The 53,518-nt window shown below is 37.1% G+C and overlaps 1 protein-coding gene across 1 annotated transcript; it reads right to left on the reverse strand.

Moving 5' to 3' along the window:
- Positions 1-2,739: 2,739 nt before the first annotated feature.
- Positions 2,740-38,457, reverse strand: LOC143433809 (uncharacterized; the record flags this gene model as incomplete). Its single annotated transcript, XM_076706489.1, is given in 13 exon segments — positions 2,740-2,809; positions 23,744-23,896; positions 24,897-25,336; positions 25,700-25,880; positions 26,469-26,559; positions 29,658-29,731; positions 31,295-31,425; positions 32,460-32,609; positions 33,615-33,714; positions 35,095-35,184; positions 37,138-37,223; positions 37,593-37,765; positions 38,429-38,457. Coding segments are annotated over 13 exon segments (1,768 nt in total), but the record flags the coding sequence as incomplete, so codon positions are not given.
- Positions 38,458-53,518: the final 15,061 nt, after the last annotated feature.

Raw genomic sequence — 53,518 nt, forward strand, 5'->3', positions numbered from 1 at the left:
CTATCTATCTATTGTCTAGCTGTCCTGTTTCTATATTCTTTCTATGTATACATTATCTATCCTCTTTCTATCCTGTATCTCTATACTATTGATATAGCACATATCCTCTAGCTACACTGAATCCCTATAATCTAAGTATCATCTATCCTCTGGCTGTACTTTGTTTGGCTTCTAGCCATACATCTTATATCTATTCTCCAGGTATCTTGTATCTCTATAAGATCCATGGAACATATATCTACTAGCTACCCTGTATCTATGTTTATCTATTTAATATCTATCTATCTCTCACCGCTCTATCTCTCATATATCTAGCTGTCTATCTATCTATCTATCTATCTATCTATCTATCTATCTATCTATCTGCAATCCAATAGTCTCCTGTATATGACTTCCATCTATCGTCAATCCTCTAGCTATCCTGTGCCTTTTTTCCATCTATGGCTCATTTATTTTCTAGCTATCCTGTGTCTGTGTTCTATTTATCATCTATCCTCTAGCTGTCCTGTGTCTGTTTACACTCCATGTATCATTTATCCTCTGGATACCTTTTATTATCTTTCATTTATCCTTATGTCTAGTTCCACTGTGTCTCTCTTTCATATAATTATCCTCTTACTTTTACCTATCCTTTGTCTATCTGCTATTTATCTAACATGTATCCTCTAGAAGCTAGAGTGTAGCTATTTTGTCTGTCTTCTATCTATCTATCATCTATCTTCTAGTTATCCTATGTCTATCTTCTCTCTGTCTATTCTCTATCTTTAACCTGTGTCTGTGTCCCATCTCTATTTTGCCTACGGTGTCTCTATCTCCATCTATTTAGCATCTATCCTCTAGATCTTCTACATACATCGTCCTTTCTCTCTCTTCTACCCTTTACCAATTCTGTGTCTATCATCAAAACTCTTTTCCTTCATCCCATATCTCTCCTCTATAATATATTAGCTAATGTTCATTTTTCCTCTTCTCTGATAGCTCTAATTCTTCAATTTATTATCTGTTATCTAATCCTTCATATTCTGTAATCTATAATTTATCAAATTGTTTATAACCTATCATCTTTTTAAATCAATGACCTATAACTTATCACTTATTATTCACCATATTTTATGTAGTTGTTGTACTGTATGACCCTCATGAAAAAACTGGTCAGTATTTAAAAATACAGCCAGTCTGGGTTTTTTGTCAATTGTGGATAACAGAGATTGTGAACTGTGGTACAAATAGTATTCTTCAAGAAAAGGAAAGCTATTTCATAAAAAACAAGTTAGACAATTAAGCTTGAATACCTCAGGCATTTAACTACACAGCTTTATATTAACTATTAACTGATACAACTGAAATATGAAATTATCACATTCACAGTTTACTGTTGGTGAGTTTACCATCCCTATTTCAATGATTGGGACAAGATTAAACAAGAAATAACTAAGGATTTTGCCCTTACAACAGAGCTCCAACATAGTCAACCTTACCTCTCCACTCACTTGAAGGCAAGTAGTCTTATGTTTACTGTATCCTGGCAACTATAGAACATACACTGCTTATGAGATTGGTTGAGAATATAAGACTCACTGACTATGATTGGTCCTAGAAGGCAAGGCTGTGATTGGTCAGAACACAAATTTAAATGGTTGTAGTGGCTGTTCAGAGCCAGGCTATGATTGGTCTAAAATACAAAGTTAAATTGGCTGTGATTGGTCTAAAATACCAAGTTAAATTGACTATGATTGGTCTTAAGAGTCAACATTGTGATTTGTCTAAATATAATCCTTAGAGAATGTGATTAGTGGTTAGTGGCAAGGCTGTGATTGGCCTAAAATATAAGCCTCAATGACTGTGACTGGTTCTAAAAGGTACAGCAGTTGGGCTCAAGGTGTCTGTAAGAAGACATTCACCAGTTGCTGCCTTTTGTTTCCTGGTTTGTATTACCAGTCCCAATAAAAGATTTCTCTTAAGAATGCTTATAAATATATCTATATCTGTATATATTATTACTTCTATTTTATGTAAATGTTTGGCCCAAATATGTGTGTGTGTGTGTGTGTGTGTGTGTGTGTGTGTGTGTGTGTGTGTATACCATGTGTATGTATGAAACCTACAGAGGTCAGAAATATATTTTGGATCTCCTGCAATTTGAATTACAAATAGTTGTATGCCATTAAATAGGTTCTGGGAACCAAACCTAGGTCATATACTGAAGCAACAAGTGTTCCTAACAAGAGATCCATTTCTCCATCCCCCTCAAGGGAAATTTTCTTGCCTTCTATTTATAATCTAAGCTATGATGGTAACTCAGGAATAAATCATCACAGGAAGGAGAGAAGCAGAAGAGGCAGCAAAGCAGCAATGGTAGCTTAGTTGTCAGCAGACTGAACTATGAAAGCAGCAATGTAGCTGTCTACACAGCTACAGAAACAATAGCTGAACAGTTTAAGAATGCCTATGGGAGAAAGAAGGGCAGAAGAGCAACAACAGAAGCAGGAATAGACCTGAGGAGGAAGAAGTGTTCCCAGTTGCCAGCTAAGAGCTCTAATGCTAGTTTGTGTTCATAGCTAAGAAATACCCTACCTCCTATGTATGTACAAGACCTAGAAAACTGGCTGCTTCCAATGGCTGAAATATTTCAATTTCTTAGTCTTAGAGCTGCAAGTCTAAGCATAGAGGAAGACTGAAGATGCTCTGCTTTCTAGGCTCACACAATAACTGTAACACATTTGGGGCTAATACCAATACCAGAGGCCTGCTCAAAAACTGCAATACTAGAGGGTTTCACATCTTGCCCCTCAGATTTTCGGGGACCACTCTGCCAAATATTGGAACACATACTGTCAAAAACTTGGGGGCCAAAATTGTTAGAGCCTGCACTGCCCCAAGCTTTGGGGGCTAAATCGTCTGGGGTCATACTGCTGCTCCAGTCTGCAGGTCAGGGTTCATCAAGAGAGAGAGTGAGGGTGGACACTAAGAATGGAGACCAGATAGAGTATGATTCAGTCCCATTTATTCTCAAGTCTCTCTATTTCTCTCTTTCAAAGTCTCTTGTTTTTGTCTAAGTCCCAAATCTCGAGTTCCTAGTCCCTAGTGCCTCCAAGTTCCAAGTTTCCAGTCCCCTCTTCTGTCTGCCTCTCACCTTTTATAAGTCTCACTTGTTAAGTCATACCTTTATGTCACACACACCCAAGGGAAAATCCTGGGTATATAAAACAAGATGTTATCAGAGTGTGCTCAGCTGTTGTAGGCTGTTGAAAACAAGTCTCTTGTCAGGGTATATGGCTCAAGATGGCTGCAAGGATGATAGCTGCCTTCTGTTAGCTCCCCACATCAGAACCCAAATGAACCATATCACTAGCTCAATATTTTATGTTTAATTCAGGAAATTTTTGCCATTCAACTAGCTGTGGAATATAAAGAGCCCCAAATCCCTACAATAATATAAAATAAGAGTATAAAAAAGAATGTGTCTTTACTTACTAGGTATCAAGGCTTGTTATAAAGCTCCAGTACTCAGGCTGTTGGACAACAATAAAGACATGTAAAATATGATGGAACAGAAGTGAAAATACTGTAACAGAACTATATACAAAATAAATCTTTTTTTTATAATAAGAAGGGTTATAATTCTCAGGCTCATGCTATTAAAAGAAAGGCTGAGATTATACTTACTATTTTTCTATATCTTAGGGTAAACAGGTTCCTATAAAAATAATTTACTGTGAAATCACAGTACTGTAACACATTTCTTTCCAAATAGTAGACAATAATCTGTAGTCTCAAATTTATCACTGAAGATATATGCAAGTGTCAAAACTGTCAACAGTGCAAATCATTCTTCTCTTTAAGAATGGGCTGGTTTTGTTCACATTTACGTTATATATCTGTTTATTTGTTTGTTAGCAATGCTGGGAATTAAACCTAGGGCCTTGTATATGCCTGGCAAAATTTTCTCCAAAGTTTCATATTCAACCCTTTGTTCTTAGTGACTTTTAAGTGTGTTTTTTAAAAAAGAAAACTTATATAGGTGCTGATCAGATGGCTCTGTTGGTAAACTGTTTGCAATGCATGAGCCTGAGGACCTAAGTTCAGATCCACAAAACCCACATGAAAAATCCAGTTATGAAGATCTGCAGATTTAATCCTCACACTGTACTAGGGTCTTAGTAGATATCTGAATAGTATTGGTCAACCTAGGCAATTAGTGAGCTCTAATTTCAGTGATAGGTTCTGTTTCAAAAAACTGAGGTGGAGAGCGAATGATGACTAATAATCTTTGGACCCAATTCATTTGTGTACACATGTGCACACATGAAAAAATGCACACACAGATACATATGTACCAAAAGAAGTAAAAACATAAATTGTATACATCCATATTTGCATATAAAATAGTTTTACTTATTAAACCGTATGTAACTAGAATTAATTCATTACTGACTTTCTGCAGTAGAGAATCACTTGTATGTTTTCCATTATGCCAATGGTGAGTGTTTGCAATAAATTTCAAAGTCAAAAGAAGCATCAAAATTAATCTGTTGCAAACTTCAAGTTTGCCTCTCTACCCTGACTCCATGATAATATCAAACTTCTCTAAAACAAGTAATCTGCTGATCACATCTGAGCTCCTACCACTACCATTCCTGACACATATATGGCAGGGACCATCCCTGGAGTATGTCTAAGGCATAGAAATTTTGTAAACACCTGCTGAAACAAATTTTCCAGTATTACATCATGCCAAAAGTGTGCTCCTGAATTAGATTCAAAGTAAGTACATCTTGGGAATAATCAGTGGTCCCACTTATTTTGAGATGAGGCAGATCATATTGAGTCTTCTACTTTCTCTGGACTAAAGCTCAATGCAAACTAGGTCTCACTCTAGGTAGCTGCAAGTGGGAGAAAATATGTGAGTAGACACAGAACACATGACTGTGTCCACTGCACTCGAATCTATGCAAGTAGGAAAGCATTTCGCTATAAAGGGCATAAATTCAACAGAAATTACATGGCTGATGGCTCATGATCTCTAAATTCTATGTAAATTCAATTCTATCCTTAAACTCTTCTCCCTTGGTTTGTTCTAAAGATTTATGAAATTGAGTTTTCTGTGGGAAACATCTACCCTTGTGGCTATCCTTAGTTAACAACATCTCAGGACTAGGAGTCCAAAAGCTCCCTTTGTTCTCTCTCCCAGATTACATTTATTTCGGGGAGAAGCACAACATTTGTAACACTCTGGTATATTCTGGAGTGCAATGGGTGAAATTCAGACACTCACATGTGCTGGGCAAGTGCTCTACCACTGAGCTTCACCCTAGAACATTTTCTGTGTTTTTAATCAACACAGAGGCTACTGATTATGTTTGTCAAGAATCTGTTATTAGCCTGGGTTTGGAATCATTTGTACTTGGCTTGACTTTTAAGCTCTTCCTCTCTATGGTTGGGTGATCTTTGCTGAATTTCTTCTTCTTAATGAGTCTTAAGTCTCTACTTAATCTTTAATATACATAAAGCATCTAGAGTTGCAGCAGCTTTTCAGGGGGTATAACTTGGAGAGTGTCAGTAACACTCTAAAATCACAAAGATATGGCAAGAAGAAACACTTATCTCTGAATAGAAAGTGACAGTAAAGTCATGGCTATGCAGAAAGGTTTTGTAAGAAGAATGAATGAGCCAGTAGTCTATAGCCAGTAGGCTATAGATGAAGGCAAGTTGGATAATTTATATTATCAATTGGTGATGCCTCATGTCTGGCTACAGAGTTTCATTATCAAAATGAGTTCTGTGTCCTCATAATGAGCAACATATGACCCTCTAGGGGTAGTGACCTGCACCCATGATACTCCCTTCCCTTCCAAACCAAAGAGCAGTAGGAGAAGCAGAAAGGAGAAGTTGAGAAGACAAACATTTTCCTGGATTTTTGCTGGCACCAAGTTGGATACAGATCCACAAAGGATATTGGCCAGAAAACATTAACTGAAGTATTCACCCATGATATGCTACACAAGGAACCTATAGTAAAGCTGAAGGAGGACACACTGAGAAAATTGTTCAGCTGCCAAGGGAGACATAAAAGTTAAGAACAGAGGTATTAAAAGACAATACAACAATCAGATTATCTGGGCAAAACTGAGAGAACAAAGATGAAAATGACATAAAGTTTCTTGGTAGTGCCAATGAGAGAGAGAGGGAGAGAGAGAGAGAGAGAGAGAGAGAGAGAGAGAGAGAGAGAGAGAGAGAGAGAGAGAGAGAGATTTAAGGGTTTTTGGAAAGCCAGTTTTGATGGATGGAGTTTTGCTGGAGCAAAGACATGCCAGAATGTTTCCTTAATGTGGACACAGGAAAAAGTCTAAGGCAGACTTGTGAAGGAACATTTTTGTGAAGCAGACACAGGAGAAAGGATATTCTGCTAAAGCAAGCATATGAAAGGATTTTTTGCTAAGGACACACACAGGTGTTGATCCATCTTACATTGCATAGCTTACATTGCATTTGTCAGGACTCCATAGAGAGAAATGCACCAATAAAATTCTGGTGGTGTGCTCAAGTTTCTTGCCACTTCTGCAGACTTGAGCTGATTGGCAGAGTGAAGTCAGCTGAGACAAACACATGTGCTGAGGCAACACACTTGCTGAGGCAAGGTCCATGAAGGACATGTGATGTTTGGAGGGTATGAATAGGACTGTACAGACAGTGATGGAGGCTTAGCTTGGCTTGCTTATAAAGCTAGCTGTGCAATGCCTGTGGTCTCGAGTCTTCCATGAACTTAGCTTGTGACCCCTGAGAGAAGCAAAGCAATGAACTGGCTTTCCTCTTGGTCCTTCCTGCTGACTCAGGTCAAGGCTGAGACCAGGATGTTTCTGCTAGGTAGTAGCACAGCTGCTGATTTGTGTTGGCTATCCTGACTCTAAGGAATTGAATTTCTGGTATATCCATGAAGTGTTTGTGAGTGGATTGATCTGCCAATGGCTGCTAACCTGTAAACTGAACTTCTGATATCCAGACAACACAGACGTGATTTGCTCCAAAGAACCTTTCTAAACAGGTCCAGTTCTCCCTTATCCTTTCTTTCCAAGTACCTCAGGTGGGTGGTGGGCTACAAAGGTGGTTAATCTTTTAAGAACCATCACTAAAATGGGTTTTGAAAAATTAAAGTTTCTGAGAGAGAGATAGAGAGAGAGAGAGCGAGAATGACATACCAGTTTACATAGAGAGAGAGAGAGAGAAAGAGAAACAGAGAAAAAGAGAGACAGAGATTACCCTCTTTACTTCCTGAATTGGAAGACAATAGTTAATAATCAGTGCTCTCTGACCCAGGGAGAGCTGTTGTTGCTCTAGGATAGCCTGAATCCCAAGTAGATGTTGTTATTCCTCCAGATGAACTCTATGGGTTCCAGGAGAACTCTATGGACTCAAGAGGCAATAATGGCCAGAAAGTTTCTAAAATGTTTACAATGAATTAGAAAGAAAAGTAGAAAGAATCTGGAGAAAAGCAGAATACGGAGGTGGATACATCTTTGAATATTACTCTACTTCCAGTAGTTTTTTAAACCTCTACATACTTACAATATTATTGCAGAAGATAATCACCATACAAAATTACAAAATTTTCTGTGCATTCTCAATGATCAATTCTTTAGACTGAAAGAAACATACACATATTTTTATAAAGCTCTGCTTAAGTAAATAAAAATAGTCTATCAAATCTCAGTATGATTCCAGATATTTTTTTTTACATTTGTAGAGAAAATTCAGGATATCATTTCATATACTTCAATGAAGTCATCTACTGTGATTCATATAAGACTTATTGAAAAGCATTTAATCAGTGAGAAAGACTAAGATATTTACAGTTCTCTAGTAGACCAAAATGATGTTAAACTCTATCAAACCAACTCTGGAAACTTCCAGTTTATTTCCAATCAAATTTTCTTCAAATATTAGAGCTCATAACTGCATTCACTTATCTTGAGGTACAGTAACTCAGCAATAATAAAGGCACCTGCCACCAATCCTATTGATATAATACCTTCCTCTTTTCACACATAGAGGAATGAAATCCAGATATTTCAGCTCATTTCCTAAAATCAGATTTAGTGTGGCAAGTGGTGCCACCTGTGCCTAACTCACTGTCATAGCTTTTCACTTTCTAGTGTAGTCCAGCTCATAGGATGCTATCAAATGCAGCTGGAACCTGTCACACACTGTCTCCCACCCACATTCCTTACATCACTTCAAATTCCATCTGTAACCTTTGTAGTTCATTGGGAATAAGCAGAAAACCCCATGTTTCTTCTGTTTCTGGTTCTCTTAGCTACCACCAAAACACTGTGATGCCCTGTAGCAATTACATTTATGTTCAAATACATTTCTACAACTGATCATGTTCTTGAAATCATCAAAAACCATAAATGTGCTGATAGCATGTCTGTAAACACAAAAACATCTTAAGTTGGAAAAATGAGGGGATGGCTTTCATCATGCAGAAAGCCTTGTCCCTTGACAGCAATAACAGAAATTCAGGGCTTAAATATCTGAGACTCCCTGGTCTACAGCAAAGAGTGACACTACCTTGAATTCCAAGATTCTAGACAATGTTGAAGCTAAAAAAAGTATGAAAGTACATTCCATCATGATATTGATTCTACTCTTGCCTTCCCATGTATCCCCACACTATTGGTTGGCTTCGAAGCATTTCCTACTCTTCACTCTAGCCGAGACATTTGTGGTCATTTTCTACTGTCATCATCAGAATAGGCCATTACATCTAAAGGCACAATGACCAGAATGATGTCCCTGAATGTCTCTTGTAGTTAAATATTTATGCAGAGAAAGTTCACTCTTGCCTTTTACTTCCCAATTCTACCCCATTTTAGGTGCTCATGTGTTCTGTACAAAAGGGGCAAACTGGGTTATATGTTCACTATTTCTTTCCAAGCTCAACTAATGAACACTTTTCCTCCTCTACCATATTGTTCTTCTCAGCTCCCATTCCTCAGTTAACCCTGATATGCCAATATTAAGTCTTTTCCAAAAGAAAGGAGTTTCAGAGCTTAACTAAGTCGGTAATGAGAAGCTAATTGAAGCACCTGAACAGTTATTAGGTGGGACATAGCTTGACATTCAAACCAAGAACTTATCATAATTCAAGCAAGTACTCTACCACCAAACTATGTACATAATGATATTTTTCTAGAATGCAATCCTATTGACTCTGCCAAAAACACTCAGAGTTTCTTACCTAGTACAAAGCTCATGCTGCTATTCATAAAATTGTTGCAAAAGAAGATGTTAAACCTTCACAGAGAAAAATGTTATCAAAGGAAAATTCTTTTGATAGGATATATCTCAACAGAATTTCTGGCTCAAACCCTCTAGAGTAAGTCAAAAACAAAAGCAGTGACAAATACCAAATACACATACATCTTTCTTGCCAGCATGTGCTTTCACTTGAGGAATTTATCTTACCCATTCTGGTGTGTACAAGATAGAATCTCAGAGTTGTTTTGATTTGCACTTCCCTGATGCCTAAAGATGTGAAATATTTCAGATTCTATTTTTTAACTGGGTTATTTGGCTTGTTGGTGGCTAATTTCTTGAGTTCTTAATAAATTTTGAATATTAAGCCTCTATCAGATGCAAAGTTGGTCAGGCTGACATTTTGTCCTATTGACAGTGTCCTTTGTCTTACAGAAGCTTTTCAGTTACATGAGGTCCCATTTAACATTTGTTGATCTCAGAGCCTGAGACACTGAAGATCTGATCAGGAAATTTTCAACTGTGCCAAGGAGCTCAAGGGTATTTCCTACGTTCTCTTCTATGAGATTTAGTGTATCTGGTGTTAGTTAAGGTCCTCCATGAACTTGGACTTGAGTTTTGTTTAGGGTGATAAATATAAATCTATTTTTATTCTACGCACCGAGTTTAACCAACACCAGTTGTTAAGGATGCTTTCTATTCTTTCATTGTATGGTTTTGGCTTGTCAAAATTCAAGTGTCCATTCGTGAGTGGGTTTATTTTTGGGTCTTCAATTCAATTCCATCAATCAACATGTCTGCTTATGCATCAATACTATGCATTTTTTATTACTGTTGTTCTGTAGTACAGCTTGAGTTCAGGGATGGTGATTCCCCCAGTTCTTTCTTGGTTCAGGATTGTTTTGGTTATCCTACGTTTATTATTTCTTCCATATGAGGTTGAGAATTGTTCTTTCAAGGTCTATAAAAATTGTTGGAATTTTATGGGGATTACGTTGAATCGGTAGATTTCTTTTGGTAAGATGGCCATTTTCACTATGTTAATTGTACCTATCCATGAGCAGGAAAGATCCTTCTGTCTTTTTATGTTTTCTTCAATTTATTTCTTCAGGGACTTGGAGTTCTGGTCATACAGGTCTTTTACTTGCTTGGTTAGAGTTTTACCAAGATATTTTATATTATTTGTGGCTATTCTGAAGGGTATTATTTCCCTGATTTCTTTCTTGGCCAGATTATCATTTATATAAAGTAAGGCTACTAATTTCATTGAACAAATTGTGTGTCTACCCACAGTGTTGGTGTTTGTCACCTGTAGTTCTCTGGTAGAATTTTGGGGGTCATTTGTGTATCCTATCATATCATTTGTGAACAGCAATTCTTTGACTTCTTATCCAAATTGTATCCTCTTGATCTCTTCTAGTTGTCTTATTGTTCTTTCTCGAATTCAAGATCTATATTGAATAGATTGGGAGAGAGTAGACAGCCTTGTCTTGTCCATGATTTTACTAGAATTGCTTTAAGTTTCTGTCCATTTAGATTGGCTTTGGCTATTGAGTTGCTGTGTATACTGCTTTGATTATACTCAGATGTGTGCCTTGTATCCCTAATCTTTCTAATACGTTTAACATGAATGGGTGTTGGATTTTGTCAAAGACTTTTTCAGCATCTAATGAGATAACTATGTGGATTTTTTTTTTTACAGTTTGTTAATATGGTGGCTTATATTGATGGCTTTCTATTTTGTTGAATCATCTCTGAATTGCTGGGATGAAGCCTACTTGATCATGATGGATGATGTTTTTGATGCATTCTAGGATTCAGTCTGTGAGTATTTTATTGAGTATTTTTGCACCAATGTTCATATGAGAAATTGGTCTGAAGATCTGTTTCTTTGTTGAGTCTTTGTGTGGTTTAAGTATCAGGGTGACTATGGCTTCATACAATGGGTTTGGCAGTGTTGCTTCTGTTTCTATTTTGTGGAATAGTTTGAGGAGTACTGGCAGTAGCTCTTCTTCGAAAGTCTGGTAGAATACTGCACTGAAATTTCTGGCTGTGGGCTTATTTTTTTGATTGGTAAATTTTTAATGACTCCATTTCTTTAAAGGCTATAGGACTGTATAAATAGTTGGCCTGATCTTGATTCAACTTTGGTCAGTGGGATCTGTCTAGAAAGTCATCCATTTTGGTAAGATTTTCCAATTTTTTTTGAGTACAGACTTTTGAAGTAGGACTGAATGAGTCTTTGAATTTCTTCATTGTCTGTTATGTCTGCCTTTTCATTTCCAATTTTGTTTATTTGGATACTGACTCTGTGTCTTTTTGTTTGTTTCACTAATTGTTTGTCTATGTTCTTGATTTTCCAGAGAACCAGCTCCTAGTTCTGTTGTAGTTTTGTTTGTACTGTTTTCTTTTTTTCTAACTGATTGATTTCAGCCCTGGTTTTAGTTATCTCCTGATCTCTGCTCCTTTTTGGTGTGCTTGCTTCTTTTTTCTAGAGCTTTCAGGTATACTTTTAAATTGCTAGTATGAGAACTTTGTAAATTCTTTATGGAAGCACTTAGTGCTATGAACTTTCCTCTCAGCACTGCTTTCATTGTGTCCCATATTTTGGGGGTATGTTGTGCTTCATTTTCATTGAATTCTTGAAAGTCCTTTTAATATTTTGCCCTGACTCAGAGACCATGGAATACAGAGTTCTTCAATTTCCATAAGTGTAAGCTTTCCACTGTTTCTGCTGTTGCTAATGTCCAGCTTTAATCCATGGATGTCTGATAAGATACAAGGCATTATTTCAATTCTCTTGTATCTGTTGGGGCTTGCTCTGTGTCTGTCCATATGATCAAGTTTGGAGAAGGTCCCGAGAAGAAGGTATATTCTTTTGTGTTTGGGTGAAATATTCTATAGATATCTGTTAGGTTCATTTCATTTATAATATCTGTTAGTTTCATTATTTGTTTAGTTTTTGTCTGGATGGGCTGTCAATTGGTGACAGTGGGGTATTTAAGTCTCCCACTATTAATGTGTGTGGTTTGATGTGCAACCTTAAGCTTTAGCAATGTTTCTTTTACAAGTGTTGGTTTCCCTATGTTTGGGACATAGATATTCAGAATTGAGACATCATCTTGTTAGACTTTTTTGCCTATGTTGTGTATGAAATATCCTTCCCTGTCTCTTTTGATTAATTTTTGTTGAAAGTCTATTTTATTAGATATTAGAATAATTATTCCAACTTGTGTTTGGGGTATGTTTGCTTGAGATCCTTTTTCCAGCCCTTTACTCTGATGTAATGTATATCTTTATTGCTAAGGTGTGTTTCTTGTACGCAGCAGAATGATGAATCCAGTTTTCACATATATATTATTATCCTGTATCTCTTCATTGGGCAAGTGAGTCTACAGATGTTGAAAGATATCAATGACTAGTGTTTATTTCCTGTTATTTTAATGTTGGGTGTGTTAGTGTGTGTGTGTGTGTGTGTGTGTGTGTGTGTGTGTGTATGTGTGTGTGTGTGTGTGTGTACTGTGTACTTCCCTTGGTTTTGTGGGTATGGAATTACTTATTTCTTGTGTTTTCTTGGATGTAGTTATCCTCCTTGGTTTAGAGGTTACCCTCTACTATTAACTGTTTGGATGGATTTGTCGACAAATATTGTTTGAATTTGGATTTGTCTTGAAATATCTTGTTTTCATCATATATTTTGACTGATTTTGGGGGTGGGGGGAATCTGTCTAGGGCCTTCTAGATTATACAGTCTCTGTTGAGAAGTGGAGTTTGTAATTCTGATAGATCTGCCTTTGTATGTTACCTGCCCCATTTTGTATATATATATACACACACACACCCTGGAAACATGTTTTGTAAGAGCTATTTAAGGATTTAAGAACAAATCCATATAGCCACCAAATTTTCTCATGTGATGTTGTTATTTTTCAAGAAGTACAATTATCAGCATTCCAAAATTTACCTGGTCCTTGGTTGAGTGGAGCTTACAGGTTAACTTAGAGTTTTACCCAATATGTCTGGTAAGAACTTAAATGAATCTTGAAATTCAAAGTATACCTTGAAAAGGAAACAAGATTGAAGGGATAATACCAACACTTAAACACCTGATGCCAAGAAAAACAGCAGCAAGTAAGTATAAATTGACAGAAACTAAATACAAAGCAAGAGGAATTTCTGGGAACATTCAGTGCATACATATATCATCGCTATACAAAAGAACAGTAACCAAATCAGTACATTTATGTTCTCCTTTCCAAAGCTAAATGAATACTAACTTAACTCAGTAATATCTAGTGTGCCTTATGACTAAGCTGACAGCCCTCAGCTCTCTGTCTTCCCAGAGGTACAAATTCTGTGTGTAAATATGGAAGACATTTATTGCCAGTCATGAGTACTAAAATCAAAGAACATCCTGTTACTTAAACAGTGTACTTAATTATTAGAATCTGAAGAGGAACTCATTAACCTGTTAACATCCTCCCCTTTAGTGACATTAGGGAAAGTCAAGTCAGAAGACACACACTCCACAAATGCATAGCAAGTAACAGGAACACTGTTCTGTTTCTTGTAATTAGCATGAGTCAATTTAATATTTATATTCTACTTAGGAAAAGCCATGCAGAAACTTTAAGTCCTTGATCACAGATAAAGGAAAACAACTGGAGGTTCAGGAATCCAGGCCAGCCTGTGCTGCAGAGAAAGAACACTGTCTTTGCAAATGAAATCCCAGTGAGGCCTGGAGAGGTAGCTTCGTGGCTAAGAGCTCTGATTGCTCTTGCACAAACCTCAGGCTCTTTCTCAGTACCTATGACATGTTGTGCAATCATTGGGAACCCCAGTTCCAGAGGATTCAACACCCTCTTCTCCATGGATACCAGATGCATATGTGATGCACATACATACATGCAGGCAGAACATGAATATATGTGAAATAAAAATAATCTGAAAGATTAAATAAGAATCTAAATCCTCACACTCTTTAATCTACTTTTTTCTGCCATATGAAGGTTACTAAATCTAAAGTACAGAGCTCAGCACAACACCGATTCTCACCTGTAAGAAGTCACATGGTGAGGATTGTTCCCTTCACAGTTATTCCTGTAGGATAGTAAAGCATATGGACCCACAAGTACCATTAATTCTTTTTGATATAATTAAGGTGGCTACCTACTAATGAAGGGATGGGTTGACTATATTGCAGCTAGAGGAATTTAGTCTATCACATTATTTTATCTTCTTAAAAAATAAATAATAAAATATCAATGGGGACTGGCAAGATAACTCAGTGAATAAAGATGTTCGTTTTTACTACTAAGCCTGAGGATCTGAGTTCCATCTATTAAACGTGTTTGGTGGAAGGAAAGAACTGACACCTGGAATTTTCCCTCAGACCTCTGTGAGTACGTGGGCAGGCAAGTGAGCACACATAGGCAGAAACACATAGGCAGGCAGACACACATGTATGGACACACACGCACAACCAAAAGAAGAAGAATAATACAACTTCTCCTAATTTAGTGATGAAAATTACTCCTGTGGTTCCTTCCTCAACTTGAACACAAAAAAGTTATGTTTTCTCAGCAATTAGAAATAGGAAGCTTCTCACTCGCCATTTTAAACTAAAAGGAAAAAATACAGCTATTTTACAGAGTTATTCACTATATTTTTTTCTATCCTATTATTTACTTTTGTTGAAATGTAAATTAAAAGAAAAAGTAATGGGGACAGATGAGCTGGCTTAGTATTTAAAGGTACTTCCGGTCCATCCTGATAATCTGAAACCAATGCCAAGAACCACAAAGTAGGAGGAGAAAAATCTCAAAAGCTATCTTCTAAACTTAATACATATGAATGGACTGCACATGTGTGCACAAATGGTCTCTCTCTCTTTCTCTCCCTCTCTCTCTATCTCACCACTTATAAAATGAATAAAAACATATAATAATACAGATTTCTTCTAATTAAATAATGAAAGATATTCCTATGAATCATAGTGTTGAATTAATTTTAGGGAAAAAAGCAGGCAGCATGACTTTCAAGGTCTCTGCCATTGGCAGTCTTCATAACCTGGTCATGCCTGATTTCAAAGGTATTTCATTCAACCTGAAAAAAATGTAAATATTTATTCAGGTCTTTCAATTTTGAAAAAAAATAAAAGGGCTCAATTTCTTGAAACCTTACTTTTAACCAAGTCTAAGTCCAGGACTTCTTGGTCTGCAAGCTGCAACTGTCCTCCACTATGAGCACTCCCTTTTTCATACCTGGAAGTCTACACAATCCAATGCTGTTTTGTTTCTTTAGTTAAATTACAAAGTCCTTGCACATGGCTTTATAGAACTACCAACTGCATCACTACGTATAAGCACAGTGTGAATTTACAGGGTAAGTTTAGGAACAGAAAATCAAGATAACAAATATGAAGCATCATTTGATTTCTCTAGCTACAAAAATAGTTTATACAAGTGATATGAAATGAAAGCTTTTGTTTCTTCAACACAGACTTGAAAGGTATTTGTGACAAGCCATTACTTTCAGCAAAAGTATCTCCAATCAGGTCCAGACCATGAGGTTCCTTTATACATTGATAAGAAATTCAAAACAGCATGTGCACCTCTCTGGGACCTATAGACAGGAGGATTGAGAGTGCAAGGGAATCCTCAATTATATAGGAAGTTCAAAGCCAACTGGGACAACATGAGACTCAGTCTTAAATCATAAATCAAAACAAAAAATACCTGAAATATGTTAATGTATGAAATGAACTTCTATCAAAAGTCTCCAAGTTTCACATATTGCTAGATAGTGATATGCATTTTGAAGAAATCTACTCCCTGTTGTCTGTTTTATTTAGTTTTGTTTTTGGTGAGTGGTATAGGAAACAAAATGCAGGGCTTTACCCATGCTCTACAAACACTTTTCCAACTAAACTACATACTCAGTCAGGTCTGTTTATGAGAGATAAACACATAGAGGGAATTAGTGCTATCTTAATTAACTTTCAAATTTTACACATCAACTGATGAATCTTGAAAGTATACACCTTTATATCTATATGCCTCTCATATAAATCTATCAAGTCTATAGTTGCCTCTATTGCTAACCCAGGAGTACAGACATAAGTAAAGATTCTAGATGCTGTGTGTGCCCTATATAGCTTGGTGAAAAAAATCTTAGAAAAAGGGTCTTACCTTATAAGACTAACAATGACCATCAGGTATAAAATGTCTCTCTCTCTCTCTCACTCTCTCTCTCTCTCTCTTCCTCTCCCTCTCTCTCTCTTTCCTTTTCCCTTCCCCTCTCTGTTTCCCTCTGTCTCCCTCCCCCTCCACTTTTCTTCTCCCCATCTCTCTTTCCCTCTCTCTCCCCCTCCCTCCCTCTCTACACCTCCCCTTTTCCCCTCCACTTCTTTCTCTTTCTCTCCCTCTCTCTCTGTTGTGATTGTGTGTGTGTGTGTGTGTGTGTGTGTGTGTGTGTGTGTGTGTACATATTCCCATGGTTAGAACCAACTCAAAACAGCTCTCTTTCTCAAGATTTTACTTAGCATGATTTGAAAGAGGTCATTTTTAGTATAATCACTAAAGATAATATGATTAAAAAATGGATCTGATTACTGAAAGTGTTGGGGTTCAAAAAACCAAGACAACCTGAATAGTCACAAGAATCCAGCAAAGCAAGATCTTAATTTGGATTAGGTAGCAAAAATTGACCAGTCAGGGACAACAGCACAGAGTCAGGTGCTGGGCCTTTGACCATTCATCTTAATAAGTATACAGATGGCAAATTTTCATTGTACTCAGGCCCCTAGTGATCCATAAGGGACACAGAACAGATTCAGGAGCTGACCTGTGACTCTGAAGGGAGATTGTACATTATTTTTAAAGGATGAGATCACAAAGCCAGGGGTAGTGGGTGGGCTGTAGCATTGTCCAATCATATTTTGACACAAGGAGTTGAACAAGGATGTAAGCATTGGTGACTGACCCTTATCTGCATCACATGCTTTTCAGATCCTTGATTAATAGTATTAGTGGTCCTTCTAGTGGACTTTTGGTCCTTCTGGTGAACATTTGGTCCAGTAACAAAGGAATGGAATGACTACCTGTAGTCAATTAAGTCATAACAGGCAATACATTTACAACTTGGGTGTCTTAGTTTAGATAGCAGGCCACTTCCCTCTCCACATTCTTTACTAGTTGACAGCCAAACATGAAACACCTAAAGAAGCAGGATAGGAGTTGGTGCAAGAGCTTGGAAGCATGAACTCAGTTTTGACCCTGTCAGCAAGATGGAAATTGTTCCTGAGATGACTTCGACTCAGGCACTTTTTCAGGAACAACCAAAAACATAAGAAGTCTTTTGGGATTGGGCTTAGGATGTAGGTCAGTTGGCAGAATGATTACCTAGTATGCACAAAGACTGGGGTTCTATTTTTGGGACCACATAAACCAAAAGTGGCATACATGCCTATAATAATTCAAACACCTGGGAGGTAGAGGCAACAGGACCAGGAAAAAGCTCAAGATTATCCTCACAGCTTTGGAGACAAGAAGAAAACCTCTCTCAAAAAAGCCCTAAAGTCAACACAATGACTCTGTAGGTAAAGGTACCTATAGCCAACACTAAACAGTTCAATCCTTGGAACCCACAGAGTGGAAAAAGAGAATCAACTGTCAAATTATCCTGTGACCTCCAAAAGCACACCTTGATATGCATGTATGTGTTCATGTGCACACACATAAATACACACACATTAATAAATACAAATTTGAAATTTCTTATGGACTCTATAAAAGAATCTACTAAAAGTAAAAATGGAAGACAATCATAGAGTATATAAACAATGCCTAGAAACCTGCTGTAGGCCTTTCTGTAGGAAGATTGCATTTTGTATTTGACTGTGGGGATTGCAGCAGGAGATAATAGAGAAGAAAAAATATTCTACATGCTTCTCCTTATCACCAGAAATGTTAAATTAAATCTCCCATGAAGATTAGGGAGTTCCAAGGGTCTGGTTCATAATCCCTCCCCCCATTAGTGATTTTTCAGAGAGAAATCTATGGATTTTTCAAAGAACTTCAACTCTTCCATGCATCTTAAGGATTTCTGGGAACAACAGTACAGGCAGAGAAATTTCTCATCAACAAATCTCTCACCTTAACTATAAAAATTCACTGAAAAGACATGAGACAGCTGCCCATCCTTTATAAGAGTTGCCTTTTCTGGTTTCTCTATTGCGTTTTGTTCTTCTATGTCTAATAGTCGTGCATAATTTAATTATTTGCCAAAGTTCAAAAGTGCAAAATTTTATATATGAATAAGTACTGACACAGGCAAGCAGTGCTTATTTCAGAATAAACAGCCAGGAGCTAATTGTGCTTCCTATTACTTAATTGAAGGTGTAGCAAATTCTGAATTTGTTTTATATTCAAAACAGATTTTATCCTTTTAAATTAAAAAAATAATTTGAATTTTAAAAAAGTAAATATAAGATTTTATAAGCCATGGGGAATAATATCTAATAAGAATGTCAGTGTATCATTTGGAGCAGATGAGATGGAGCATTGGATTTTTGTTACAGCTGACTGATTGTATAAGATTGACAAAAACAGTGAAAGAAGATATGGGAATTTTTTATTGTGTTTCCAGAAAACACTTCAAGGCCAACTTTGAGTTTCTCCTTTCTCATATCAAATCTTCTATTACTTCCATGTAAGAAGGCTGTATAAATACAGAAGCCTATTTCTGATATACTGGATCTGAGTACTTCACACAGAAATATTGTGAAGATACTATTAAACAACGACACCACATTTCTAGATAATGTCACCTGAAAGATGGCAGTTCTATTTGTAAAAACACGTAGGAAAATGGAGGGTTTTAAATTTTTCTTCAATGCAGGTTACAGCTAAAAAGCCAGTCAGGTATCTGTAGGTTAGGCTAAAAATAAGTAGCCATAAGTCATAGAAATATATATTAGGTAAACAGGAGAAGAAAGGAGAGAGGAGAGGAGAGGAGAGGAGAGGAGAGGAGAGGAGAGGAGAGGAGAGGAGAGGAGAGGAGAGGAGAGGAGAGGAGAGGAGAGGAGGAAAGAGGAGAGGATAGGAGAGGAGAGGAGAGGAGAGGAGAGGAGAAAAGAGGAGAGGAGACAGACAGACAGACAGACAGACAGATACAGAGAGATCACCTATGGTATAAAGAATTTAGATAAAACTAAGTTTCAAGAACTAATCCCTTTAATGTAGAGAGGAATAGTCAGCAAGCAAGAGTAACAAGGAGAAGGTTCTTAGCCAGAGGAGGCAAAAGGGAAATGGTTAGCAAATGAACCAGCATTGCCATGAGCCAAAGAACATGGGAGTAAATGGGGGATTTGACAACCTACTGATTTTTATTTTCTTTGGTAAGAGCTGGTTTCATAAAGTAGTTGGCAAAGAGGCTGCACATGTATGTGTTAAAGAGTATTGTGAGCAGGGAGAGAGAGAGAAATGAATGAAAACAAGGGCTCATAAATTGAGTAGAGAACTGTCTTGCTAGAAGAGAGCACATGGATGTCAAAGAATGGATTTTTTTTTAACTTAAGTTACATGAACACCATGCTTGCATGCTGATTGGAACTGGTAAATTAGAAAGGGGGATTATGGTGCTGCAGAGGGCCTTACACAGAATGGAGTGAGAACCAGAATGTAGATAAAGATATCACTCACTGTTAGGAAGAAAACTTCTTTTAGCATGAGGAAAGATTGAGTACAGAAGGTGGCCAAAAAAAAAAAGTTCTGCTGAAGAGATTCTGAAGCAACTCCTGCCGCATACTTCTGACTTCTAAATTGAACATAAGGAATGGAAGGCACAGGGAGCTTGAGGAGAACTACCTGGAAGTCTGAGCATGAGACTGGAAAGACTCAACACATGAACATCCTGAACAAGGAAGAGTAAGTGAGACTACTGAAGCTTGTGAGCTTATAAGCTATGTGATTTGTTCATCAACATTTGTGCTTCTTTATCTTTGCATGAAGACTCTGAGAGTAGACAACTGGATTCATCCAATACTGGCTACTTGTTCCTCAACTGGAGCACAGGCAAGGAGGGCAAAAGACTGACTGTGGTAAGAGAACATAATGTCTGAAAAGGCTGAGAACAGAACACATGGGAAATATTAACCTGAAAGGTCACAAGGGAGGCCACTGAAGAGCTGCAATTCCTATACTGTACATTCAGGGGCAAAAGATGACCAGAAATGAGTCTGACCATTTCCTATCTTGCTTGGGACTCTTGTGTCCAGAGTATCATTGGCTCTACTGCCCCCTCTAAACACATCTTGAACTTCAAGGTGCCTGGAGATACTTACTAAGCTGGAACCATTGCTGATACCCACGCAATGGCTGATGTGTGGTGTGGTGTGGTGTGGTGTGGTGTGGTGTGGTGTGGTGTGGTTTGGTATGGTGTTCTGTACTGTGCTGTGCTATGATGTGCTGTGCAGTGGTATGCTGTGGTAGCCTGTGTTGGTGTGGTAGTATGATGGTATGGTGTGGTAGGCAAGAACAGAAGAAGCTGTGAGCATCAAGAAACAATGGGAACCTTCTTTATCTGTGCTTGTCTTGAGTTTCTGGTCCATGTGTTGGGCTTTGACAGGACTCCAACTTTAAAATAAGCACGGAAAGCACACACTGTGTGTTCTTGGACACCCCAAGCTATGGGAAGTTGTTGTGAAGATGAATCTTAATTTATATTCTGGACATAAAAAGCCAATAGACCTTTGGCTTGAGCCTGAGACCATGCTATGTAGTATCACAGGCTGAACCTAACCCACAGCAATCCTGGAACTCAATGTGCAGAGCCTTTCCAATGTGTTCTTGCTGATGAAGGGAGCTACTAGCTAATAAATCTTCCCTAACGTCTTGTTGTCAGGCCTAAGATGAACATGGGCTGATGAGACAATGTAAAATCTACTCATTTTTGCCTTTATCTCTCATTCATTTACTCTTTATCTTTTCCTTCATGCATGACAGGAGAAGAGACAAACAGGCATGTCCTAGGTCAGTGATTCTCAACCTTCTTAATATTGTAGTGACACGCAACAATAAAATTATTTTTGTAATTTTGCTAATGTCTCAGCATTTACCCAACAACCTAGCAATGTGAGGGCAACTGTGCTCAGATGTCCCAGGGCTGCTTGAGGAGGTTATCACCTAGAACAGCCACAGTCTAAACAGTGAAGTAAAGCAGTTGTCTCCACAGGTGGCCTCTGGTCTCCTGGGATTCCCATGCCTCTCTTTTAGACTTGCTCACTCTGATTGCTGCATTCTGCAGTCTTGTGTTTGGGAGTAAAGTGTTCTGTTCTCCCATGTCCTATTCTGCAGCAGAAGACCAAGGTACTAAAGTCCCTTTCCAAATGCAGAGCTTTACCTGTGATTGTAAGAACTATAAGTGATATGTGGGAAGACAAAGGGAACTCCAAAGTCACTCTGGTACCAGGATGGTTGAGAAGCTATCAAAAGCCACTGCCATACTCCTATCCTCAGAACCATAATCACCTGTCCAAGACCTCATCTCCAAATCCATCACACTGGAGATTAAGGATCCCAGTGAATTTAGGGAGCACAGAAACATTCATTTTCTAACACTCGGGCATAAACCATGAGCCCCGAGGCATGCCAGACTATTCTTGGTTTGATTTCCTTGGTTTGTTTACTTTAAAGTAAGGCTGAGACAACACATACATAAAGACAAACCAAAAAGAAAGGCTGCACTCAGGAGGACAGTGTCTATACTCATACACACATGCAAGAGTAGCAGCCAGTGTTTCATAAGTGTGGCAAAAAATGCTAATACACTAGGAAAAGGTACTGCATGGGATGTTTAGCTCTAAAATATGGGCTCTTCATCAGGACATAAGCACAGTCTACCAAGTCAGTAATATTCCTAGGATATCAAAGTCAACAACACAGACATAAGACTTGTAGTAGAGCATAGTGTTTATTAAGTAAATATGTATACTATTTTGAACAGATATTAGTTGCTCACAATTGGATAACCATTTAACATGGGATATTAAATAGCATGGGACTACAGAAAAGAGATAGAAATAAAAAAAAATAAACAAGGCCTCAGAATTTGGGAAAACTTCATGATAGAACAGGTTTCCCCCCTGTGTTGCAATTCTATGGTATTTTAAATTTCATCAAGAAAAATATGTAGGGCCCTGACACACTGCTCATGCCACAACAAAAGCACATCTGGATATACATATACACAAAGTGGTGTTGAAAAAGCAGGGGCCAGGGATCACTTGTTATCATACACAAAGTTGGATGTAACAGTCAACTTCTGAAGCAATATTTCCAATAAACAGACTATGCTTAAGAATAACTACAAACTTAATTTGCAAGCAAAGCAGTATAACCCACCCACCCTCTCCCATCAAGGGACTCTCAAATTTTGTATGGCCCTTTCCCATGCAGACAGTGGAGGTCTGTCTTCAGCCTCATCTTCCCCTCATGGATGAGGATTAGTGTCTTCTTCAGCCCAAGAGGAACCAGAGTGATCTTGTCCAGGGGGCAGAAAGCATGGAATGTTCTCTCTTCAGTGGTCAAAAGAAGCATGCTGAGAAAATAAAGGGGGGGTGAGAGTGGTTAACTTAAATGCTTGGCTAGAGTTCTTTCATTAGATAATCTATGCTGAGGAAGACAGAAAGAAGGATTGTACCTGAGAACCATCCATCTAGCTCAGTAATATACAGATCCTAGTAGACACTGGTTTTACAAACCAATGAGTTCTACATGTGTAATTTCCTCAACTTGATAATACTTCAAGTCTTCATTTCAAGTAGAGACTATATTTCTAGTGTCTTTCCCTTATGAAGGAGAGGCCCAGAATCCTTCAAAATGCAAAATAATAAAAGCTATAGAATATCTCAACTTTTAATACTGCTTCTCTCTTTGCCTGTAAACCCAAGAGTGGACCTTTACTAAATGATAATGTTCTGTAATGGGGCCCATGACATTATTCTATAGCTGCATAAAATTTTCTGAGGATTCCAGGCCAGGTATTTTTAAATTAAGGTTTCCAGATGATTGAGAAGCACCTATGGGTGACATTGTTGATTGGTGATATGATGCTGCCAATACTTGTTGTGACACCACTGATGCTTGAAGTGATGTTGCCGATGCTTGACATGGTGGTGCAGATTCTTGATGTGACACTGCCAATGATTGACATCGAGGTGCAGATACTTGATATGTCACTACATATGCTTGACAGTAATCATGGACATGCCCCTGGGTTACAGACTTCTAAATATCCAGAACACCCACACAAACATGTGTATATCATCTAGCCTATATTTAGGTCTACCTTGCACATATACTTTTCACTTTCTGGGACCACTGAATTGCAATGTATGGAGTAGGCTAAACCAAGTAAAGGAAGCAATCCAACTTCCTTTGAAAATGAAATGTCCTTTCAGTTATAAAAGTAAACTGAATTTCTATACCTCCTCTTCAATATCTGGGTAAGCAGGTTGTTCATCATGGAAGGATATACTTATATTAAAATCATAGACCTCTGTCATCATCACTCATGGGCCACAGAGTTGGGCAAACCTTTCCCCAAAAAGTGGACACTGGTATTGATAAGTTCTCCTTGGCTGCATTTGTAAGTACACAAAGTAACAAAGATCTGCTGTTAGTCTATGCTTTTCCTTAATGTACAAAACACAGTGAACATGGGGAGGTATTGCTTACCCAAGCCCTGAAGAAACCCCAGACATATAGATGTTACACTGGGCCCTGCTAAGACCTGCCTGCGCTATCACCTCCTGTACATAACCAGATTGCAGACCCATTACTCATTATTATAAGAATTAAAAAATCATATCTACACTGAGAATTTCATTGTGTACTAATTCAAAAAGAAAAAAAAACCTAAAACATTTTAGTTTAAAAACTTTTTTAAAAAGTTTTTTTTAAAAAGGATTAATGTATTCACATAAATTTTCTTCTAAATAGTTCAATGAAATTTCATGGTACTTCAAAAAAAATCTCTGCAAGGCAAGAAGGCTTTTTCAAAAACAAAGATGCCAAGACTCAGGAATTTGCCATTGTCACATTGCTGGGGCTAAACTGAAACAACCATCTTTTAGGTTATCATTCTATGACGACTGCCTGGGGAATTGGAGGTGGAGTATCTGTGTTTTGGATCAGTAAGAGATACAAACAATTCTGCATAACTGATACAAACTCACTTCCTTCCTTGATCATCCTGTATATTTAAGAATCCTGCCTTTTAGAAAATCATTATCCAAATACATGGTTATATCCACAATCACAGATAGAAGAAATGAAGGCCAGCAGAAGAAAAGAAACTAGCTTATGCTGCTGTTTGCTGAGGAGAAGGTTGGGATAAGTCTTCAAAAGAGCTGCTCTCTCTTGAGATCTGCCCACACATGAGAAAAATCAGGACCAGTAGAAATCCAGTATTTTCATTGCAGCTCAACTTACTTCAATTATTCTCTGAAGGACAAAACATTCTTGTATATTTGAAAAGCTAGTAGATTAGAAACTATAAAGTTAACCTGGGAAAAGTGAATTTAAGCTCGACAATGTTAGAGGTGCAAAAAATGCACTTTGAAAAACTTTCAGATGTACCTCAGCATCATGGACCTGCAAATCTGTGCGTACTGTGGGTTCTACCACAGCTTCTGGGCGCACAGCCTGTAATGGTGTGGTTGGACAAGATGGGGCAGCCTCAGGTGCCTTCTGATGTCCTTGTTCTTGACCCACAACGACTTCTTGGAACTTAGGGTCTTTTTTGTCTTCGGTATCTTCTGTTATTATATAGAAATCATCATCTGAATAAGCATCATGACGTGCAGAATATTCATCAATTACATGTTCCTTAGGATTGGATATCTTTGCCTCTACCAAGGGTTTCTTCACATCCTCTTCAGTGCATTCTCCTTGTTCTGGAGAGGCCTGTGCATCTTGGCTGTCATTTAGGAGGAACTCTGGACCTACTTCAAATTCTCTGTCTTGGGGCTCTAGCATATATTTTGGATCTATCACATACCCCTGTCCATTTGTAGGGGCTAAGGAAGAAAGCACAGAGAAGATTGTGACAAAACAGTAAAATGTGCCAAAAAATGGAAAAAGCAAGTGAATAATAATTCTTTTGAATTCTTCCTATTGGAAGAAGGAGAATCTGCACATTTCTAATTGGGATTTCTAGAATGTATAAGACTAGGGATTGACTGAATCTGTGAAGAGATATTTATCTTTATTGCTCTGAAATCATCATCTTCAAAAGTTTATAGAAAACCAGCAAAGTTAGACTTGACATCTGTGATTTCACACCATTATAAACTGAGCACTGTCTTTATTTTAAACCTTGTTATGACCTTGAAGGTCATCCCATTTCTTTAGACCACATCCAAATAGCTAATTGTGCCTACATGATACTGGTGTTGTTGATGAAATATCTATAGATGAAGAACTTGTTCTTGTCCTCATGCCAGCGCTTATGCTTGTGGCTGCACTTAAGTCTGGGGTTATGCTTGAGTGAGAGGATGTCCGGACCTGAACTAATTCAAATGGCAATCGCTGAGTAGCTGCTTGAACTTCTACAATCTCAACCTGAATTTCCAACAGAAAATAACACATTTCACTTACAAGATAGAATACGACAGGCATACTAGGAAAAACAGGCAGACCTGTCACAAACCTTAGACATACCTCACAATATACTTCAGTAATTGAAGAATGACACAAAATCTTCACACACACACACACAGACACACACACACACACACACACACACACACCTACACATCCAGATTAAATTGAAAATATCAGTAAGAGTATTTTGGCTGTAAGAAAAAAATGAATTGTAGGACACTAGAATTTCTAGGGTTAAGGCTATAGAGCAAGTTAGGAGAATAAAAGAATCAAATGATGTCAGTTTTCCCTAAGCCTGCTTATGTTTTAGTCAAATGTTATTTTAAACCATTTGTAGATGCTCAACTTAGGGTCAGGATAAGCACAAGGACTATTCTAAGCATGGCAGTTACTTACAGTAAGGAAAACAATAACAGAAACTGTCATGCTCATAAGACACTTATTGAAATGAAAGTCTTTCTATATTGATAACACATATTAACTAAATAATAACATAACAAGAATAAAGACCCCAATGGTTCTCTGGGTGACTGCCAATGTACATACTTCTGTGCCTGCTTCAGGACACTCCTCCACATTCACAACTTCAGCCTGAGCATCTGCTTGCATTTCGTTCCTACGGTGGCGTTTTCGAAACCTTAATAAAGCCATAAAGAAATCATTATTCATATGTCTTTTGTGTATTGGTCAGGAAGCATCCTCACTGCTGGATAACTTTCATAGTACTGGAAGTGGATTGAGGAAAGAAATTCATCAACAGGCTTACTAGCTGTGAACACTGTGATCAAGGATAATGCTTAGCATGGCAAGACATGCCCATGTTTACAATCATGGCATTACAATGTTATGGGTGCAACCAACCAATTTCTGACAGGATTGATGGCCACACCACAGGAGAAAATACATAGGAAATGATCTGTGAAGCATTAGGAAGAGAAATTGGAGATAATATGACCTAAATACATTGTGTGAAATTCTTAAAGAATGAATAAAATCGTATTAAAATTAATATTGTATAATGATAGGTATGCATGGAAATACCATAAGTAAACCCACTACTTTGTATGTCTAACTTTAAAATGTCCTGTGTCATAGGATTAGAGGTGTGATTCCATGGAAAAACTCTTAGCCAACATAGTTTATGTCTTGGTTCTAAATCTTATTCTAGTCTTTCAAAGACAAGAACACAAAAAACAAGGTTTATATTTGGGAGGTCAAGCAACAAGAAACCCACCATCAGTACAAAATATGAGTGGTTGAGGTATAGTAATACATCTGATTTAAAAAAATAAACAAACAAGATAAGCTAACAGTAAATGTGCTAAGTGATATTTATGAGATTCTGATGGCATAAAGAAGAGTTAAAACAGGAAAAGACAGTTAATGAGTTATTGCAGCCATCTGCAGATATTATTTGGGCATGAAATGTACAATTTTTACTCTTACTGGTTTTATTTTCAGTGTGAAATAATTTAAACATAAGCATATTATTTACAATAGCTAACACCTAGAGAAAATTCTAACAGAACACACATAAACATGTATGTGTGCACATATATACAACACACATGTTGATTTCTTCTTGAAGGTAGGATCTCACATATCCCAGGCTAGGCTTCAACTCAGTATATTGTCAAGGAAGACATTAGAATTTTTATTTTGGGGCTGGAGGAGTGACTCAGCAGTTAAGAATACTGACTTCTCTTTCAGAGGCCCTAGATTCAATTCCCAGCTCCCTCAATGGAAGCCTACACCTCTCTGTAACTCCAGTTCCAGAGTATCTCACACCCCTTTCCAGCTGCTGTTTGCACTGGAAATATGTGGCACACAGACACACATGTAGGCAAAATACACAGACAATGATTGTCTTTAAATTGCTCTATGTGCCTCCACCTGTCAACTCAGATATCACAGGCATATGCTGCTAGGTTTATGCTAGGCAAGCACTCTGTCAACTGAGCTACATTCCCTGCCAGTGGAGAAATCCTTTTTTTAAAAAAAAAATGACAAAACACACATTTCAAACACCTCAATTAAAGCTTTCAATTCAAGGATTTCTGGTCTATCCAGATCATAAGATGACTATAATGATTTTAGTTCCTTTTGCATTTTTAGCCCTTTCATATTTACATATTTCTTTATATGCTGGCGACTGACTCTGGGCAAGCACTAAGATAAATCTCCAACCCCAAGACAGTTTGAGAACATTTTCATAGCTCAGAAAAGGTATTCCACTGTTCTAGCTACCATTCCTCTCTGTCCCCATCCACTCTGCACATAATACCTGGCCAGAGGCAACCTCTAATCCACCTTCTGCCTCTGTTGAGTTCCCTGTTGTGAATTTACAGATGAGCAAAATTCAGTTTGTCTAGGCAGGCTTCACAGCCGGTAGGCTTGGTGGCCAGCAGGCTTCGGACGGAGCCTTCACAGGCTTCTGATTGTAAGCACTGGGTCTTAATGGACAACCATACAATACTCAGATTCCTCCTTGTTTTCAATTGAAACCAGTCACTGAAATTTAAACACTTCACGTCATCCTGGACTTTTTCTTAACCCCAAGCCTTGGCTGCAAAATATTGTTACTTTTTATCCATCTGTTCCCAATCGTGCATTTTTTTAAGGTAGTAAGTAACCTGGGACCTCTGGCTCTCCCATGTACTTCAGATGTTAATCTATCTTTCACCATAAATTTACTTGGCTTGGCAGAACTGTCTTAAAGAAAAGCTTGGGTTTCTTTTGAAAGCATAAGGCAAATTTTTGCCTTTGAATTGTCTTGCAGGCTGTGCATGGTGGCCCACTCATGTAACCCCGGAACATGGGAGGCAGAGGCAGGAGGATCTCTGTGAGATGGAGGCCAGCCTGCTTTATATAGTGAGTTCCCGGAAAGCAAAAAAATCTCTCTCTCTCTCTCTCTCTCTCTCTCTCTCTCTCTCTCTCTCTCTCTCTCTCTCTCTCGCTCTCGCTCTCTTGCTCTCTCTCGCTCTCTCTCGCTCTCTCTCGCTCTCTATCACTTTCTCTTGCACTCAGGCTTTCTCCTCGAGCCTCTCTCTCCATTCTCCCTCTTCCTTTCCCTTTCATTTTCCTTCTTCTCCCTCTTGCCCCTCCCTTTCCCCTCCACTCTCACACACACAGACTGACAGACAAATAATGTGACCTCCACTAGTCATCTTTACACCTGAGAGCAAGTGAATGTTTTGCTCCTTTGTCCTGTGTTGATGGAACAGGATATAAGCCACTGCTGCATCATTAGGGAACAACCTCAGATGTATATTATGTGCTCTTTTCTGTCACTTTTTTCTAGGACCATTATTGGATTAATCTAGGAAATGATGCAACAGACAGTAGTTAAACGATTCCTTCCATACATTAAAATATACAGATCTGGAAACTAGAAGTAGTATTGGTGGTGGTCTACTCAAACACACATACAGATGTACGTATGTAGGTAGGTAGTTAGGTAGGTAGGCAGGTAGGTAGGTGAGAGAAAAATAGACAGAAATGCAAGGAAAATTCTGTAGTTTTAAACATAATTTGAGCATGTTAAAAATTAAAAATAAAAAAACATTTATCCGTGTTTATTCTGTTGGAAGACAATAAAATATATTAAATGATATGGTATGTTCAGAACAGCTAATTGGTCATTTTAAAATTCTTAATCTTTCTTATTTTGGCTTTATTTAGCAAAAGAAAAACTTGCTTCAGCTCTGCATTATTTACAGCCATGATACCTCTTACCTATGGTGTTGTATAGTACTGTCATCATCGGAATCATCAACTACACCATTTGTTTGAATGTTAACTGGTTGTGCCTGCAAAAAATTAGCATCATCAGTTGTCACCATTTTATCATCTCTGAGAATCAAATCTACAGCTTTGTACTGAGAAGAGTTACACCTTCTTCTAACCCCCTAAGTGGCATTAAATGTACCTATGTACTAGAAAAACTTGACATTTCAAACATGCATTATATATTCAAGTTATAACTAATCCAAGTGTCACGTCGGTGTGAAAAAGATGCTAGGTTTACAGGTATAAAAACAAATTATGCACATACAGTGGTTTAGTCCAACACTTGTAGATCTAGGAATTTCACTTTGATTCAAGTTCACTGCTTGCTACTTTACACCAGCACACTATAAAGTCTCCTCTGACTGCTATCTCTGTTCTCTTTAATTTTTGTTCCAAAATATCGATTGGTATAGAAACAATATCCTAGAGGCACAGAGAGAAAAACTGGAGGAAATCACAAATAGACTTTCTGGTCCCATGATGGAGACTAGTGGAATATGGGTGGGACAAGCAAAGTTTGTTTTCTCTTTCTCAGAAGAGGAAACAGATCTTGGGGCTGAGTCATCCTGGATCTTAGAAGTCTACATTCTTGTGGCAGAAGATGAAACTCAGATCCCAGAGGGTTAGTATGAAGGAAGAGTGAATGAGGCAATCAAATCAGACAACTTCCTTCAGTCTTCTCCTCTATACAGCTTTCCTCACTCTCTTCAATATGGAAAAGTGGTTTGTTCTAAAATTGAATCTAGGAGTGATCTACTATGGCATCACAATAGAAACATGGTCCACAGCCAAACAGAGCACTTTATCTAGGCTGCTAACACTACCCAGTCTACAATTTTCTACTTATCCCTGTATCCATTCACTCCAAATCCTGGAGTTTCCATCCCCATGACTAAAATCAATCCAGATTCCTGCCATTCACATCTGGTTATCTCCATTCTTGTTTCTTTATACTTCATGTTCCACATACAAAGCAGCCTAGGGATTTCAGTCCAGATCATAGTCTGCTTAGCATAAATTCTGTATGTATTACTACAGTGAGCAAAGTTCTGCACAATCTATCACTTTCCTGTCTCCACCATCCCCTTCACTCTTTCCCTTATTTGAGTCACATAACCAATTTTATTCCTTCAAACTCTCCAAATTGAGGTCAGTGCACTCTCTGTATAGACTGCCTTTGTTAGACTTGGGGGTACCCTATTCAAAACACAAACTACCAGCTCACTTTCTCGTGACACCTTTTATCAGTGCCTTGTCTGTTGGCTGCCTGTATGTGATTCCCTGGTAGTTACTGTAGTATCTAGGACATGAAAAGTGTTTCATGTCATTGAAAATACAAACTAAACGATTTTCAATCTAACACATGCATTTTAATAACTAGCTTTTCCTTTGACCTGTAAAAAGCCTTTACAATCAAGTACCTAAGGTTGTGAGGGAGGGAGGACATGAAAATTCACTTTATAAAACTAATATACAAGTTGTTCTTTCCTTGCTGAATACTAAATGTATGTACACTGATGTCCAGTAGCTGAACGTGAAAATGATGTGCCCATCAATAGGAGAGATATATACAGCATACTCACTGACTCATCCGGCGTACGTAGAACAGAAATGTTTCCCACAACATAGTACTTTTCCTCCCATAACAGCCTTGGAGAAGAATACCAAATCTTTCTACTATTAGGACCGTAGTTTCCGAAAAATACAAATGACTCTAAGGGTGACAGACATAATGGCAATTAAATCAGAAGCTATCCTGGCTAAGCATGCAGGCAGACAACTTCCACATCACAATGCTGTTTGTCACCTCACTGGCATTTTTCAAGATTCTGAGCCATGGGCTTCTCTTTATCTTCCTTCCTTTCCAGGTAAGATCCCCAGATTCCCCACATGGTCACCACTAATGTACGAGGCATGCATACTGAAAATCAAATGTGTGATTTTTGTGCTCATGTCAATCTTTTTCTTTTGACCTATGGATAATTGAGTTAGTATCTAAAAGAAATTTTGTGTGTGTGTGTGTGTGTGTTTGTGTGTGTATGTTCATGCATCTGTCCAAGTGATTTTTAATGATATTTTACCTTTAACTTTCAAGAAAGAAATAGGAGAAATATTTTAACACGCATTTGGGTACATGAAGCACAGAGTATTATACCTTACCTCTGATTAACTCAGATATTTTATGGGTCAATTTTAATTTTGTATCTTGATTTCTCAGCTTGTATTTCCTTAACCCTCAAAAACTAGGTCCCATAGAACAGCTGACATAAATGTTATCTATTGAAAAATTTAGGTGCAATGACTTCTTTCCCCAGGTCAGTGTATAGAGCTTTAGTGTTTATATTCTATATATTGGCCCTTGATATGATGTTAGAATTCTAGACTCCAGTGAATCGAATTTGTGGTATGGTTTACAAACTACAAATCCATCTGTAACTTATTCAAGTCATTCATAGAGCTCCCTTTAAGCTATTCAGTGCATTAAACTTTTTTTGGATTAGGTTTTTAAAATTATTTTGTTTTGTCAGAGGAGACATCCACATCCTCTACCAACATAATCATCCATGTTTCTATATGACCCCCCCTTATAAATTTCAGTATTTTTAAATATCTAATGTAGCCAGAAATTGTGAGTGTAGCGGTATCAGGTATTTTACAAATGACAGTAATACAAGAATAAGTGTGCTAGCAATCAGGGAATACAGCACTCATGAACATCATGTAAGTATCATCATCTGGGTTGCTTACCATCATAAGAATCCTGTAGGTATAAAATGAATTTCACATACTCATATATATATTTCCCTTGGTACATGGCCCTGTAACAATATGTGTCTTGGCCACTCTGACCTACGTTTCCTTTTCTTATATAACAGCAAAATTCGATTAGGCTTCCCACTAAAGAGAGCAAGATACAAGTAAAGTTATGTAGTCTGATGGATTATTTCAGACAATAATAGTCTTCCTTAGTCAAGACAATATTTTAAAGAACACAGTTTTCTTTCCATAAATGCTGGTACTCAGAAGAGATATCATTCTTATATCCATAAAATAGGACACTAGCTGGAACACAATACACTAGAATTTATATAGCACTACTAAAATTAGAGAAAGTCTGCTGTAATTATGTTTTATTGTAAAGAATAAGACAGGGTGGGATAATTTCTCAATTAAATAATTTTATTGACTCTTTTAGAATTTCATACATGCATGTGATATATTTTGATCATGTTCATGTCCCATTCCCTCTAACTTAGCTCAGATCCAGTTCCACCTCTCCACTCAGTCCTTCCTAAGTTTGTGTCCCCCAAAATACACAATTCCAATGTATACTACCCATATCCTTCCACTAGAGCAACAGTTCTCAGTCCTTTGGGAGTAGAACAACTCTTTCATAGGAGTCACCTAAGACCATGTACATATCAGATATTTATATTACCATTCATAACAGTAGCACAAGTACAGTTATGAAGTAGCAATGAAAATAAATTTATGGTGGGTGGGTACCGCAGCATGAGAGACTGTATTAAAGGGTCTCAGCATTAGGAAGGTTAAGAATCACTGCTAGGGGCTACATCCTTAGAGGTAACCCACTCTTCCTTCCTCAGCATCCATCAGCTCTCTTGAGCTCTTCCATCGAGTGGGAGGGCTCCTCATCTGAGAGTAAGGGCCCATTGAACTCCTCCATACTTCTCCAGAGGAAATAATTTTTATGTGTAAGAAATGTAGTATTTGAAATTATAGGCTATTAACTTAAATAATTATATTATCAGCAACTACACTGATTTTTTTTTCAAAAACTACTAAGGTGTAAGAGAGCAAGGATTTGTTCAGCTAAGTATTACTTTTCACACACAATTCAAAAATTAAATTAAAAAAGAAAACAAAACCATGTATACATACCTATATTTGCCAATGGAAGATTAAGAATGATCTTCTCAGATATGTCATCCTTTTGTTTATCATGAACAAGATTTAATAGACACGTCCCAATAATATCTTCCTAGGGAGCAGGAGAAAGAACAGATTTTGCTTTCAATACTAATACCATTAGTCTGTCCTGTATCCTTGCCATAGGTGTTTAGTGCTGCCCATGCCATTTATACCTACAGGTGCAGTGCTTCAGGCAGTTTGCATTACCCTCTAGCAATTACTCCACATTTCAATCCATTCTGTCCACAGTTTTCCTGTGCATTATCTCCCTCAAGCAGTTGGATCCTTCCCTACCCATCTCAGAGACCACAGATGCTGTAATCCTCACCCTGTCTTGTTTCCCTCTTTGCTATGAGCCTCGAAAAAATTCTCAGCTCCTCACCCATAATGTTGTCTCCAGTCTTGAACCAAGCAAGTGAATCTGGATGGAAAAAAACCCACACAACTGTGCCACACAACCATGCCACACAACTGTGCCACACCACTGTGCCACAGAAGCATGCCACACAACCGTGCCACACAATCAGTGACTATTCAATTTTGCCAGAAAGCCATTCCCCTGACTCCGCACTTTCTCACTTTTCAATGTGAATCTTTTCTTTTTTGCACCTTCCTCATACATTCAAGTCCCAAGCCCTCTCTACATTTTAATTTGTCCTTGTTTATTTTTATGGAAAAAGTTCAACTCTTTCCCCTTTACCATAAAGGGACACTTATTTTTTCAATAAAAATATTTTCATTGGTCCATTTATAAAATGGAATGCCCTGAGTCCAAGACCATCCTGAGGCTACATAAGTAGTTTTGGGGCGGGGTGAAATATAGAATGCTACCTTACCTTGCCAAGAAAAAAAAAGGAAGAAAGAATGAAAATAAGTGAAAGAAAGCCATAGTGAAACCCAATTATTTTGTGTGTTAATTTTTTAAAGGAGTTTGACAAAAAGTTAAAAATTAAAAATTCAACAAATTTGATGTGAAATATAAAGTACCAAGAGGTGTTACCTATTCTTCCATTGGTCGAAGAGAGGTGGTATCATTATAAAAAGAATCATTGGGCTGGAGACTAGCTCAGTAGGTGTATGCTCACCTGATATTGACAAGGCCTTTCTTTAAATCAAGAATGAAAATACAAGCACTCAGTCCTTACAAAAGAAGTCAGGCATTAACCCTACTCAGTGCCATTTTCTGAGACTCTTAACAAGAAGCATGTTTTATTTTTCTGACAGACATTTCATCTTAGACACACATGAGAGAAGTGGATAGGGTGAGGGAAGAGTAAGAACTTTTGCCTGAATCCCAGCTTGTTTTTATTGACTAAACACTGAAACTAGTAGAGAAGATGATGTCACAGAGTCATAGCTGAACACCAATGACTTATATGAGGATAAAAAGAACTAACTTATGAACAACAATCCAGAATGACCCATTTCCCCAAAAGCTGCAAGAACTTACTGGACGATAGCCAAGAAGAGGTGTCACATTCTGGGATACAAAAACAACTTTTCCTTCTATGTTCAGTACAATTGAAATATTTTCAAAAGACTAATAAAGACAGAATAATAACATAATTAAATAGTGGAACAATAATAAAATAATAGCTTTATTTCTAAGTGTATAAATTATTATAATAGAACACAGAAAATGTATTGCATTTCTTACATATCCATGAAGTAGGCACATCCTTAATTAAAATTCTATTATTCTGCCTCCTACACAGAATCTACTTCATCTTAAGCATGAGATATTTATCAATGATGTGCCACTTGGACAAACATATTTCAGTGTACCCAAAATCAATAACTAAACTTTCTATCACACACTAGAAATATTCATCTCTTAGTGTAGATGGTCATACTTTAAACATGTTTAGTATTTGAATGCTAAAAGTTTTTAAAGACACATTCATTTACACTTAGCCTAGTATTCAACTTAAACATATAGTTAGTGTCCTCACTTTTCTAATGTATAATGCTGTGAAGTCAGGTTTCCCAGAAGGTGACATTTAGAGCATGTGAAATACCAAAATGTTGTCCAGAGCAAGGAGATGTGGATACATGTGTGCCTGCCTCAGTATCACCTCTAAGAAGAGGACAAATAAAGCGGGGCTCTTCTAGGAATTACTGCTAATCCAATGTTTGCATTCATTCAAATTTAGAATTGTGATCCAGACACCACTTGTGTGATCCTCAACAACTCCAATATTTATTTCAAAGCAGTACTTCCTTACCCTATTCTGCAATAAAATGATTATTTTAAGAAACAATCTCATAGAATTCATACAAATAAATAGTTGCAAGTAACAGTACCTCATTGTAAACACAAAATGTCAATCAGTCCTTTGAAAGGAGCAATGCTGGTGATAAATCTCCGATAAAGTAAATTGTATCATAATGAGCACAAACATTTTAAAATATTTTTATTTTGTGTGTATGAGTGTTTTTCCCTGCATATGTGTCTGTGTACCATGTGTGTACCTGGTACCCATACAGGCCAGAAGAAGGCATCAGATCCTTTGGAGCTGGAACTATAGACTATTGTGAGCTGCAGTGTGAGTGATGAGAATTAAACCCACATCCTCTGCTAGAGGAGCCAGTACTCATAGGTGATCATGCATATCTCCATACCATAATCATTAATGAAACGAACCATTAGTTTCAAATATTCTCTTATTACCTGCTGTGGTTTGGAACTGGTTTGAGTTTATCCTCACCCAAAGGTTCATGCAAGAGGAGATATTTGTAGCACATAAATAGCAACTGACCACCTCCTAGAATCATTGTGTTAATCAAAAATTTTATGCTACTTTTGCTGAGTATTGAATTAAGGATTTCCCACATGATAGACAAGTGCTGTTATTGAGCTAACAACCCCCAGCTCAATTGAAAAACAAAAACTTCAATTTTTTCATGAGTCAAACTTTCAAATCAATGTGTCCCAGTTTCCACAGGCCCTAAAATTATTAGTTTTCCCATTTTTGTGCTTAAAAACAGCTGTGATCATACTTACGACATATTTGTGCGATAAAAAAAACTTCTCTAAGAAAAGGTTTTCCAGGGAAGTTACTAATACCAGACAGAAGCTAAAAGGTTGTAGACTAGTGACTCTCACAGTTTCACAGCCCACAGCCTGCACTTTTGCCTACAACCATATCTGCAGTTTATAGTCAGCTTCTAGAATAGTTTAAATATGCATTTGGTTTCATAAAAGTATTGACAGATTTCAAATGAGATATTCTGAAGCCTCTTCACAACACAAATTTCAATATATGATACCTACCTACCTTGTTTTTTTTTTTAAATAAAAGTGCTTGATAGGATAAAAGATGCCTTCACGTGGCTTAGGTTTCCATCTAAGAGTGTGTATTGTTATAATATTTGTTTCATCATTGTTTGAAAACTTGTTCTTTTCCAGCTGTGCTTTGAAATGTGATGTAGTGCATCTTTCATTTCATGTGATCGACATGTACATGTAAACAACAAATTAAAAGACCCTTACCTGAAGAACAGTCTTATGGTATTCTTCATAGGTATTAAAAACAGGAACTGTGTTTTGTTCATAAATTGTTTGTACATTGAACATTCCTTTGCATAAAAGAAATGACAGGTGTTAAATTAAGATAACTACTGATATTAGAATTCTCAGCTTATAATTTAGAGAAATACTTTGTTAGTTTGGTAGGGGGTGCTTATGTGTTCCATTACTCATGTGTAGAGATTCAAAGACAACTTTGGTGGGTTGATTCTCTCCTTCCATCTTTATGTGGGCTCTGTGAAAGTGATGAGAACAGGGTGTGTGTAGAACTCGTGAAGTAGGGTGCTAGCAGCTATAGGCATCTTGAAGAGGGTTGAAGAAGAAATGCATTGTGAGGGAGTGAGCATGGCCTAGAAAATATTTTGAAAAGTTTAGCCACAAAGAGTGCATAGAATCAGGGAAATGGACCTAAGTCAAACCTCTTTGAGAAGACAGAGAGGCAATAGCAGGCTGTTCTCTGGGTCTCTTTCTAGATGATCCATATCCAAGTCTGTTCATCAGTTTCTGAATTCTATTCATCAGTTTCTGAATTCTCTTCAGCAAATTGCGAATATCTTCATGGGTTATCCTCTGGCAAGGATTAGAGGCACCACTAATTTACAGAGAAGTAAACATGAGATTTATGTATGGTAAAGCTGAGGCTAATTACTGATATGGTGCCCCATAGGAGGACTAAGACGAGAGAAAGACAGATCTTTTTCATTCCTATAACATCCAAGGTCTTCATTATACACAATAACTACTTTGGCAGGATATGTCAGAAAATGGCCTTAATCCCAGTACTCAGGTGAGATGGCAGAAGGATTGTGGATTTGATGCAAGTCTTGGGCTAAATATCATGAGCTAGTTTCCAAAATAAATGATAAATGAACAAGCCAACAAATAAGATCTATTTCTATTAAAACAATGAAATGAAAGTCAGTGTTCCCATCCTTTGACTGTAAGGCTGTTAAAAGTAAAAACCAATCCATTTCCATGTCTTCCCAGTACAGCCTAATACAATGTCTGGCATTGTTTAGCAATCACTTAAATTAAACCTGAATTAGTTTGAGTGAAATGGCAAGACTTAGCTTTCCTTCTGTTCTCACCTGCTTTAACAGTAATTCTGACTAGGTCTTCCAATAAAACTGGAAGAATAGAAAACCCACAAAAGAGACCAATCTACCCTCAGCTTCCCTGAGAAAGTTTGTCTACATCTGAAATACCAACAGAGGTCAGAACAGAAAGCTTTGCCAACTGTATTACAAATTCCTACCTCCTCGTTTTTTGTGTATTCCTCTCCATTTTTCAGTCAGGAAAAGCTGGATTCTAAAACCAAATAAGACCATTATTTTACTAAGTAAAAAATTTTCTACAATTTATAGCATCTACCTGCTGTAGCCTTCTTATGTCTATCAAACTATATGCCTGATAAGCATCCTATGTCTATGTTTACATGTATCCGGTAGTTATCTTGAGTCTATCTCCCATCAAAGGATCTCCTATACTGCAACTGTTCTGAGTCTAACTTCCATTTATAGATTATTTATCCCCTAGCTATCATGTGCCCTTGTTCCATCTATGAATCATCTATATTCTAGATAGCCTGTGTCTCTCCGTATCATATTCCCTCTACCTATCATGTGTTTAACTTTCATCTGTCAATTATCTAATAGTTCTCCTGTGTCTACATTATCTCTATTATCTTCCACCAATCAGTCATCTATCTTTCTACACACCTGTGTCTATCATCAATATGTCTATGGCCTATCCTCTAAACAATCTGCTATATGCCTTCTACCCAACTATCATCTATTCCCTCGCAATCCTAACTATGCTGTGTCTATCTTTCAAATTATCTACATTCTAGCTATCCTGTGTCTATCCACGCGGTAGATCTCCTATCTGTCTAGTATCTATCCTTTGTCTTCTCATTGTGCTGAACCTACCATCTATTCTATAGCTATCTTGTCTTTATTATACTACCTGTCAGCTATCCTGTACCTATTCTGAATCTCTACACAATACATAGATATTTTTGACTAACAGAAATATCTGTTATCTATCTATCTATCTATCTATCTATCTATCTATCTATCTATCTACCTATGTAAATATCTATCTATCTATCTATCTATCTATCTATCTATCTATCTATCTATCTATTTATCTATCATTAATTATCTAGCTTTCCTATGTATGTCTTCTATCATCTCCTCTCTGGATATATTTTGCCTGTCTTCCATCTATCTATATTCTATCTTCTATCTATCCTGTATCTCTAATTTATCAATGTATTGCTTATCATCTAGTTAACCTGAATCTCTGTGATCTCTCTACTCTTTATCTTCTAGCTATCTTCTATCCATAAATCTATCAACTATCCTCTAGCAACCTTAGGTCTATATTTTATCCATGTGTCATCTATCTTCTTGCTGTACTGCTTATCTCCTATCTATCTATCTATCTATCTATCTATCATCAATCTTCAAAATTTCCTGTGTGTATCTTCCAGCTATGTATCATCTATCATCTACCTATCCTGTGCCTGTATTCCATCTATCTATACATCATCTATCTTCTCTCTATCCTGTATGTCTATACCATTAATATATCACCTATCCTCTAGTTACTCTGACTCTCTGTAAACCATCAACTATACTCTGCCTATTCTATGCCTGAATTCCATCCTTATATCCAATTTCTATCCTCCAGCTACACTGTGACACTATGCCATCCATGGTTCATGTATCTGCTAGCTAGACTGCATATCTATTTATCTATCTATCTATCTGTCCATCTATCCATCATCTGTCTCGTAGATAACCTGTGTAATTATGCCATCATGAATCATTTATCTTCTAGTTCCCGTGCATTCTACTTATCTATATCTATCTGTCTATTATCTATCTTTTTGTCTACCTACCAACTTATTTACTTACCTATCATCAATCTTATTTCAATCACACTTCTCTGTCTGTCTTACATCTCTCTATCACCTATCCTCTAGCTATCCTGTTCCTCTACCATCTGTTATCTATCCTCTAGCTAGTCTGCATCTTTTTATCACTGATGCATCTTTTATTGTCTAAGTGTCCTGAATCTCTGTAATATCTATCTATCTATCTATCTATCTATCTATCTATCTATCTATCTATCTATCTGTCATCTAGCTATCCTGTGTACACATTCCATTCATGAATCATTTATCTTCTAGTTACCCTGAATCCTGCCTATCTTTCAATCTATCTATAATATATCTATATCTTTCTATCTACCTACCAACTTATGTACCTACCTATCTATCATCAATCTTCTTACTTTCCTATATTGGACTCACATCTCTTTATCATCTCTCCTCTAGGTATTCCATCCTTATCTACTATCTAACTGTCATCTAGCTAGCTAGCCTGTGTCACTTTACCATCAATGCATCATTTATCATCTAGCATCCCTGAATCTCTGTGATCTATCTATCTATCTATCTATCTATCTATCTATCTATCTATTGTCTAGCTGTCCTTTTTCAATATTCTATCTATCTATACATCATCTATCCTCTTTCTATCCTGTATCTCTATACTATTTATATAGGACATATCCTCTAGCTACACTGTATCCCTATAATCTAAGTATCATCCATCCTCTGGTTGTACTTTGTTTGGCTTCTAGCCATACATCTCATATCTATTCTCCAGGTATCTTGTATCTCTATAAGATCCATGGAACATATATCTACTAGCTACCCTGTATCTATGTTTATCTAACTATTTAATATCTATCTATCTCTCATTGCTCTATCTCTCATATATCTAGCTCTATGTCTATCTATCTATCTATCTATCTATCTATCTATCTATCTATCTATCTGCAATCCAATAGTCTCCTGTATATGACTTCCATCTATCATCAATCCTCTAGCTATCCTGTGCCTTTTTTCCATTTTTAGTTCATTTATCCTCTAGCTATCCTGTGTCTTTGTTCTATTTATCATCTATCCTCTAGCTGTCCTGTGTCTGTTTACACTCCATGTATCATTTATCCTCTGGACACCTTTTATTATCTTTCATCTATCCTTATGTCTAGTTCCCCTGTGTCTCTCTTTCATATAATTATCCTCTTACCTTTACCTATCCTTTGTCTATCTGCTATTTATCTATCATGTATCCTCTAGAAGCTAGAGTGTAGCTATTTTGTCTGTCTTCTATCTATCTATCATCTATCTTCTAGTTATCCTATGTCTATCTTCTATCTCTCTATTCTCTATCTTTAACCTGTGTCTGTGTCCCATCTCTATTTTGCCTACGGTGTCTCTATCTCCATCTATTTAGCATCTATCCTCTAGATCTTCTACATACATCATCCTTTCTCTCTCTTCTACCCTTTACCAATTCTGTGTCTATCATCAAAACTCTTTTCCTTCATCCCATATCTCTCCTCTATAATATATTAGCTAATGTTCATTTTTCCTCTTCTCTGATAGCTCTAATTCTTCAATTTATTATCTGTCATCTAATCCTTCATATTCTATAATCTATAATTTATCAAATTATTTATAACCTATCATCTTTTTAAATCAATGGCCTATAACTTATCACTTATTATTCACCATCTGTTATGTAGTTGTTGTACTGTATTTCCCTCATGACAAAACTGGTCAGTATTTAAAAATACAGCCAGTCTGGGGTTTTTTGTCAATTGAGGATACCTGAGATTGTGAACTGTGGTATAAATAGTATTCTTCAAGAAAAGGAAAGCTATTTCATAAAATCCAAGTTAGACAATTAAGCTTGAATACCTCAGACAGTTAACTACACAGCTTTATATTAACTATTAACTGATACAACTGAAATATGAAATTATCACATTCACAGTTTACTGTTGGTGAGTTTACCATCCCTATTTCAATGATTGGGACAAGATTAAACAAGAAATAACTAAGGATTTTGCCCTTACAACAGAGCTCCAACATAGTCAACCTTACCTTTCCACTCACTTAAAGTCAAGTATTCTTATGTTTACTGTATCCTGGCAACTATAGAACATACACTGCTTATGAGATTGGTTGAGAATATAAGACTCACTGACTATGATTGGTACTAGAAGGCAAGGCTGTGATTGGTCAGAACACAAATTTAAATGGTTGTAGTGGCTGTTAAGAGCCAGGCTGTGATTGGTCTAAAATACAAAGTTAAATTGGCTGTGATTGGTCTCAAATACCAAGTTAAATTGACTATGATTGGTCTTAAGAGTCAACATTGTGATTTGTCTAAACATAATCCTTAGTGAATGTGATTAGTGGTTAGTGGAAAGGCTGTGATTGGCCTAAAATATAAGCCTCAATGACTGTGACTGCTTCTAAAAGGCACAGCAGTTGGGCTCAAGGTGTCTGTAAGAAGACATTCACGAGTTGCTGCCTTTTGTTTCCTGGTTTGTATCACCAGTCCCAATAAAAGATTTCTCTTAAGAATGCTTGTAAATATATCTATATCTGTATATATTATTACTTCTATTTTATGGAAATGTTTGGCCCAAATATATATGTGTGTGTACCATGTGCATGTATGAAACCTAAAGAGGTCAGAAAAATATTTTGGATCTCCTGCAATTTGAATTACAAACAGTTGTAAGCCATTAAATAGGTTCTGGGAATGAAACCTAGGTCATATACTGAAGCAACAATTGTTCCTAACAAGAGATCCATTTCTCCATCCCCCTCAAGGGAAATTTTCTTGCCTTCTATTTATAATCTAAGCTATGATGGTAACACAGGAATAAATCATCACAGGAAGGAGAGAAGATCTGATCAGGAAATTTTCCACTGTGGCAAGGAGTTCAAGGGTATTTCCTACGTTCTCTTCTATGATATTTAGTGTATCTGGTGTTAGTTAAGGTCCTCCATGAACTTGGACTTGAGTTTTGTTTAGGGTGATAAATATAAATCTATTTTTATTCTACGCACCGAGTTCAACCAACACTAGTTGTTAAAGATGCTTTCTATTTTTTCATTGTATGGTTTTGGATTCTTTGTCAAAATTCAAGTGTCCATTGGTGAGTGGGTTTATTTCTGGGTCTTCAATTCAATTCCATCAATCAACATGTCTGCTTATGCATCAATACTATGCATTTTTTTTATTACTGTTGTTCTGTAGTACAGCTTGAAGTCAGGGATGGTGATTTCCCCAGTTCTTTTTTGGTTCAGGATTGTTTTGGTTATCCTAAGTTTATTATTTCTTCCATATGAGGTTGAGAATTGTTCTTTCAAGGTCTATAAAAAATTGTTGGAATTTTATGGGGATTACATTGAATCTGTAGATTTCATTTGGTAAGATGGCCATTTTCACTATGTTAATTGTACCTATCCATGAGCAGGAAAGATCCTTCTGTCTTTTTATGTTTTCTTCAATTTCTTTTTTCAGGGACTTGGAGTTCTTGTAATACAGGTCTTTTACTTGCTTGGTTAGAGTTTTACCAAGATATTTTATATTATTTGTGGCTATTATGAAGGGTATTATTTACCTGATTTCTTTCTTGGCCAGATTATCATTTATGTAAAGGAAGGCTACTAATTTCATTGAACAAATTGTGTGTCTACCCACAGTGTTGGTGTTTGTCACCTGTAGTTCTCTGGTAGAATTTTGGGGGTCATTTGTGTATCCTATCATATCATTTGTGAACAGCAATACTTTGACTTCTTATCCAAATTGTATCCTCTTGATCTCTTCTAGTTGTCTTATTGTTCTTGCTAGAATTAAAGTTCTATATTGAATAGATTGGGAGAGAGTAGACAGCCTTGTCTTGTCCGTGATTTTACTAGAATTGCTTTAAGTTTCTGTCCATTTAGATTGGCTTTGGCTATTGGGTTGCTGTGTATACTGCTTTGATTATGTTCAGATGTGTGCCTTGTATCCCTAATCTTTCTAATATGTTTATCATGAATGGGGTGTTGGATTTTGTCAAAGACTTTTTCAGCATCTAATGAGATTACTATGTGGATTTTTTTACAGTTTGTTTATATGGTGGCTTATATTGATGGCTTTCTATTTTATTGAATCATCTCTGAATTGCTGGGATGAAGCCTACTTGATCATGATGGATGATGTTTTTGATGCATTCTAGGATTCAGTCTGTGTTTTATTGAGTATTTTTGCACCAATGTTCATATGAGAAATTGGTCTGAAGTTCTGTTTCTTTGTTGAGTCTTTGTGTGGTTTAAGTATCAGGGTGACTATGGCTTCATAGAATGGGTTTGGCTGTGTTGCTTATGTTTCTATTTTGTGGAATATTTTGAGGAGTACTGGCAGTAGCTCTTCTTCAAAAGTCTGGTAGAATACTGCACTGAAATTTCTGGCTGTGGGCTTATTTTTTTGATTGGTAAATTTTTAATGACTCCATTTCTTTAAAGGCTATAGGACTGTATAAATAGTTGGCCTGATCTTGATTCAACTTTGGTCAGTGGTATCTGTCTAGAAAGTCATCCATTTTGGTAAGATTTTCCAATTTTGTTGAGTACAGACTTTTGAAGTAGGACCGAATTATTCTTTGAATTTCTTCATTGTCTGTTATGTCTGCCTTTTCATTTCCAATTTTGTTTATTTGGATACTGACTCTGTGTCTTTTGGTTAGTTTCACTAATTGTTTGTCTATGTTCTTGATTTTCCAGAGAACCAGCTCCTAGTTCTGTGGTAGTTTTGTTTGTACTGTTTTCTTTTTTTCTAACTGATTGATTTCAGCCCTGGTTTTAGTTATTTCCTGATCTCTGCTCATTTTGGTGTGCTTGCTTCTTTTTTCTAGAGCTTTCAGGTATACTTTTAAATTGCTAGTATGAGAACTTTGTAAATTCTTTATGGGAGCACTTAGTGCTATGAACTTTCCCCTCAGCACTGCTTTCATTTTGTCCCATATTTTGGGGTATGTTGTGCCTTCATTTTCATTGAATTCTAGAAAGTCCTTTTAATATTTTGCCCTGACTCAGAGACCATGGAATAGAGAGTTCTTCAATTTCCATAAGTGTAAGCTTTCCGCTGTTTCTGCTGTTGCTCATGTCCAGCTTTAATCCATGGTTGTCTGATAAGATACAAGGCATTATTTCAATTCTCTTGTAACTGTTGGGGCTTGCTCTGTTTCTGTCCATATGGTCAAGTTTGGAGAAGGTCCCAAAAAGAGGTATATTCTTTTGTGTTTGGATGAAATATTCTATAGATGTCTGTTAGGTCCATTTAATTTATAATATCTGTTAGTTTCAATATTTGTTTAGTTTTTGTCTGGATGGGCTGTCAATTGGTGACAGTGGGGTATTTAAGTCTCCCACTATTAATGTGTGTGGTTTGATGTGCAACCTTAAGCTTTAGCAATATTTCTTTTACAAGTGTTTGTTTCCCTATGTTTGGGACATAGATATTCAGAATTGAGACATCATCTTGTTAGACTTTTTTTTTCCTATGTTGTGTATGAAGTATCCTTCCCTGTCTCTTTTGATTAATTTTTATTGAAAGTCTATTTTATTAGATATTAGAATAATTATTCCAACTTGTGTTTGGGGTATGTTTGCTTGGTATACTTTTTAAAGCCCTTTACTCTGACGTAATGTATATCTTTATTGCTAAGGTGTGTTTCTTGTACACAGTAGAATGATGGATCCAGTTTTCACATACATATTATTATCCTGTATCTCTTCATTGGGGAAGTTAGTCTACAGATGTTGACAGATATCAATGACCAGTGTTTATTTCCTGTTATTTTAATGTTGGGAGTGTTAGTGTGTGTGTGTGTGTGTGTGTGTGTGTGTGTGTGTGTGTGTGTGTGTGTACTGTGTACTTCCCTTGGTTTTGTGGGTATGGAATTACTTATTTCTTGTGTTTTCTTGGATGCAGTTATCCTCCTTGGTTTAGAGGTTACACTCTAGTATTAACTGTTTGGATGGATTTGTCGATAAATATTGTTTGAATTTGGATTTGTCTTGAAATATCTTGTTTTCATCATCTATTTTGACTGATTTTGGGGGTGAGGGTTATCTGTCTAGGCCCTTCTAGATTATACAGTCTCTGTTGAGAAGTGGAGTTTGTAATTCTGATAGATCTGCCTTTGTATGTTACCTGCCCCATTTTCCTTGCTGCTTTTAATATTCTTTCTTTGCACTGTAGATTTTGTGCTCTGATTATTATCTGGAAGGAGGATTTTCTTTACTGGTTCCGTATAATTGTTGTTCTTTACGATTCTTGTATGCTTATAGGCATTGCTTTCTTTAGGCTGGGAAAGATTTCTTTTAGGATTCTGTTGAGAATATTTTCTGGGCCTTAGAGCTGGGACTCTTCACATTCTTCTATTCCTGTCATTCTTATCTTAGGTCTTTTCATCATATCACCGATTTCCTTGCTGTTTTGTGTCAGGAATTTTATAGATTGAACATTTACTTTGACTGATTAGCAATTTCTTCCATTGTATCTTCTATGCCTGAGATTCTCTCTTCCATCTCTTGTATTGTGTTGGTGATGCTTTTATTTGTTGTTGTTCCTGCTCTCTTCCCCAGGTTTCTATCTCTATGATTCCCTCCCTTTGTGTTTAGTTTATTGCTCCTATTTTCACTTTCAGGTCTTGCAGGTCTTGATTTATTCCATTGCCAGTTAAATTATATTTTCCTGTATAACTTTAAGAAATTTGTTTGTTTCCTCTTTAAAGATTTCAACTTTTTAGTCTATTTTCATGTATTTCATTTTATTTATTTATTTTATATTTTATTTACATTTCAGATGACATCCCCTTTTCCCATTTCTCTACCTAGAAAACCACTATGCCATGCCCTCTTTTCCTTTTTGCTTTTACACAGTTTTTACATGTTAATCAAAGCCTTTATAAGTTTGGTAATGCTCAATCAGAAGTGTAACCCAATACCCAACCTAGATATATCAACTATGTATGACTGGTGGGGACATGTGAACATCTGCCTCCATGACCCCCTCTTTCTCTTTCATCACCTAGCTTCACCATTCCTGTTAAAATAATACTTTTCTTTCAAAATGCAATGAAAGCATAGTTATTCCTAATTGTACCGTTGAGGTACAAGATAGTCCTAATACCCAGGCCATCATTTTGGTGACTAACAAGGACCACTGTCATCTGTCCTAAATAAAGCACTTAGTTTTGAACCTGGTTTTTTTCTTGGTTTTAGGATGAATGTCAGCTGAAAATCATCCACTCAGATCTGTTCTCTCAAAGTAAATAGCCAGGATTGGCTAAGAGTCTATAGGTCTTAACCCCTTTAGAAATACAGAATGACTGAGTTAACTGAAATTATGGGAAGCACTAAGCATAGTTTCTAAAACATAGACAATTTATACAGACCCCTGAACACATGGAAAGCCCATATACTACCGAACATTGGAGCATCAAATCTTCAGCCTTCTGGCCCAGAATCATCTGACAGACATTAGTCATGCCGAATTATTAAGGGCTGATTACTCTGTCTAGGCAGATATAATCAGTTGACTATTCTGCAAGTGTGTCATTTTCTGGACAGTAATTTGTCTGTAGATGGAAAGAGGCAATTCTTGCCTAGTGGCTGTCTCACCACCACTGGAGTAACTCCAAGGATGCTCAATTTCTTCTTAGAATCCATGACAGGAAGCTGTCAGGAGCAGACAGGTCTCTAATAAAAATGAACATTAATATATAAATATTTGTAACATTAATTCTTTGAACTTCTGAAAACAAAATATCCATGTAAGGTAACCTGGACTGTTGTCTGTTAACTCCTCACAGCTATTTCTAAATACAATATGGAAAACACCCTAACAATAAACCCAAAGCCATGAATTTGCTATATTCCCTTAACTCTTAGGCTTACAGTCCCAAATCAGTTAAAAATGTTAAAGAAAGACTGGGTCTAGGCCTTGTATTCCTAAATGTGTCATACAGGCACAATGCCAATGAGAGTATCAATATTCATCTCACTTTTATATCAAAAAGAAGCTCATACCAATGAAACCCTTAAATTTGAAATCAAAGTAAATTTTGTACCATTTAAGAAATTATAACTTCATCCTGATATTAATTATACAGATTTCTACCAATAGGTTATGGTTATGCAATAAGTCCTAGCTAATCTTCCCTGTTCCAAAAAAAAACACTACTTTTCCCTAGAAAGACAGACCAATATTAACCACCTTAGTCTCCAAGCCCAGGGAATGAGGGTTGTGACTCTTCTTTAAATTCTTGAAGCTGATTATGGGTATTGAAATATTAGAAGAGGGGTGGGGGGAAGAGTAAATTGATAAGCCTCTGTTGCTGTGTCTTCACTGCGTCCAGATGGAATTCCAGGACGTCCGAGGTTTGGGCAGGTTTGCTCAGTATGCTTGATGAGTAGATTTGCTAAGGCTGTGTATTCTGCAATGTACAATTCTCAGAACAAGTTTTAGTATCAAGAAAAAAATTTTTTCCTAGAGGGTTGATATTTTTTTAAAGATGTTGGTTCTAGCTACTTTTTTCCCTTTTTAAAATTGGTTGTAATATTTACATTTCAAATTTTATCCCCTTATCCCATTCCCCCCCACCACCTAGGAACCCCTTATTACAACCCCCTCCTTGTGCTTCTATGAGGGTGTGATTTTATAGTTTCTATGATGCTGATTCCATTAACAACTGCCTCTTAAATTTTTAAATTATTCCCTTTGTGGTATTAAATATCCTATTTTTCTTTTTTCTTTTTTTCTCCTTTTTTTATCTCTTTTTTAAAAAATGTGTATTATATTTACCTTTCAGATTTTATCCCCTGATGCCATTTCCTCCCATGACCCAGAAACCTCCTATCCCATACACCCTCCTCATGCTTCTATGAGGCAGTGCCTGCACCTACCCCCTACTACCCTCTCTACACACTCACATTCCTCCCATCTGTGTTCGTGGTCTATGGGACCAAGAAACTCCTCTCCCACTTATGCCCCAAAAGGCCTTTCTCCTCTACATATACTGCTACTCCAAGATATTTTATATTATTTGTAAGTATTGTGAAGGGTGTCATTTCCCTAATTTCTTTCTCAGCCTGTTTATCTTTTGAGGATAGGATGGCTAATGATTTATTTGAGTTGATTTTATATCCAGCCACTTTACTGAAGTTGTTTATCAGGTTTAGAAGTTCTCTGATGGAAGTTTTATGGTCACTAAAGTATACTATCTTATCATCTGCAAATAGTGAAATTCTGGTTTCTTCCTTTCCTATTTGTATCCCTTTGACTTCCTTTTGTTGTCTATTCGCTCTAGCAAGGATTTCTAGTACTATATTGAATAGGTAGGGTGAGAGTGGACAGCCTTGTCTAGTCCCTGATCTTACTGGGATTGCTTCAAGTTTTGCTCCATTTAGTTTGATGTTGGCTACTGGCTTGCTGTATATTGCTTTTACTATGTTTAGGTATGGACCTTGAATTCCTAATCTTTCCAAGACTTTTAACATGAAGGGATGTTGAATTTTGTCAAATGCTTTCTCAGCATCTAGTGAGAGATGATCATGTGGTTTTTGTCTTTAAGTTTATTTATGTAGTAGATTACATTGATGGATTTCCAAATATTGAACCATCCCTGCATTCCTGGGATAAAGCCTACTGGATCATGATGGATGATTTCTTTGATATGTTCTTGGATTCGGTTTAGGTATGAGCATAATTGTAGCTTTATAGAACAAATTGGGTGTTGTTACTTCTGTTTCTATTCTGTTTAATACTTTGAAGAGGATTGGTATTAGGTCTTCTTGGAAGGTCTTATAGAATTCTGCACTAAAACCATCTGGCTCCGGACTTTTTGGTGGGGAGATTTTTCATGACTGCTTCTATTTCTTTAGGGGTTATATGACTGTTTAGATCTTTTATCTGCTCCTCATTTAACTTTGGTACCTGGTATCTATCTAGAAAATTGTCCATTTCATGCAGATTTTCCAATTTTGTTGAGTATAGGCCTTTGTAATAGAATCTGATGATTTTTTAATTTTCCTCTGTTTCTGTTATTATGTCTCCTTTTTCAGTTCTGATTTTATTAATTTGAGTACTGTCTCTGTGCCATTTGGTTAGTATGGCTAAGGGTTTGTCTATCTTGTTGATTTTCTCAAAGAAATAGCTCCTCGTTTTGTTGATATTTTGTATAGTTCTTTCTGTTTGAACTTGGTTGATTTCAGCCCTGAGTTAGATTATTTCCTGCCATCTACTCCTCTTGTGTATATTACCTTCTTTTTGTTCTAACTCTTTCAGGTGTGCTGTCAAGTTGTTAGTATAAGCTCTTTCCATTTACATTTGTGGGCTCTTAGAGCTATGAGTTTTCCTCTTAGTACTGCTTTTATGGAGTCCCATAAATTTTTTTATGATGTGTCCTCATTTTCATTTAAATCTAAAATGTCTTTAGTTTCGTTCTTTATTTCTTCCTTGACCAAGTTATCATGCAGTAGAGCATTGTTCAGTTTCCACATGTATGTGGGCTTTTCATTGTTTTTGTCTATATCAAAGTCAAGTGTTAATCCATGGTGGTCTGCTAGGGTACAAGGGATTATTTCAATCTTTTTATAGCTGTTGAGGCCTGTTTTGTGACCAATTATATGGTCTATTTTGGAGAAGGTACCATGATGTGTTGAGAAAAAGGTATATTCTTTTGTTTTAGGATGAAATGTTCTATAGATGTCATTTAAGTCCTATTGGTTCATAACTTCTGTTAGTTTCATTGTGTCTTGGTTTAGTTTCTGTTTCCATGATCTGTACATACCTGAGAGTGGGGTGTTGAAATCTCCCGCTATTATTGTGTGAGGTGCAATGTATGCTTTAAGCTTTAGTAAACTTTCTTTTATGTATGTGGGTGCCTTTGCTTTGGGGCATAGATGTTCAGAATTGCGAGTTCCTCTTGGTACATTTTTCCTTTGATGAATATGGAGTGTCCATCTTTACCTTTTTTGATTACTTTTGGTTGAAAAACGATTTTATTCGATATTAGAATCGCTACTACAGCTTGTTTCTTGGGGCCATTTGCTTGGAAGATTGTTTTCCATCCTTTTACTCTGAGGTAGTGTCTGTCTTTTTCACAAAGGTGCGTTTCCTGTATGCAGCACAATGTTGGGTCCTGTTCATGTATCCAAAGTGATAGACTATGTCTTTTTATTAGAGAATTGAGTCCATTGATATTAAGAGATATTAAGGAAAAATGAGTGTTTTTCCTGTTATTTTTGTTATTGGCAGTGGAAATATGTTTTTATAGCTACCTTCTTTTAGGGTTGTTGGAAGATTACTTTCTTGCTTTTTCTAGGTTGTAGTTTCCCTCCTTGTGTTGAATTTTTCATCAATTATCCTTTGAAGTGCTGGATTTGTGGTAAGATATTATGTAAACTTGGTTTTGTCATGGAATAATTTGGTTTTTCCATCAATATTGATTGAGAGTTTTGGTGGGTATAGTAGTCTGGGCTGGCATTTGTTTTCTCTTAGGATCTGTATGATATCAGTCCAGGATCTTCTGGCTTTTATAGTCTCTGGTGAGATGTCTGGTGTAATTCGTATAGGTCTGCCTTTATATGTTACTTTACCTTTTCCCTTACTGCTTTTAGCATTTTTCTTTTGTTTTGTACATTTGATGTTTTGATTATTATGTGGCAGGAAGTATTTCTTTTCTCATCTAAAGTATTTGGAGTTCTATAGGCTTCTTGTATATTTATGGACATCACTTTCTTTAGGTTAGGGAAGTTTTCCTCTACAATTTTGTTGAAGATAGTTATTGGCCTTTAAGTTGGGAATATTCACTCTCATCTATACCTATTATCCTTAGGTTTGGCCTTCTCATTGTCCTGGATTTGCTGGAGGTTTTGGGTTACTAGCTTTTTGTATTTTGCATTCTCTTTGACAGTTGTGTCAATGTTTTTCATGGTATCTTCTGAACATAAGATTATCTATTCTATTTCTTGTATTCTGTTGCTTATACTTGTGTCTATGGCTCTTGATGTTTTCCTAGGTTGTCTATCTCCAGGGTAGTCTCTCTTTGTGGTTTCTTTATTGTTTCTACTTCCATTTTTAGATCTTGGATGGTTTTGTTTAATTCCTTCTCCTGTTTGGTTGTGTTTTCTTGCAATTGATTAAAGGGTTTTTGTGTTTCCTCTTTAAGGACTTCTATCTGTCTACCAGTGTTCTCCTTAAATTCTTTGAGAGTGATATTTATGTCCTCCTTAAAGACCTCTATAATTGTCATGAGAAGTGATTTTAATTCTGAATCCTGCTTTTCTGGTGTGATGGGGTATTCAGGGCTTGCTATGATGGGAAACTGGGTTCTAATGATGTCATGTAACTTTGGGTTCTTTTGCTAACATTCTTGTGCTTGCCTTTCACCATCTGGTTAACTCTAGTGCTGCCTGTACTCACTGTCTCTGACTGAAGCCTGCCTTTCCAGTTATCTTGCTTGTGTGTGATCTCCTCGGGGTTCAGATGTCTCTGTGATCTTCTTCTCCAGCTGCTCTGAATACAGTGGTACCTCTAGGATTCCTCAGGATATCGTGCCTTTAAGGTAGCAGACCAGCTAGGTGTCTGCTGTTCTAGGTACAGTGTCACCTCCAGGATGACTCAGGATCAGGTGTCCACTGCTCCAAGTGCATTGTCTCCTGTAGGATGTCTCAGGATATGTTGTCTGTCACTCTGAGTTCAGTTCTTCCTCTGCCACTCTGGGTTCAGTGGACACTTCATAACTCTAGGTTGAATGGACACTCTATGTTGACTCGGGAAAAGTCCTGTGTTCACACAGGAGTGGACCAGGCATGGGTCTGCACCAAGCCTCAGACCCAGAAGAATGGTGGAAGGGGGTGCAACACCGCAGGGGCAGGGTTTGGGTTTCTGCTGGATTCTGAGTGCTCTCTGCACCTGGATATGGATCTAGGGCAGTGCTTAAGTCTTCTTACCTACCAGTCTGGATTCAGTGGAGGCTCTATGATGTCTCGGGAGGGGTTCGGGGTCCACACAAGAGTGGACCTTGGACAGGTCTGCATCAGGCCTCAGATCCAGAAGGGGGATAAACCTTACTTTTAAGACAGGATAGTAATTAACATACAAAAATCCTATCCCAATTTAAAAGTATCTTTAGAGACATGTCATCTCCATGTTTGGCCCATACTACACAAAACAGGCATGCCTTAACCAAGGTAGCGGTATAAAGCCATAAAAAATGTTCCTCCCTCCAACAAAGACTGTTGCCAGGCACATGGCTGTCCAAGATGGTGGAGAAGACATATGCCATCTGCCCTCTCCAACCCTAGCCAGATGGCCATGAGCCATGCAGCTGTGTAAAGATGGCAGCAAGCCATAAGTTCCTTTATTCCAAAATAGAAATCCTGCCACATGGTCCAATAAGATTCTCTATGCATAAA

The sequence above is a fragment of the Arvicanthis niloticus genome, unplaced genomic scaffold (genome assembly GCF_011762505.2).
Source record: "Arvicanthis niloticus isolate mArvNil1 unplaced genomic scaffold, mArvNil1.pat.X pat_scaffold_887_arrow_ctg1, whole genome shotgun sequence".
Classification (NCBI taxonomy): domain Eukaryota; kingdom Metazoa; phylum Chordata; class Mammalia; order Rodentia; family Muridae; genus Arvicanthis; species Arvicanthis niloticus.